This window comes from Olea europaea, chromosome 9 (genome assembly GCF_002742605.1).
Source record: "Olea europaea var. sylvestris chromosome 9, O_europaea_v1, whole genome shotgun sequence".
NCBI classification, from domain to species: domain Eukaryota; kingdom Viridiplantae; phylum Streptophyta; class Magnoliopsida; order Lamiales; family Oleaceae; genus Olea; species Olea europaea.
Genome location: NC_036245.1, coordinates 5,457,194 through 5,529,282, shown reverse-complemented (window position 1 = coordinate 5,529,282; position 72,089 = coordinate 5,457,194). Strand labels below are relative to the sequence as shown.

General features: G+C 33.3%; 2 protein-coding genes across 4 annotated transcripts in view; one reads left to right on the top strand and one right to left on the bottom strand.

Annotated features, from left to right (window-relative positions):
- LOC111400040 overlaps positions 1-662 on the top strand; it is a 744-nt gene extending 82 nt beyond the window's left edge. Inside the window, exons 1-3 of the mRNA XM_023027503.1 lie at positions 1-5; positions 83-267; positions 367-662. The exon at positions 1-5 is cut by the window's left edge and continues 82 nt beyond it. Coding sequence (XP_022883271.1) covers positions 1-5; positions 83-267; positions 367-552 — 376 coding nt within the window. The 3' untranslated portion in view covers positions 553-662. The remainder of the gene's footprint in view (positions 6-82; positions 268-366) is intronic.
- Positions 663-34,871: 34,209 nt separating this feature from the next.
- LOC111399494 lies at positions 34,872-61,949 on the bottom strand. 3 transcript variants are annotated; one of them, XR_002703695.1, is made up of 10 exons: positions 61,437-61,949; positions 60,368-60,718; positions 60,011-60,270; positions 50,003-50,144; positions 49,460-49,831; positions 49,200-49,331; positions 48,479-48,607; positions 46,147-48,378; positions 45,762-45,886; positions 34,872-34,887 (listed from the first exon to the last, which is right to left on the bottom strand). XR_002703695.1 is itself a non-coding variant. In XM_023026846.1 (9 exons), the coding sequence occupies exons 1-8, from the start codon at positions 61,617-61,619 to the stop codon at positions 46,156-46,158; spliced, it is 3,792 nt and encodes a 1,263-aa protein (XP_022882614.1). In that variant the 5' UTR covers positions 61,620-61,949; the 3' UTR covers positions 45,573-45,886; positions 46,147-46,155. The 3 variants fall into 3 exon arrangements, 2 of the variants coding, with proteins under 2 accessions (XP_022882614.1, XP_022882613.1); XM_023026846.1 differs by lacking the exon at positions 34,872-34,887 and having other exon boundaries at positions 45,573-45,886; XM_023026845.1 differs by lacking the exons at positions 34,872-34,887; positions 45,762-45,886 and having other exon boundaries at positions 45,955-48,378.
- Between the last annotated feature and the right edge of the window lie 10,140 nt (positions 61,950-72,089).

Genomic DNA, 72,089 nt, shown 5'->3' with positions numbered 1-72,089 from the left:
AGGAGGTATATTCTTATACTTCAAATAATTATTGCGAATTTATTTACAGTCACACTATGTAAGCCTTTTTTTCATTTTGCAGATCAATTTTACCTTGTTGATTCTGGATATCCAAATATGCCTGGATTTCTTGCCCCTTATCGAGGTCAAAGATATCATCTGCGTGACTATGTTGGACGGGGAAGATTACGTGGGAAGGAAGAATTGTTCAACTATAGACATTCATCGTGCCGTAACATTATTGAACGTTGCATTGGAGTTTTAAAGGTAAGATTTTCTATTTTGAAGTTGATTACCAACTATCAACTTAGTAGGCAAAGACAAATTCTTACTGCATGTTGCGCAATAAACAACTTTATTCGTCAGGAGCACGCTTTAGATAAGTTGTTCGTACAGTATTCGGAGGAGAATATGGTGTTTCAAGATATCCCGGAGTCAAGTCAAGATCAAGAAGTCATAAATTTTGATGCTAGTCAAACAGCTCAAATGGGACAAGTTAGGGATCAAATTGCTACACAAATGTGGAATGACTATTCAAGACGTCGTATATGATTTCGTGGATGTAGTTTATATTTTGTTAGTGTCTACTTGTTTTGTAATGACACATAAACTTCGAAAAATATCTATTGAATTATTCGTATTCAGGATTTTGAATTATTCTAGTGCTTTCTCATGATTTGAACTGTGTTAAATGTTGTCTTCTGGTAAACAAGTGAATTATTTTGAAAGAGTGCATATTCGGGAAAGCTTAAAGTAAATTGTTGGGCTAAAATTGAAGTTGGTTACTAGTTTAAAATGGAAATAAAATTCGGCTAACATGAATTAATTACATAAAGTTCAACTAATACTATATTTAATATTATATTAGCATTAAACTATTCACATTTGTTGAATAATCAGATTTTTTGAATAAAATATTATTTAAAAAAATTTCTCAAAATTTCAAAGTAAACGCGTTTTTCAGTTTTATGTTTTCAGAAACAGTTTTCCAAAATGACAAAGAAAACGTATTTTCAGTAATTTCAAAACAGGCACTCAAAACACAAAACTCAAAATGATTTCAAAACTCAAAACACAAAACCGAAACACAAAGAGAACAGGCCCTAAATTTCTCATTTTGTACTTGATATATGATAAGTTGATTTTGTACACTCATTCAACCCCTATTTGTTTTCCATTTTTTCTCATTAAAATGAAAAATATTATCCATTATCCGTCATATCAAACCATCAAATTTGAATTTTTATCTTTTATGTGAGCCCATAACGACTATATTTTTCGTTCTCATTTTTACAAAAATGAGAAACAAACACCCTTTCAGACTATTAAACTAGGATATTTGTGATTGATTTGAATGAATTATAACTTGATTATGTGTTAATTATGTTTGGTAAAATAAAACGGGGGAAATAGGCTTAATCCAAAGTTTGGGGATAAAATTATAAGTTTTTAATAGTTAGTTCAAATCCAATATCAATGATTGAAAAATGTTTTGGTCCAATTGAAGCCAATAAAAAGTTGAAGGATCAAAATCAAATCTAAAAAGATACAAGAAACGCATTATACAATTATGGGGACCAAAACAAAATAATCCAGAAAGTTGAATGACGCAAGCGTGACAAAATCAAGGGAAAAAGCCGGTATGGCGGCTACGGGCTTGAGACACACTTAACAGAGAGCCGTTTTCAGTTGCTTGGGCGACTGCACCAGCTCATATGTGGAAGGGACATTAGGGAAAATTCAATGGGCCTACTGTGCAATTCTGATTCTTTGCAAATTTTTAATCTAATTGGAATTCGGTTGTGTTTGGCTTGATTTTTGGGCTTCTATAAATACAAAACATTGGGAACTCTTAACATTTAAATACACAATTATATCATAAAATTCATTAAGAAAAGGTGGAAAATTCATTACTTTTGAGAGAGAAATCAAACCCTAACAAGAACTGAAAGCTAATTACATCGTGATTTCGAAGAAATCAACCTTGAAATTGAAGAACGAGATTTCTTACATTCTTTGATGATCCGAGGTGATATTTTTCCATTTTTTCTTGTAATTTATATAAAATAACGTTAGGCTAGATCCTTTTGTATAGGATGAAGATGATCTAATTGTTTATTTGTTTTAATTCAAGACGAATAGTTTAATATTTCTTACATTTCTTGATTAATTTTGCATACCCATTACATAATTTAATTTCTTGATTACCAATTAGATGTTAGTTGCTTATTAGCGTTGGAGACTCACAATAAGTTTAGAACGCAGCAAAATTAATCTATGTACAATAGATATTAGAATAACATTTGTCATGTGTGCAATCATATAGATAATGTGAAAATTAATGTATTTTAATCATTTGAATTTGAGTTAGGAATAGATATGGGTTGTAATTAAAATAAATTAATTTAGTTTGGAAAGGAAAATTAAATATATTAGCTTTATCGATGGTTAAGAACGATATGAATAGATTACAAATCATGAATTGAAATAAATAGTAGTTGGCGAATTCGAAATCTAATATCATCTTTGATGTACTCTAATTTTATAGCTTTTTAAAAATAATTTAGCATAAATCAAATAAAAAATCTCTTTTATGTTACATATTTCGAATTTCATACATAACTAATAAACTTGAATTAGAATTTATTTCCTGTCTTCCAATCAAGTCTATTAGTTGTCAACAATTTCATACGGTTGCAAAATTTTATAGAACAAGCTTTTGTGCTATTGTCTGATAATAAAAATTGAGTTTATTATTTATATCGAATTCGAATTTTATTTTATTTCTTTTAGGGTTTAATTACACACTCATCTATACAAAATACTTCAAGTACCTAAATAGAGAAAATTCATCACAAAGGAAAAAGTCTGGAGGGTGAAATTCTGCCCATCCAGTTTGTCTGGACGAACCTCCAACGATCGCCTTTTTAACCTTCTTTCAAATGGCTAGTTTACCAATCCGAATCCCGCATTTAGATTGACAGATTTTTGACCGTTTAAGAGCTATAATACCACCTGTTCTTGCACATTTGCAACAACTTTTTTTTGAACATTTAAGTAAGGCATTTATTGATAGTTTCTATCTTATTTTTCAATATTTAGGATATCAAATTATTTAATTCTTGAAAAACTTTTTTAATGATCAAAACTTGCAAAAATCTTTTATCTCGATCAAAGTTTTTCAACCAATACTTGAGCTATACTCTTTGCAATTTATTGAAGTGTTACTTTCTCTCTTGATACTTAATTGTGTTCATATTATTTATTAAGAGAACTTTCACTTGTAATATTTTTTTTTTGTTTTGATTGTGGGTTGTGTTGAGGTCCCATAAACCTCAACGTTATAAAAGGATCAGTGCTTCTTGGTTGTAAGTCCCTGTAAGCATTGTAAGGGTTGGATTGTGCCATAAGTCAATCAATTAAAATGAAAAAAGGCATTGCTGGTAACGGAGTGTTTGGTAACGGGGGACGTAGATGTTGTTTAGATCAAACCTCCATAATTACATCATTTGCGCCTTCTATTTCATTCTACTTATTATTTTCTTGTGTTATCTAGCTTGCATATTATTTTATTTGCCAATTGCTGAAATTTGTATTTATTTTTTGAAAAATATTTAGATAATCAATTCACCCCCTTAGTTAGTCGTTCTTGGCTTTCAATTGGTATCAGAGCACGGTACTCACTTTCAAAAGATTTTACAATCTTGAGTAATGGCTAACCAAGTGTTTCAAAATCTTGAATGGCACTCCACAAATCGACCTCCCTTCTTTGATGACCCATACTATAATTATTGGAAAACTAGAATAATGATATATATTCAATCAATTGATTATAATATTTGGAAAGTTATTGAATATGGTCCTTATGTGCCTCCCAAGACCATTAAAATAGATGGGAGACTGGATCAAACTATTCCTAAGTCTAGAGAGAAATATGATGAAGAAGATAAGAGAAAATTATCGATAAATGCCAAAGCTAAGAATTTACTTTATTGTGCATTAGATAGAAATGAATTTAATCGGATCAGTACATTTAAGTTGGCATATAATATTTGGCATGCATTTAAAGTCACTCATGTTGCACAAGCAAAGTTGAAGAAACAAAAATAAATTTGTTAGTTAAAGAATTTGATTTTTTTTTTTTTTAATTTTTAGGAAACAAGATGAACCTTTTGTTAATATGATTACACATTTTGCCAATATTGTAAATGGCCTTAAAGTTTTGATCGAAAATTCACTAAAGGTGACTTATTAGAAAAGTGCTAAGTTCCCTATCGGAAGAATGAAGCTCATTAAGGATGTTGATTGAGAATACCAAGGATATAAATACATATCATTTGGAGGAACTTTACGGTACATTAATGACCTATAAACTCAACAATGCCAAGGTCAATGAGAAAATAAGAAAAAGCAAAGAAGAATCAAATAAGTCTCATGAGTGACAAATTGCCTTAAAATCAACAATTGAAGAAGGAACACCAAATGAAAACATGAGCGCTGAAGAGTTTGACGATAAGGGCGAAGAAATGGAGAGGTCTTCGTAACAATTGAAGATTTCAAAAGAATGAGGATAAGGGAGAAGAAAGAAACAAGAAAATTGTTTACTACGATTGTGATAAGCTCGATGATAAAAGAACAAATTGCCCAAACAAAAAGAAAATTTCAAGAAAAAGGCACTCCAAACTATATGAGATAATAGAGATGAGGATCAAAATAAGAACGATAGCAGAGATGAAGTTGCCAATATGTGCTTCAAGACGATTGAAGATGAGGTAAGCTTGAATAAAAAATGCTCTTATGGTGAGTTATCAAATTCATATGATGAAATGCTTGAAAATTTTGAAAATTTGCCTTGAGTCATTCCATCCTTAAAAAGAAGATTTCTTTGTTAAAAGATGAAATAAAGAAAATTTTGAAAAAACGAAAAGAAAATGTTGATCATGGTTTATTAGTTATGGAAAACATTTCTTTAAAAGAAAGAGTGGAGATTTAACGAAAATAATTCATAAATTTATCGAGGAAAAGAAAAATTTTAATTTAATGCTTAGTAATCAAAAATGCGTTTTTAATAAAAGGGGTATTGGATATAAACCCTCTTTAAAACAAAAATTTCTCAAATTATGTTTGTTAAAGCTTCAAACACTACATGTAGTTTTTGTAATAAAAATGGACATGTAGTCTTTAATTGCCTAGCTAAAAAGAAGCTATATTTCGAAAACAAGTATAAGTGGATCTAAGAGTCGCTAAAACTAACTACCAAGGACCCAAGCTTATATAGGTACCAAAAATCAAACTGTGAATTGCTTTTGTAGGTACCAAAGAAACAAGAAGTAAATGGTTCTTGAATAGCAGTTTTTCGAAGCACACGACCAGAGATCGATCGTTGCTATCAAACTTCAAAAAGAAGGATGGAGGTCACGTAACCTTTCGAGACAATACCAAAGGTAAAATTACCGGCATTGAAAACATCGGTAATTACTCTTCTTTCTATATTGAAATTGTTTTACTAGTTGATAACCTCTAACATAATTTACTAAGTGTTAGTCAATTATGTGATACATGTTATAGTATAAAATTCGATTATTTCAAATGCCTTATTAAGGATGCTACATCAAAGAAAGTGATTTTCGTAGGAAGCCAAAGTAAAGATATTTATATCATAAACATTGAATTTGAAAATAATAAAAATTGTTTACTTAGCGTGAAAGATAAATCATGGCTACGGCATAGAAAATTATGGCATGTTAGCATGGATCTTCTTTCGAAAATTTCCAAAATTTGTTTTTTGAAAGGTTTGCCAAATATGAAATTTGGAAAAGATAAAATTTGTGATGCATGTCAATTTGGAAAACAAATAAAAATTTCTTTCAAGTCTAAACTTTATATTTCAACTATAAAACCATTACAACTTCTCCACGTGGATCTTTTTGGACCTTCTAAAATGGCTAGCTTAGGTGATAAACATTATGCCTTTGTTATTGCCGGCGATTTTTCAAGATTGACTTGGGTCATGTTTTTACGTTTAAAAGAAGAAGTTTTAAGAGCTTTAAACATTTTTGCAAGAAAATTGAAAATGAGAAATGTTATAATATTACAACTACTAGAAGCGACCATGGTGGAGAATTTGATAATGTCAATTTTGACGATTTTTGTAATGATCATGGATATGAACATAATATTTTTGACTCCTAGAATTCCTCAACAAAATGGTGCAATAGAAATGAAGAATCGTATGTTGCAAAAAATGGTCAAGACCATGCTAAATGAAAATGATTTGCCAAAATAGTTTGGGGCCGAAACCATGAACACCGGATGCTACATCATCAATAGAATTTTAGTAAGCAAAAAGAAAAATAAAACTTCATACTAACTTTGGAAAATAGAATTCCAAACATTAATCATTTTAAAGTTTTTTGGATGCAGATGTTTTATTTTAAACACAAAGGATAATTTGGGAAAATTCGATTTAAAATCTGATGTAAGAATTTTTCTAGGATATTCATCGACTAGCAAATATTATAGAGTTTTTAATATACAAATTCTAGTTGTGGAATAATCTATGCATGTTACTTTTGATGAGACTAATTATTTTGATCAAGCGAAAGATATTGATGATGATATAGGTTTGGAAGCTCCATTTGAACAAATGAAGATTCAAGACCAAAGCAAAGATGCACCAAACGAAGAACAAAAGGATGAGCCAAATGTTCAAGAAAGTGACGAAAAACAAACCGAAGTACAAAGTGATCTTCCATTACCAAAAGAATGGAAATTTGTTCCATCACATCCTAAAGAACTAACCATAGGCGATTCATCAAAAGGTATAACTACTAGAACCTCTTTTAAAGATCATCTTAGTAGTCGTGCATTTATCTCTCAAATTGAACCTAAAAATTTCAAAGAATTCGAGTTTGATAAATTTTGGATTCTAGCAATGCAAGAGGAATTAAATCAATTTGAAAGAAATCATATTTAGGATTTAGTCGCTAGACCAAATAATCAAACTATTATTGGCACGAAATGGATTTTTAGAAACAAAAGAGTTGAAAATGGAATAATTGTGCATAATAAGGCTAGATTAGTGGCTCATGGTTACAATCAAGAAAAAGATACCGATTTTGAAGAAATAATTGCACCGATAGTTAGATTAGAATCCATTCTCAAGCTTCTTGCTTTTGCATGTTATAAAGGTTTATCAAATGGATGTTAAAAGTACATTTTTAAATGATTTTATTTAAGAAGTTTTTGTTGATCAACCTCCCAACTTCAAGGATCACAAGTATTCGGATAATGTTTTTAAACATAGAAAAGTTCTTTACAGTTTGAAACAACTTCCAAGAGCTTGGCATGAACATTTGAGCAAAATTTCTTCCTTTATACTACACTTTTTGTTAAAAAACACACAATGGAGATATGCTTGTTGTTCAAATTTATATTGATGACATTATTTTCAGTGCTACAAATATCCGTCTTTGAGAAGAATTTTTAAGCATTATGAGTAAATAATTTGAAATGAGCATGTTGGGAGAACTAAAATTTTTCTCCAGTCTTCAAATTAAACAAAAAGCAGTACTTTCATAAATCAAAATAAGTTAATATTAGACATGATCAAAAGATTTGATATGTATGATCTTAAGCCTATGAACAAGTTTATGAGCACATCCTTAAAACATGACAAAGATGAGCAAGGCACACTAGTTGACGTCCAAAAATATTGAGGTATGATTAGATCCATTCTTTATTTAACTGCTAATAGACCCGATATTATGTTTAGTGTGTGCTTATATGCAAGATTTCAATCTAATATTAAGAAATCACATTTTCGTGCCGTAAAAAGAATTTTTCGATGTCTTAGTGAAACTAGAACCTTACGACTTTGGTATCCAAAGAGGACTCACATTGACTTAATTAACTATTCAGAAGTCGATTGGGCAAAATGTTATTCGGATAATGTTTTTAAACATAGAAAAGTTCTTTACAGTTTGAAACAACTTCCAAGAGCTTGGCATGAACATTTGAGCAAATTTCTTCCTTTATACTACACTTTTTGTTAAAAAACACACAATGGAATATTGATCGAAAAGAAAAGTGGAAACTTTCACTTTCTGGGCTTTGCACTTGTGTTTTGGTCTAGCAAGAAAAAAGATTTGTTACTTTATTTACCGCTGAGGCGAAATACATTTCAGTCGCAAGTTATTGTGTACAAGCACTTTGGATGAAACAAACTCTTTGTGATTATCACTTATCTTACAATCAGGTGCCTATTATGTGTGATAACACCAATGCCATAAACTTGTCAAAAAATCCCATTTTGCAACCTCACACTAAGCACATTGAGATTCGACACCATTTTCTTAAAGATCATGTGGAAAAGGGAGATATCATGTTAGAATTTATAAAAACTGAGGACTAATTAGCTGGTATCTTCACCAAACATATAGCGCATGATTGATTTCACACATTCGAAGAGGTTTAGGAATTATCAATGAAAATGAAGTGCAATAAACTTAAATTTACCCAACATTTAAGTTTGCTTGCATGTATGATCTTTTAATATCTGGAAATAACAACGCTATAAAAAAAAATTCCGGATAACATATAGACTGTCCGGACAAAACTATCAGGTTTGACAAACAATTTAGCTCTGTCAATCCGGACGTCCGTATATGCAAATTTTTAGTTTTTAATGTGCGACCTATACTTCTATTTTTTCACTCTCACTCACATTTTTCTCCCTAATATCACTCGAAATCACCCAAAGTCCTTGTGAAAACTTTAATCTTTTCATCTAATCTAGACACCCATTAGATTGAACTTCTCATATCACAAAAGTTGGCATTTTTCTTTTAAAATCCCTCATCTTTTCCTTAAAATCGAGCCCTAATTCTTCAATCTTCTACACTTCATCTAATTCAAATTTTCGGGGTCTCAACGTGGCAAACGGCCTGGGAAATGAGTAAAGCAAACCGTTAGACGATCTTCACCACTATATTTCGATGAAGATATGAATTTGGTGCCTGAGGTACCGTCAATCCTTTTTACAATCCCTAATTTCAATAGGTAAAAATGTCGATTTTGCTGATTTTACCATTGAAGCTTCTGAATTTCATATAGAAGAATTTTTTTTGAAAATATGGGTTGGGTCTCGATTGTCGCATTAGAAGAACATGCATATCCACGACTCATGAAGATTTCTATAAAAACATGGTTATAAATCTTCATTCGGATAGCTTTTTTTTTTTTTTTTACTTAAAATTAAACGCATTGTCATCACCAAAACACTCATTCGTGCTATTTTAAACCATGATCCATTGAAACACAAATTCTTCTTCATAAAGCACATCCCACATTTGAAGGTTATGATCCTATCGAAGGTTGTTGTCGAGTTACCAGAAAGGATTTTGAAAACATAACCTACAAACATCATTGCACATGTCATTTTACCTAGAGAAGGTCACCGAGATAAAGTTAGCTCATTCGATCTTTTTATTCTTGACTCATTTCTTTTCGGTCGAAAATTGGATTTTTCTACTATTGCATTGGATCTCATGAAGTTAGTTCATTCATCACATCATGTCAAAGTTTTGCCATATGGGATGCTTCTCACCAAAATTTTTAAATATTTTGACGATTCCTTGGATGATGAGACTTTTGTCACACTTCGACCCACCGATATCATAAACATCCAAACACATGAAAATCACAAAAGACCATGGTCAATGGATAGCACATACAAAAGGATTTGACCCTACCTCCGGTCCGTTTACTCTTGTTTCGAAGAAGAAGTTGAAAAATAGACTGAGGATGAGCCTGAAGCTTTAACTCCCACCTCCAACATTCCTAGCTCCAGCTTACCCAGTCCATCTAGTGGTTGTTTCACATTCATCGAGGAGCAGTATACTCACCTTCATGGGCACATCGATTTGCTCACCTCATCCGTCGACAGACTAGGTAGCTTGCTTCTTCAGATTCAGGCACAGTAGATCAGTATCCAGGATTGATAGGCTAAGATGTAGGCACAGTAGAATGCATTCTTCATGGACTTCTATGTTGGACTTCCATCGCCACCATCACCTCCAGTACCTTATTTTACTTTCTTGTTATATTTTCATCTGCTAGATTTTTTTGTTATCGAAATATAAATGTCTATTAATATACCTTTCAGTTATTTCAATGCATGATCGATTATGAATCATATTTTCTATGGTTGACTTCTTTATGTATTTCAGTTGTATTATTACTTCTTTTTGCTTATGCCAAAATGAAGAAGATAAGTAGATGATTATGCAAAATAGGGGGAACATCGTAAAGGGGAACTTTATAAAATTTTATATGCAAGTTGATAGCAGGAGCATAAGATAAAACAATGGGGGGAATATACTTGCAATATTCAAATTTATGTTCCTTGTTACTTTGTGCCAATTCAATTTGTTTAATATTTGTATTACAAATCATCTTGTTTGTCATAATAAAAAGGGGAAATTGTTGACCTAATGGTTGACTTCTCATTTCGATTATCACAAATAGATTGCGTTCATTTCTAACAATTTGAATTTGTGTATTGATAATGATCAAGTAGGAATGAAGACAAGAGAATTAAGATCAAGAATCATGCATAGTGACAAATGATTTTGGCGCTTGATGATCAACATTGAAGCAAATTGGTGATTGACAAACGTAAAGATAGAAATCAAGTCTTTGCGTCAAAAATCACATTGAAGAGATTGATCATCAAATTCAAGACATTAGATATAGATGCATTTTGAACTCAAATGTAAAGGTAAATCACTTAAATATTTCTCATCGACTATAACTCGGAAGAATTTTTATGTACGAGAACTTTCTCACGACACAAAACAATACTTGTACAAAAAGTATTTCCGAAAGACAAGTATTTTGATTTCATTTTTGGGCTTTTATAGACAACCATTATATCTTTTTGAGAGGATTGTAAAAAAATCTGTATATATAGTTTTCTGAATGGGAAATTTTGTGGAAAATGGTAGGTATTCACAATATAAATGTAGTTATAGCAATGGCGGCTCTGGAAGCACTAACAATGAAGTTGGACAATCTAGCTTAAAATATGAGCATGACATACCAACAAGCAACAATCTACAAAGGCTATGGAGCCGATCATAGAATTGCAAATCCACACATGTATGTTAGCTTAAGGAGGTCAGTATGTACAGAATTACCAAATGCAATAAGGCAACTCTAACTCCAATACGTATAATCCAAGTTAGAGTAATCTACTAAACTTCTTATAGGCTAATAATTAGAGTTACAGACATTAGATTCAATGTAACCCACCAGAATTTCAACAACAAGAGAAGAAGCCATTGTTTGAAGAATTAACAGCTCAGTACATTGCCAAGAGTGAAACTAATTTTCAAATTCAATAGGCTTCACTAAAAAAATTGGAAACTCAGATGGGACGGCTAGTAGCTGCGTTGTCTAACAAAACAGAGGGTACCCTGCCAATCGACATAGAAAAGAACCTATAGAAATAGATATTAGGAGTTGAAGCTGTGAATTATGTAGTTATTGAGACACCATAGATTAATCCTGCAACCCTTGTTCGAACATAGGGGTGCCAACGAGTTGAACCCACAAAAAAAATTAAAGCTTGAACCGAGCTTTCAGTTCGAGCCTTGCCAAGCCCAGCCTCTTTATGTAAGCTCCCTTGACCAGTAGTTTTATGGCTGTTGGAAATTAAATTTTTTCCTTTTTTTAAAAGCCACATAGGCTGACGAGCTTTTTCTGAGTTGAGCCACGAGCGGGCGGAGCCGACGAGTTTGATTGCCATCCCTATTCGACCATATGTGTTGCCTATTCCATTTCCTGGTAGGCTTCGAAAGTAGCCAAAAGAGAAAAAAAGGTTCAGACCATCACTACAAGAAGTGGATTTCGATTGCCAGAAATCACTGTGAAGAAGAAAATGACCAAGGAGAGTCAAGTACCTACCATGAACACAGAACAAGCGTGTAAGTCTAAATAATCAGCAAAAATTAATCAAGAAAAACAATCAGATAGTCCACATGTTAAGGCAACCATTTATGTCAATAAACACACGCTTCCAATCTCATTCCCTTAAATGCTACAAAATAATAAGCTAGAAAAGCAATTCAAAAAGTTCTTGGATGCACTTAGACAACTTCATATCAATATTCATTTTGTTGATAACATTCTACGAATTCCAAACTACACAAAATTTTATGAAGGAGATTTTGAAAAAGGAGAGAAAGTTGCTAAAAAATGAAATAATAGCATTGACACAAGAGTGCAAAAGCAATCAACATCAATAATTATCTAGTTGGTTGGCGGAATACTCAAGCATCCTTATGGAATGTTAGAGGATATACTCATCAAAGTTGGAGATTATTTCTTTCTACCTGATTCATCATCCATGATATAGATGCTCAACACACGCCGTTAATTTTGTGAAGATTATTCTTAGTAACTGCACGAGTATTAATAGATTTTCAAAAATGTCAATTAATCATGAGAGTAGAAGAAAAATAACAAAGCTTCCCAATGAATGGTCAACTCAACTAACCACCTGACATTGAGTAGTGCAAAAGGATATACAATTGGGGAATAACAAGTACATTAAGGAAGGATATGGATTGGTTGGACGGGACAATAATATAAATCCTATAATCTAGAAGTTCAAAAATGAATTAAAGAACAATTGCCAGTGCGACCATTGCAAAGCTAAAAACTCTCTTTTGGTGGTATGAGTAGCTAAAACATCAAAGTGAAGTTAATGGCTATAAAGAAGAGTTTATTGGGAGGCAACCTACTTTTTCCCTTTTGTTTATTTTGTTTTCTATAATATAAGATTAGTAATTTTTATTCCTTTTTGTAGTATAGGGTATTTCCATCCCCATATTTTCCTCTAGAATGATGTGCTAGAGCTTACTATAAATTGTTGTTATGATTAATCTCTATTTATTTTGAAGAAATATGACACGTGAACATATTAGATAAAGAAAAATATATAGCAAGTGATCTAGCACCTTTATGCTAGTCCATCAACCATCCATGCATTTATACCAGAGGAGTACATAATTCCTTTCATTGCCCTTTGACATTAAGGGCAATGTCTGTTCTAAGTTTATGGATGAAAAATATCAATTTTTTTTTTCTATTTTTACTGTTTTGTGGAAGAATATAAAGTTTTGAATTTTTTTTTCTATTTTATGTGCTTGTTCACATGAAAAACAAAGAAAAAAAATCTAAAAATTAAGAAAAAAATTTTCAGCCTTATTATTGCTTTTATATGCTTGTGTGGATTAGATAAATTTGCCTATTATAATGCATATATTTGGAACTATGTGTTAGATTATAAATTGTGGAAAGTTGCATGTTGGGATTGATTTATGCTTATTCGTGTGAAAGTTAACATTTTTGGGTACAACATTTATGTTTTGCATTGTTAAATATATTTTGGTTCAAAATTTGAATATGTTGAAAATAGTGGACCTTACTTGTTAAATCCAAATAAACACTAAATTGTATTTACTTAAATCAAATCTAGGATAGTTTGGAGTGATTAAATTGTTGTAGAGAGACATTGAGATAGATATGGATTTTATGTGTGCTAAATTTTGTGCGGATTGTCTAAGGCCAATAAGATAAAAATTAGGTTAAAATCTTAAGTTAGATGTCAATTTTAGATAATGAGTATTTAATTAGAGACATTGCATTAATTATTGCCAAAAAAAATAGTCTAATTGTGAAACATCTTTTTCGTAGCTTTTATGAATTGAGTAATTAAGTTTTCAGGGGTATTTAAGACTTGGTGCACTATAATCGTCTGACTTGAGTCGTTGGCTAAAAGTCTGTTATAAGTGTCATTTAGAAAGTTTAATGGGCAGAAGTCCGCACATAAGATTCGAAAAAAATTTAACGTATTACATGCTTTGGTTAAGCCCCAAATACTTATTTGAGAGAATTAGACATTTGACAAGAGATTATTAGTTTAGTTGATTCTTGGAGGTTAAAGTAGTCAAAACTAAGGCGAATTCTCATTTGTTAAGCTGCAATTATTAAAATCTAACCAAGCAAGAGGGTGAGAGTGAGGATGAGGATTAGTAATTGAATTCAACTTTAGATCACACCTTAGAAAAAGAATTAAAAGAATACGTTTGGAGACGTACATCTCACTAGAGAAGAAATGATAAATTTGACCATTGAGGGTCAGGGATTTGAATTACTATGAATCTTTGATGTTTTACATGAATCTTCACACACATACGTCAGTTGTTCATAGTTTTAATACAAAAATTCCAATCTTGAGACCAAGGCAGATTTTGTAACCAAGTTTATTTTTGTTTAAGTTAGGTTATAGTTTTGTTTAATGACAAACAAATGTTTAGTTTATAAATATTTAAAAGTATATTTGGTACCCTTAATCGGACTATTAAACTACGATATTTGTAATTGATTTGGATTATTTATAATTTAGTCATGTATTAATTGTGTTTGGTAGGTAAAACTTAAGGCAAGTGGATGAAATTAAAAGAAATAAGTGAAATCGGGTGAAAATAAGTTTAATCCAAATTTTGGGGACTAAATTGTAGGTTTTCCAATAGTTGGTTTGGACCTAACATCGATGATTGGAAAATTTTTGGGTCCAATTGGATTCAATAAAAAATTTAAGGATCAAAATTAGATCGAAAAATGTAACGTACCAATTTTTTATAAACTTTGGAACGTTACAAAAAACTCATTTTTCTTTATTTTAAGTGCGAAACTATAAAAATAAATTTATTTATTAAACAAATAACAGCAACATTTAATAATCTAAATTTAAAACATGAAAATTGTATCTAAACATAACATAAGCTCCTGGCTAATTTAAATAACATGTTTAGAACAAAATTAAACTAATTAGTAAATATAAAGATGACAAACTTATTTCTTTTTTCTTTTCATTTGATCTACTTGGCAGCCCGCATCACCATTTCACACCATTTCAATCAACCCAAACTAACTTGTAAAAATTTGTAAGATTGAGTATTCGAAAACACCCAGTAAGATACGTGCAGTTTCCATATACAAATATATAATAATAAAAATTACAATTCATACCATATAATCTTATGGAATATATCGGTGACCAAGCGACACACCCATCTTAGGCCCTCTTATAATCCCGCAGGATTTCATCTCTCTTTAAAAAAAAAAATGAATGTCTACTAGCAATCCATGCATTTTTTATTGAATATAAACGCTTAAGGAAACAAAAACACGTGCCTCCTTTATTTAAGAGTTGCAAAATAGTTTCTTGTCCTCTAGTTCCCAAAAGTACCCCTCTCTCTCTTTTTCTCTTACGTGTGTATAACTTTTAGTGTGTAAATTATGGAATCCATGTATGGTATTTATAGTGATAAAAAGTGGTTGAATTATACTAGAAAACATGTACCATATTGGGTAAAACCTAGTTTTGGATTATTTTTTAATAACAATTTATAGCTATCCAAATAGGATGCTAGCTATCACATCAAATTCAAAATAGATTAATATTAATCTAAAAATTAAAATTCAATTCCTACTTTACACGTTTTTGGAGAGAGAAAATGAATTAATTTATAAATAGGATAAAATTCTATTTATCCTATTTTCTTTCAATTGGGGTCTAACTTAATGCGTTCTTATCCAAAATAACTTTTTCTCGAGTCAAAAGCTTCTAATTAATTACGAGCTATCCAACAAGTACAATATTGATACACTTATAATTGCTCTATCAAAATCTAATTTATTTGACCCAGATAAAATAAGAATTTATATAATATACAAAATAAATAAATTTTTTTTCTATAAAATTTTTGGGTTGCTACAAAAAAAGATTCAAGAAGCATATTATATAATTCTGGGGACCGAAACAAAATAATCCAAAATGGTTTTTCTTTCTCCTTTTTTTTTTTTTTTTTTTTTTTTTATCTCCATCAAGAAAAGTTGATGGGTGTTAGTATACGTATATATCATCAAAAAGGCGAGAATATAAGGAAAGAGAGGGAAGTAAACCTGATCTCCATAAATCAACAATTCAACAATGTAGTAAAAGCAGTAAGAAAACAGTAAATGAGGAGTACTATTCTCAGTACAATGATAGTAAGTGAGTCTTAAACTAGAAACCTCTAAACTAAGCAACCAATATCTATCAATCTGCACAAGTGCCCTGAGCCGTTGAGAAAGGTCATATGATCCATACTTCTGGTAGTGATGGTTGTCCTAGCCCTGTTGAGACAAGTGAATCTGCAACCTAGTTCTCATCATGGTAGATATGGAAAATAGTGTCATGATCAAATTAAAGATGTGTCTAATATGTCTGAGAGTACAGTGAATTGCCTATGGTCCTTCACCCCTAGTAATATAGTGAATAGCCATAGGAGATAGCCTAAACCCAAATATCTAAAATCCCAAGTCATCTGGCTAGAAGAATTCCATCCAATATGGCTTGAAGCTCAGCCTCCAAAATAAAGCAAGAACCATAGGGAAAGGAGAATTCCCTGATACATTGTCCAACTTCGTCTAGTTAATACCTCTACCATTAGTAAATACATCATTAAAGCATCCACTAGTATTGATTTTATAAGATCCCATGAATGGAGTGCATTAAAGAACCAATAGAGGGAATGATAAGGGAGGTAAGGTCATATACATATCGAATAGGGGGGTAAGAGCTAAATTTTCCTGCCAGGTATAGTTCGAAAAACCAACTTGTATGAAAAAATGAAATCATGTAGTAGACTCTCCAGATAATCCTTCTAGGCCCACAAGGATATCCATGTGTTTCCCATCATTCCTCTCAATCTATATAGACCAGAAAATTAATAGCTAAATGATAATCTGAATGTTACAATAACGAACGCGTTGACCAGAATATCTCCATCTCTAGAATCGATGTCTGACTCTCTTACCTGACCTCATAGTCATCAGAAATATATCATCGAAGCGCTGAATATAGGCCAACGATAGAACTTTTTGTGAAGGTGTGCGAGATAGTCTCAATCTACAAACAACACTAGCATTGAGAAGCCATGTGGCTACCAATTCTTATCTGGACAATCACATCAATTGAAATCGAACAAACCAGGTATGATAATGCTCCATATCAGCCTGTATGAATCCCGAATCTATCTTTCTGATCGAACTAACTACCAAGCAGATTTGGCAGCAAAGCTATCATCAGGTGTGTCTCTCCTAATGATCTTATCTGGGACATCAACATGTAAAAGAGCAGTCCTAGTCTTCTTCGCCATATGCGATAGAAGAACCTATTGTAGTAGTCCAATATCCCAACCAATCAATCATAAAAGTCATGCACTCTTGCATAACTATCCTGTTCCTGTGGAAATAAGGATGTTAGAGCAGTATCGTCTATCTAACAATCATGCTAGCAGAATATCTAACCTACTCCAAAATGCTACGTAATGTGTGGCTCAGTCTATGGTTTGACCTACTTCAGCCTCTTCCAAACAGTAGAGGCTAAACGAGAATCTATTACAAATGAAGCATATGTCCCCATGCAATTTTTGCCAAGTATAAAATAAGCCCATAATGATATCTGAGAATGAAATATTTTGAGAAAACTACTAAGCATCGTTATGGTATTAGTGGTAAATAAACTTAATATTCAATATTGCCACGCATTTTATGTAACGTAAATTATATCGCAAGTGTACGATGACAAGTTTTGTAATATAATATTGAAGTAGGAGTGTTGAACCACAATGATTGTAATTTAATTTTTTACTAAGTATTATAAATGTGTAATTTCTACTTTATTCAGATGAAGGATGATTGAATGATTGTTTTAAACTAATGTAATGTGATTTGTTGTGAGGAAATTGATGAATGCAAATTATCAATATGAGAAGGCCTAGGGATTGATTTCATCTTACTCTCAATTATGATTCAACGATTTCCAATTATTCCAATTAATTTTCCTATATTTAAAAGCACGAATCCTAATATATTCCCCTCCCCTCTCTCGAGTGCTAGCTAAAAATTAATCCTAGATTCCAATTCTAATATCTCTATTCCAAATTGATAATCAAGAATTTATAAAAGTCCCGATTCTTTTATAGAGTAAGCTTAACAGATTTTATACTTTTTCTCGAAACCTATAAAACCTATGTTGTGTCAATCTTATGATCACGTCTAAATTCCCCCCTTTCGAGTGTTGAAATTAACTAGCATCTATTCATTCAATTATTGATCAGGTAATTGAAAGCATTAAATCATGACATAATTAAATATATGCGTGAAAATCAAAAAAATAATTATAGAATCATCAAATCATAATCTCAAGTTGGCTACATCAAACCCTAGATAAATTATTTAGTTCATGATATGGAACATGAAATTCATAGAATTCATAATAAATAACATAAGGAAAATGATAGAAAAACTAGTCTTTTGGGTAGATCTTCAATTTTCTTCCTTGAAGTTCTTGTTTTCTTTTGGTGTCTTCAATTTTGATCTCCTTCAAATTGTGTGGTTGAATTCTTCATTCTTGTCCACTTCAAATGTTGGAGAAAATAGGTCTTTTGAATGATATTTATAGTATCTTAAAGTTTTTGGATGAATTAGGGTTGAGTTGGACCAAAATAAGAGTCCAAAAACATCGAAAAGCCTTTTCCTGCATAGTCAGCACCTTGCGCCATGATTCGGCCGAAAAGACAAATTGTGCATCTTTAAGCTTTTTTGCATAATGTTTTCTCCTGATATTTAATTGAGGTGATTCAAGATGAATTGGAAAGCTAATTCAAAGTTCTAAAACTTTGATTCAGACATTATTCTCCAATTCGATCATTGATATGTCGAAAGTGGGTCTCAATATGAGACTAAAATTTCGAAGCATAACTTTTCAGTTGGAAATTGATTTGTGATCATATTTTGACTAAATTTGATCCATTTTATGTCTTTTTTTATCCAATTGACTCCTAGTGCTCTTAGATCTTCATTACGAGGTTCACCATAACTTTTGATTATTTGCATTTTCGTCCCCAAACTTTGGATCTCTTACAATTTGGCATTTTCCTCTAATTTCGCCAACTTTTGCTTATTTCTTTCAATTTCATTAGCATATATCACAACATCAAAAGACATATTAAAATGCTCTAAAACACTTTCAAGGGTAGCAAAATAATGAATTAAGTGGCATATTTCAAAAGCTCGTGTTTTTAATTCGAACACTTGTTTTAAAAATATATTTTATCTTGTAAAAGATTTAGACCGAGAAGTAATTCTTGGTAATTCATTTATAGTTCAAATATATCCCTTCAAGCTAACTCTACAGGTTTAACAACAAATATTTTTGGACAAGAAATATTTTTTAAATTTACAAATCTTCCATCTTATAAAGATGTTAATTCTTTAAGAGAAACATCTATTTTAAAAATTATTAATAGTCATATTAGATTTTTTAAAGAATAAATCAAATTTCAAAGAACTGAAAAACAATTAAAAAACTCTTCAATCAAAGAAAAAATTTTGAAGTTTCGAAATCAAATTGAAAAAGAAATATGTTTTACTATTCCTAATGCTTTTTGGGATAGGAAGAAACATGTTGTCTCCCTTCCTTACAATTCTCATTTACATGAATGAAATATTTCTACAAAATCTCGTCATGTTCAAATGAATAAGGAAGTTTTAGATCATTGTATCAAGGAAATCAAAGATTTGCTTGATAAAGGTTTGATTTGGCCAAGCAGATCCCCTTGCATTGCTCAGCTTTTTATGTCAATAATTCTGTGGAAATCGAATGAGGTGCTTCACGTCTCGTTATCAATTATAAACCTTTCAATAATACTCTTCAATGGATTAGATATCCATTGCCTTAGAAGAGAGATTTGCTAAATAGATTATATAAAGCTGTTATCTTCTCAAAACTTTATGTGAAGTCAAGTTTTGGTGAATTCAAATTAAAGAAGAAGATAGATACAAATCTGTTTTCAATATCCCTTTTGGTCAATATGAATGAAATGTTATGCCATTCGGTCTAAAAAATGATCCTTCAGAATTTCAAAAAATTATTAATGATATTTTCAATCATTTTTCAAAGTTTATTATTGTTTATATACATGATGTTCTTATATTCTCTAAAAGTATAGAACAACATTTTAAACATATAAATGCATTCATTCATGTAGTCAAGAAAAATGGTTTAACAATTTCTAAAGAAAATTGTTCTTTGTCAAACAAAATTTAGGTTTTTAGGACATAATATCCATTTAGGAACATTTATTTAATCCAAAGAAGTCTATATTTTATTAATAAATTTTCTGACGAAATCTTAGAAAAAATCTAGTCTACAAAGATTTATTTGTTGTGTCAATTATGTTTCAAACTTTATTAAAGATATGAGGATGACGTGAGTTCCTCTTTTCAAAAGACTACAAAACATCATGACCCATGGAGTTACTAGCATACTTTACCTATAAGAAAAGTCAAAAATGCTGTCAAAACTATTCCCCGTCTTTTAATTGTTGACCCTACCGCCTCTATTACCGATGCGTTTAACATAAAGTATGGTGGTGTATTAAAGTAGATTCCAAAAATATTTAATTAGGAAATGCTGGTTAGGTTTCATAGTTGACTATGGACCAGTTCTTAGTTGAATTATTTTACTATTAAAAAAGATATCTTATCCATAGCACTGTGCATTTCAAAATTTCAAAACAATTTGATTAATAAAGAATTTATTTTAAAAACAGATTGAAAAGCATCAAAAGAAGTTTTGCAAAAAGACGTAAAAAAAAATTGTTTCAAAATAAATTTTTGCAAGATGGCAAGCCATTCTCTCTTGATTTGATTTCAAAATTTTATATATACAAAGTAAATCAAATTATCTTGCAAATTTCCTCACAAGAGAATTTCTACAAAATAAAGAAAAATCTTCAGAGTGATTGTGAGAAATATTGAGTCATCTTCTTCCAGGAAAAAATAAGAAGATATAAAAAATGCCCTTACTATCAATTGAAGATTATATTCAAAATTCTCATACTTCTTCAAGTGCATCTCAAAAACTATTTTAGCTTCAAAAAAACCCATTTCAAAATACCCAAAAGGTTTCTGAAGAAAGTAAACCTTCAAATTTCAAAAAAGCCATTATCAGATCTGATAAGTTACTAGAAATAAATCCTCAACCCCTTCATTATCCTGTCTTTGAGATGGGATCATCTTGGTCACATAGGTATTCTTCACTTAAAGAGTGTCTCAATGATATTTTTTTGTCCAAATTTACATTTTGTGCCAAACAATCCAAGACAAACAAGGTATTGTTATGAAACTATCATTACAAAATTAGGATCTACTATAATATCCCATACTTCAAATCCTCAAAATCCAAAATATATTGATTTTTCAAAAATTTCTATTCAAAGGGTATTGTGAAGAACGGGGACAATACCCTTGGAAAGACAAGTGAATCAAATCATTAAAAAATATATCATTTGATCGCTTCAATTATTTTGATTGCAAAGATGAGTGATTTAATGTGTTTTAATTTAGACTAATTATGCATTCATGGTTTATTATTCTCAATCAAAATTGTTCAAATAATTTTCCAAAATTGTTTCAAACATGATTTGAATATTTTGGACTTGACGAGATGATTTTACCTAGTCTTACTCGCCAAAGATTCGATCATTTCAAAAATGAGGTAAAAACATTTGTAAAGCCTCTAGAAAATCATTTATTTCAATTCGCCCTCAACTTCAAGGTGTCTTGGGTTTTCTGCTGGAATTTCCAAGTTGTTCAAAAGAAAAACTCACATTTCTGTGTTAAAAAGATTGTTCTCTGATTATAAATAAAATGATGATCAGAATTCCATGAAACTAGTTATTGTCCAATAGCTGCTAATTTATGGGTTCAAGATTAGAAGAATATCGGCATTCCTAAACTCTCCAAAAAGGATCAAGAAAAAAAAGTTATTTCCTCACCGACAAGTCAAAATTACTTACAATGCTTTCTCAATGTTAAGACTCCAGAAGAGTTAACATTTATATCGGAAAAAATTGCTAACTTAGTTGAAGCCTCTTAAAGGAAATCTAAACTATGAAAAAATATTCTTCTCAATCAAATCCAGGGTCAGATCATAGCAATGGTGACGATTGTTATGGGTTTGATATTGACAAATTAATTGCTCAAGAAAATTGAAAGATTCAAAACGACTATATAGACCCTGTTATCTGGATGAACTAAGACAATATAGGATTCATAATTCAAAAAATCTACTTTTCAAAATATGTATGCCACCTCAAAAGTTATTCCTGTTAGCTTTGCCAACACTCAAGAAAAAGCAAAAACTTTACTAAAGTAGCTTTAATAAAGTTTATCTTCAAGTGGAAGACAAGATCAAGTTGAGACAAAATGTGACAAAAACAAAATTAGAAGGAAATTATTGTCCTTAAAGATTCTTCAAGCAAATTTAAGAAAATTTCAAGTTCGGAGTTCAAGATGTCAAGTATAAAAGGAGATCGAGACTCAAGGTATCCTCAAGTGTGTTTTAGTAGGAGATAATACATCTTCAAGAAAGTTTGAAAAAAATCCTTCTATTATTTTTAAGCTTTCTAATTTTCAAAATCTATCTTGTAATTTTTAAAAAATTCAATTTGGTATTCAAATTTGAATATCATATTCTATGTTTATTCAAAATAAAATTATCATTTATTCGATTCTAAGTTTTCTATCTTTATCAGTGTACCCCTGGGCCTCTTTTGGTATCAAAGCTACAAACGAGTGAAGTGAATTAGACAGTGATTTTTAATTTTAGACATTGTGTCAAAGGAAATTATGGTTCAAACTTAGATGTCTATTGAATAGTGTTGGTTAGCCCATGTTGCCGGAGTATGCGTGTTTGGGTGGTCCCATTGTAGGCTTGGTAAGAGTCGTCTATCTTGTAGCATTGTGTCTATAGTGGTAAGTCATTATAATTTCATTTTATTCATTTATGTCTTTAATGTCAAGGTTGTTTTAGGAGACGTAGTAATAGATCTAAAAATATTTATAATGTTTGTAAAATTGAAGAATTAGATCAATTATCTGCAACTGCATCAAATGATTTCAATAGTCATAAACTTCAAATTGCTCAAATTGAACAAAGACTTCGTAGTTGGAGTATTTCAAAGGTAGACAAAAGCCCTATCTATGAAATACAAAAGTTTGATTTCACTTAAAATTATGTCGTCAAAACTTTTGAGCAAATATTACACATCAAGAGTCAAAATGCTTATGTTAATTTATTCTCAAAAGATGCTACTGAATCCCACAGGACGAAATTTAAATATCTTCAAGTTGGATTAGTTCAAATTGCTGTCAAACCATTGGTTCGACTTGGTTCAAATGTTTCTATTCTCTTAACTTTTAGAGATAAGAGACTCTTCAAATTTGAAAATTCATTATTATCTGTTCTAGAATCAAATCTTGAAAGTGGTAATATATTTTCAAACTGTTATCCAAATTTTTCTGTCAATCTTAATGATGGAGCCATTCTTAATGCTCTAAATCTTCATATTCAAACAAAAAATTTGGATTTTGATGATCGTTCAAATACTTTTGTTGTAATATATAGAATATATTACAAGCTCATGAGTACTCAACTCAATATTCGTGCTCTTCGTTTATCTCCAAAAACGAAAGTCCTCTCGTAGAAGTCAATCCTTTTCATTCCAATATTATAATTCCTAAGAGAATACCATGGAATCTTCAATATAGAGGACTTGAATGGAATTTTGAGAATGCTCAAACTCCTATTCATGATAGTATTCAAACTTCATCTAATCAAATTATTACTTTTCTAGATGGAAATTTTAAGATGATATTTAAAGGATCGTCTCCATCTATGTTTCGAAGATCTTTTTCCACTAGATCTGAAGATAGATCTAGAAAAACTTCTTTTTAATCTTCTAGATTTTCAACATCTTCTTTGACAGGTGTTGATTTTAATCCAAATATTCTAAAACCTCAATATAAAAAAGAAGATAAAAAAGAATAATCAAAACAACCTGGTTCACCAGCATTATCAAATATGTTACCTCATCTTTCAGAAAGACAAGATCAACAATGTAATTTTATTTCTTCCTCTATTGATAGAAGAAAAGAGTTTAAAACGAATCAGTCTACCGAAGTCAAAAAATTTAGAAAAGTTTTTCGAAAAACCTTTTAAAAAAAAAATTGAATTTTTCTACTAAGAATTTTATGCTTTCCTTGGAGATTTAAGTTTTTACGAGTGGGCTTATTTCAAAATCTACAACAAAAAACCCACTAAAACAAAAATTGTTCAAAATACAAATATTTCAAAAAAGACTTGAAAAACACCTTCTAGTGATACTATTCAATCTTCTCATCCTCCTATGCAAGAAATTGTGGTATCTCAAGGAAATACTAAAATTCTTACATCTCCTCTCAAAAAGATATCTATAGAACGACTAGATGATTCCGAGGTTGTTGCCAAGGATATAAAAAATATTCAACCTCAAAATAATTATACTAATATATTTTTTTTACAATCTATGTGTTCTCAACTCAATGGAATTGAAATAAATTTTGATTTTGAAGTTTCCTACTCTAAAAATTTCTAAAAAGCTGATTGAGCCAACTCTAGTCAAATATCATGAGGTCACTCCTCAATCTAAAAACCTCAAAACCGATGTAAAAGTTCTTAAAGAACTTTCTACTCAGTTGTCCTGATTATCTTCTTTCTCTACTTCAAACAATATCAGTACTATTGATGAACTTGAATATCAATTTATTGATGATGAAGTACTTCATATCAATAAAATAAGAGGTCAAAATAATTGATATTCGAAAATTCCTACGTATTATCTTCGACATACTCTTCCTAATTTACTCTTTGAAGAAAGAGTAAAAAAATCTAACCTGTAACGGTTCTAGTATTGTCAAATGCAATCTATATGGTTTATTTGAATATCAAATAATTCAATTTCTTAAAAGAATGAATATTTGTCATAATTCAATTTCTTGCCCAAAAATATTTGTAGTTAAACATGTAGAGTTAACTTGAAAATGATAAATTTGAACTATAAAGGGAGTACCAAGAATTACTTCTTGGTCTATATCTTTCACAAGATAAAATACATTTTTAAAACAAATATTTGAATTACAAACATGAGCTTTTCAAAGTTTGAATTGAATATTAAATTTTTTACCACTAGCACCATAAAAATACTCAGTCGTTTTCTCAAAATATTTTGGAGGAATACGTCATTCATTATATTAACGTTCTAAATCTTTAGTTTTAAGAAGAGCCATTTCCATTCGATTATGTTTCATTTGACGTTCAAGAATAGAAATTTGAGACTTTATAGAATTAATTTCTGATTTTAAATCAAAACTAGAGAATTTTGAAATTTTGTTCTTGAAACGATACATTTCAGTTTGTATATTGAAAGGTGAAAGTGTTTTGAACTTATTTTTGAGTTAATGGTCATCAATTTGATTAACAATCTCTTTAATAAGCTCTTCTTCTTTAAAAAGAATATTTATATTTTTACAACTAAAAAATTCTTTATTTTGGCCCAAGGAAGAAGATGATGAATTTGAACTAGTCTTAACATCAAAATCTTCTTGATATTAATAAACCTATTCTAAATCAGAAATAGATTCATCATTAGAACTAGAGCTAATAAGATTTAGAAGTTCAATTTTGACGTCTTCATCAATTTGAAGATTATTGATTTTTCCTTTTAAAGGACATCGATCCTAGTTCTTTAGGACTATTAGACATTTTTTTTTTCTAAATTGGCTTTGAGTTTGAGATTATTACAGAGAGTTAATCCTTATCGATTAAGAAAATTGATTGATTCTCTAAAAGTGGGATTATTATGACAAGGAATTGTATTATCATTATCTTTTTTTTATTGAATTTTTTACTCTTTCTGAAAAAAGTTTAGGAAGTCCAGACAAAAATTTTTCTTTCCATTAAGATTGATTAAAGCCATTTCGCATTAAGACAAGTGTTAAAAACATATCTTTATACCAGCAAAAACTTGTAAACATGGAAAATTGAGATTCATTAAAATATCAGATTGTCTATCTAAAATATCAGTTGAATACCAATGAAATGTTTGATAATGCTATATACAAGAGTAGCAAAACTATCATTTTCACCATTCTCTTGTACATACTAGTCTTTGCCAGTGCAATGTATGGGCTTGGTTATATTGAAGGCAATTTTAGTGTGTTAAATGTGATTATCGTGAAATACATTCCGTTTTGAACTTTTGAAAAAGGAAAAGGGAAAAAATGAGTAATTCTAGCATAAAAACCCTTACAATGAACTAAGAAAGAGAAAGATCTGTAGCAAACCTACATATCTTATCTCCTACATTTCGTGAAAATAGCTAGAGCTCTTACCAAACAAAATTACTTTTTACACATGGGTGGAAATTAAACTTTGTCAACAATACTTTCTAAACTTTCTCCTCAGTTCACGATTGACTCTAAGATAAAATTGATGCAAATTATTAAAAGAAATGTCCAAGTGTAGAAGTCATAGGGCACAATGTTTAAAAATACTTGTATTTTGAAAGAACTTAAAAATGTATTAAAAATTGAAGACTCCAATATTGGTCAAAGGACAAAACAACCCTAAATTTACATTTACTTTAGAAACCAAATCATTGCTAACAATAAATAGAAATTAACCAAAATTAACAACATTTATAAATGATTTACTTAATTTACCAAACTAAACACTAATGATATTACCATTACCTTCAATAGCCTCGATATTAGCTTTCTCCGCTACCAATTTTGTTATCCACGTCTGCTTCCACTTTCTCATCACCTCAAAGACCTTCAAAAACATACATGAAAATTACTTTTTGCTATTCCCAATAACCAACACAAACTAATTTCTTTATAACATAAACAATTCATGATCAAGATGAAGAAAATTTGCTTCAAAAAACAATAATAACTCGTTTGGCATGAGGAGAGCTATTAATTTCTCTGAGAGCTTTGGGCCCTCTCTCTAATGATACTGGATCGAATTTTCCCTTTGAATGCTGGACTAGGGATTGAGAATCCGGACCAGAAAAATTCGAAATTGGAGTAGAAGTCGAAGGTGTAGAAGATGAGAAAGGAGAAAATCGAACATATCAATTACACATAATCGATATATTAGACAATGATCAATTGCTAACAGCTCTTCATCTAAATAAAATCTCTTTGTACACAAAAGATAAGACATTCACCTGCCAACCACCATTTTAACTTGAACATGAACAAGTAATAGGCTTGTACTACCAATTGGATCAAAGAATTTAATACATTCATCGATGTTAAAGTTTGGACCCTTTGCCATAGTTTTATCAACTTCTTAGTGCTTATGGAGTTTTATTAAGGCCTCGACATATCAAGAACTTCTTCATATATTTAGCTATATCTTCCTTCACATTTTTTCACCAAAGCACACCTCTTAGGTCACGATACATCTTTGTACCCCCTCGATGTACTAAATAAAGAGTAGAATGGGCTTTTTCCAAGATTTCAGTTTTCAATTCCTCGAAATCTAGTATGCACAACTGTCCTTGATAATATAATGCTTTATCCTTGGCTATGGTGAAATCTTTCCTCTTTGTTGTGTCAATCTCAGCTTTGATGAACTCAAAGGATTGATAATCCTTTGGATGACTCTTAATCCAATCACGAAGAGTTGGTCGAACTAAAAGTACTGCTATTCGAGAAATAAAATCAGGGGGTAGCTACCACTTTAAGGCTTAATCTCTCAAATTCTCTCCATTAAAGCCTTTGTGCCATCAACATCGCTACTTGTCCTGTTGTCTTTTTACTTAATGCATCGGCTACTACGTTCGCCTTGCCTGGATAATAATGAGTTTCACAATCGTAATACTTTTGCCAGTTCAAGCCATCTCCTCTGTCTTATGTTCAACTCGTTCTGTGTGAAGATGTACTTAAGGCTCTTATGATCCGTGTAGATGTCACACTTTCTTCCTTAAAGATATTTCTTCCAAATCTTTAAAGCATGAATTACCGTAGCTAATTCTAAGTCATGTGTAGGATAATTTTGCACATGAGGCTTTAACTGCCTTAATGCATGAGTAATTTCTTTTCCTTCTTGCATCAAAACACATCCAATACCTTGTTTAGATGCATCACTATATATAATAAAACATTCCGATCCTCCAGGTATGGTTAAACTGGTATATTGATTAATCTCCTTTTCAACTCTTTAAAACCGCGTTTTCAATTTTTCTATCCATTCAAACTTTGTACCCTTGTAAGTCAACTATGTTAATGGTCCAGATAGTTTGGAGAATCCTTCAATGAACCTCATGTAGTATCCTGCTAAACCTAAAAAGCTACAAACCGTTCCTACTTTGGTTTGCCTAGACCAGTTCAATATCGCATCTACTTTACTGGGGTTGACATCTATTCCCTGTGATGTGACTACATGTCCAAGAAATAGTACCCGTTCGAACAAAAATTCACATTTCTTGAATTTTGCAACAAGTCTTTCTTTCCTAAGAATCCCTAACACAATTCTCAGATGTTTTTCGTGTTCATCTTCACTTTAAGAGTAGACTAAGATGTCATCAATGAATACAATGACACATTTGTCCAAGTATTCATGGAAAACTCGATTTATCAAGTCCATGACACTCCATGAACATTTGTTAAGCCAAATGGCATAAAAAAATCATAGTGACCATAACACGTTCTAAAGGAAGCCTTTGAGACATCACTATGTTTGATCCTCAACTAGTGATATCCTGACCTCAAATCGATCTTTGAAAATACTTTGGCCTTTCGTAGTTGGTGAAACAAGTCTTCGATTCTGGGTGGTGGATACTTATTCCTGATAGTGATTTTGCTCAGTTCTTGATAATCAATACATATCCTCGTTGTCCCATCCTTTTTCTTAACAAATAACATTGGAACTCCCATGATGATACGTTGGGTCGAATGAATCCTTTTCCCAACAATACCTTTATTCAGGCTTTCAGTTCCTATAATTTTTTTTTGGTGCCATCCTATAAGGGGCCTTAGAAATAAGTGCAGAACCAGGAACCACATCAATCATGAACTCCAATTCCTATTCTGGCCTTTAGCTCTTCATCTTCCTTAGCTACTATTGATATCAAGGATCCCCTACAACCTTCAGGCTTAAAAAGTTTTCAAGCGTTTAGTGTCGAAACAATACGGGCTAGGAATTTTGTCTTGGTTACTGAAAGACGAAGTTCTATATCTCCAGGTTGCTTAACAATGACTTCTTTTTCAAAACATAAAATTGTTACTTGATTCATAGAAAGCTAGTCCATTTCCAATATGATGTCGAACTCTTACATGTTCAAGACATATAAGTTCGTCTCTAAGGATTTACCATCAATCTCTACCTTAGCTGTCTATACTATATGATCTACATCTAACACTTCATCTAAGGGCATAGCAACTGATAAGTATATTTTCACACATTTATTAGGCACTTTAATGGGCTATTTATTGATGAAATTGAGCGGATTCTTATTCATAATTGTGTAATTGTGGTGTTTATAGGCCAAAATTCCAAATTGGAGGAGAAAATGGCTAAAGGAAGGAAAAGAGGACCAAAAGTGCACAAAGAATTACTCTGAGGACCAAAGTGTACCAGTTTCAAAAGTTTAGGGACCGAATGTTGCAATTTTGAAGGGCGTGATTGCAAGAACATTCAAACTTTGAGGACTAAAATGTACAAGACCAAAGTTGAGGGATTGAAGGAGCAATTATCGGAGGACTGGAGCTGCAATAACACAAAAATTTGAGAAGTGGCACGTTGCACCGCTGTAGCGATGTCATGGTGCTTGGGCTTTGTCTGTGTGGGGCCGCGGCGGAGTTCGTTTGGTTTTGTTTTTAATTAATTGAGGACTATTTTGCAATTATAAAATCACAATTTTCAAGCCATTTAAAAGGGAAATTGATCCATTTTTCTCCAATTCTTCATCAATTTTGAAACCCTAGCATAGAGAAAAAAGGGGACAATAAAAAAAGAAAGAAACACTACACAAAAAGGAGAAAAATCTTGAAGAAATCAAGACCAACATTAAGCAAGCTTCATGGATCTGGCCAAGGGACGGGTTTATTTCTTTATCTTGTAGTTCATGTTATATTTTCTCAACTTTTATGATGTATTTCTTTAATCTTTCCATTTTGTGGTTTTTAAATACAATGGGCTAAACATTTTGGTATTAGGATGAATGAGGAAACTTGGCTAAGCTATATAAATTTCTTTATCTACTTGTTAAAGCTTTTGCTCTTGTGTTTTTACCATTTTTTTGAGTGCATTATCGTTATTGTAGACACTCTGTGATAATGTCATGTGATTTGTATGATTATTGAGAAATTTTTGCACACTTTAAACCAAGGTGGTAGAAACCCTAGGTTCTTGTGGAGATAGATATATACTCTTAACCCTAAGTAACCCTTTTAAGTTATTTTCATCGATATTTAATGCTTTCGATTGTGTTTAGTCAACATAGAGATATAGTAGGTTAAACCAACCGATTAAGGTTAATTCACTTGAGAAATGTAATTAACTAGGAAAATCGGGTTTAACAAGATAATTTAAATCCAAACCTCATTATTATTGTAATTGTGTATTTCAATTGAAATCGTTGATCCTTTTTCTTATCATCTTTAAATTCAAAGATTTTAATGGTGTGTCCTTATCTTTAATTTGAATAAACTCTCGTGTAATTGGAATAAACATTATTCAAGGGATCGACTTAGACTCAAAAAGTCCACTCTATTACTTGAATGCGACCCGTACACTTGCGGTGTATAATTTTAGCAAACTTGATCCAAATATTGAAAGGACTTTCCAAAGAAGGAGACAGAAACAAAGAGGGCAACAACTGATTGAAATGGCACACCAAGGGTAATTTGGAACCTAATGCTCAAATGGAAAATGTTCCTCGAGGTGGCATTCCACCGGGTTTTGGTAATCAAGTGGATAGGGCTCAAGAGCCCATTGTAAATGAGGAATATATGCTATTTGGGGACTTCATGAACCTACCCTAGTAGAGAATGAATCAAGTATTATCTACCCTCTATATGGATATCCAAACTTTCAACTTCGTTCGGATGTCATCAGTTTGTTCTTCAATACCATTCCATTCTATAGGAGAATTGATGAGAATCCTCACTCACGTCGAATGGTTTATAGAGAATGTTGGAAATTTTAAACATGAAGGCATGAATGTGAAGACGATCTGGATGAGGTTATTTATTCACACTTTGAAGGATAAGGCAAGGGAATAGTTTGACACTCTACCACCCAGAAGTATAAATAGTTGGGTGGAACTTGTTCAAAAATTTATAGCCAAATTCTTTCCACCTGCACGAGTAGCCAAACTCAAGCATGACATAACTACCTTCCAACAATCCAAATTTGAGAGCTTTTATGAGGCTTTGGAGAGGTTTAAAGATATGCTTTGGAAATGTCCACATCATGGAATCACAATAAGACAACAAGTGAATTATTTTTATGTCGGGTTAACTCCTTCTTGCCGTTCAAATGTGGATTCATCATCAATGGCTCAATCAAGAAGAAGAGTATTCAGGAAGCATATGATCTATTTGAGGTCATGAGTGAGCAAAGTGCTATGTGGTCGGATAGAGGCTCATAAAGGGGGGTTGTTGGAGTTCAAGATGGTGAAGGTTTCTCAATAGTTCTAGCAAAGATCGACTCACTAGGAAAGAAGGTAGAGGGACTATCTACATCTACTTCTAGTTGTCATTTCGCTCATATGGTAAAATCTCCACCTATGTGTGATATTTGTGGAGCAAATCACCCAAGCCCGAGTTTTCCATTGATGGGTAGTGGTTTGGCATCCACCGAGCAAGTGGAATATGCTCAAAAATTTCAATGCCATGGGTACCATCCTTACCCTCAAACTAATAACTCCGGCCATAAGACTATTCTAGTAGTTTTTCACAGTGCTTTCATCGTGGCTTGGTTCCTCCTCCTCCTAAGGCTCTTAAAAAGGTGTTCGACAAATATATGTCGATCATACATTTCATTGAGTTTTTCTACGAAGTCTCTCTAATATCTGGTGAGGGTTCTAAAAAGGGCAAAAATTCTTCATCTCTGCTAATCTTGTGTCCATTCAGTCAAGCCCCAAGGTAAATGGCCTTCAATAGCATCCAAATGCTCTACGAGGTTGTGGCTTGGATTCCTTGTATAAAATTTAAGGAGGTGCAAGAACATTGATTGATTCTGTTTCCTAACCCTTTCTCTTCTTGTCTGGGCTGGACATCTAACCATCTATGAAAGGATTAAAAGGCATACTTAGTATCACTATTCATATTTAGGATTTTTCAAGGGAATAAACTTACCAAATTTAGAAGTTTTGAAGTTATTCTAAAATGGAAGCTTCTATTTTTTTAAAAAATATATTTCTAGCAATAGAAGTTTAGTAAAGTAGGAATTTCTTGAAATATGATTTCTAAAATAGATTGTTCTTAAGAATTTCTCAAAATAAGGTTTATAAAGATGGGGTTGTAATATTGTTTTTCGTTCTATTAATTTGAATAATGCTCAACTGATTGGCTTCTAGGTAAGGAAGGGGCCATAAACGGACCGCTTAAATGTCAAACTTGCCTTAGATAGTTTATATCTTTTTTACAAAGCCCTTCAGTTTTTGCGAAAACCAAGATAACTCGAACAATATAAAAATGGATCGAAGTAATTAAAGACAATTTTTTTAAATTTTATTTTAGACTATTATTTGTTCAAGAGATATTCTAAGGTCAACTATTCTTATGGGTTGATAAATTTTCTAACAAAATCATTAGTCTAAAATCACATAATATCAAAAAAATTTCAATTTCATAGTTTGCAATATTAACAATTAACGTATATCCATAAAATCATAACTTTTATCTATACTTCACCACATTGCCATTGTCACGAAAATTCATGATTGCAATAATAAATTGGTTAACATGACAAAGAACATATACTTATTTATTCGTGGTTTTCACCTAAATTCTTAACAATTAGTAAGACATTTAATGTAAATAACTAAATAAATTACACATATTTTTCTATCTAATTGGGAGACTGATGTTTGGATGATTGTCGTCGCCCATGGTGAACTTTTAAATGAATTTATCATTAAAGAATCTTTTATTTTATTATTAGTTATTCTAATACAATAGCTAAAAGAATAATTTATTTGTTTAATTATTTTTAAATAACTAAGATAATAATTAATTTTTTTTGGAACAGTGGCCACGTCACTATTCATCGATGTGAATTATTATTCTTATTATTATTTTTTTTACAATCTTCGGAAACGTAAACTCTCTCTGATACATTTTGTGACACTTCAAGTCCTAAAACCTGAGGACCATAAAAAGACAATACATAAAAAAAATGACTTATTTAAAATTCATTTCATACATTAAGAAAGTCAACTTAAAAAAAAATTACAACTTGTTTATGAACTTAAAAATTTCTATTTGAAAGGAAATTTATAGAAACTTCAGATTTATTCCCATCACGACGACCAAGTCCAAGCTCCAATCTTCCCATGCTTAGTTACCTGAAAAGGGCAAAACTTAAGGGTTAGAAAATTTCAATAAGCATATACGTGTTTATAAATTTATAATCACATGACTTTTGAAATCATAGAACTTGCATAAAGGAGACACAAAAATTATACCTAACTTAGGTGGTATGAATTTTACGTGCGTACCACTACTAAACTTCGATCTGAAACTTAGAACATACATATGGACCCATAAACATATTTTTCAAAAGTGCAGCATAACTAACAGTGCATATATACTTACAGTTGTGTTGGAAAAATAAAGGAAATTAAAGAAATTGGCTTGTTTGATTTCCACGCCTAAGTTTTCTTGAGTAAATTTTTGTAATGTGAAATATATATGTGTGAAAGATGGGTAGTGAGAGAGAAGAGAAAGAAGTGGGGTGTGAATTTCTTGAAAATCATGCACCTATTTATAGTATACTGATAAAGCAGGGGATAAAGATCATAATTTATTCAGATAAGTTTAAATCCTTAAAGATAATAAAATCCAACATAATTTCTGATAAAGTTGAATACTTAAGATAATCTTGATATTTAATAGAATTTGTGATAATCTTTAATATTTAAAAATAATCATAATATCCAATAGAATTTGGATAATGCTGAATATTTAAAAATAATCATAATATTAACAGAATTTATTTATTTGATTTTATCACAATATCTGAGAGGTTATATCACTTTGGGATTCAATATTTACACATTCCTAAAATATTAGCCCTTAATCAATTAGGTCCCTGAACTATCCTATCTACGTGATAAGGTCCTAATGAATAAAACAGATACATGTATTTATCCCTTGCTCGAATCTATTAGTCCTCTTCGCCTCAGTATCAACCAGATGGTGAGCATACTTCAATAGCTGGTCAAACTTTCGTTTGTAATCCGTGAGCGACATGTTGCCTTAATTAAGGTGTAAGAACTCCATCTTCTTCCGGTCTCTCAAAGCCTGTCGAAAGTACTTCTCCATCAGTTCTTCCTTGATTTGGTTCCGAGCCAAGACAAGCTGCTCTTCTCCAGTCTTTGTTTATGACATCGACTCCCACCAGTGGCCAACATCTTCCATAAACATATACTATGTGCATTGGACCTTTTTTGCATCATTACAAGCCAATAGCTGAAAGATAGCTTACACAGCCATTCCTCTGTTGTTAGTGGCCCGGATGAGCCATCGAACATGGTGGATTTATGCCTTCAGAACTGCTCAATCATCAATGCATGGATGATGGCAGTAGGAGGTGATGGCTAAGGAGGTAGTGTCTAGCTCTGTCCAGCCAAGTCTTGTACCACTCTGAACAAATACCTTATTAAATTAGTCTGCATTGGTCTCCATTACCTTTAGATATAATAAGATTTTTTTTTTCCCATTAGGTAATTGTAATACCAACGTAGTATAATTTACATAAAAGGGAAAAAGAAGATCTATTAATAACTAAACTTTGAAAAACTTGTTGGGGCAAATATAATGTTTGAGAATAAAATATCTCCACAACTAAAGGAAACTAATGTTTAAGCTAAGTATTACTTTTCCTATTCAAGTGCTTCAAATGAGCAAACTAGCAAGAAGAAAGTTAATGAAAATCATTAAATTCAAATTCAACTCTAATCATCTTAATCTCTTTCACCTTCGGACCTGGCCTCATATTTTGCAATCTCATCGCTTAGATAGTTCTTATGATGGTTGGCAAAAGTATCCCAGAAGACCTCAAAATTTAAAGTGGTCTGGGACTTCGCTACTCATCAAATGCTCAAATCCTTTATCGTGACTAACTCTTTGTTCATATCTCGTCGCTTCTTGCCATGCAAACTGAAAATCACCATAATGTTGTGCAAAAGCGACTTTTTGGTCCGCCTCAAACTCTTCATAAGTCCTATAGCTGCCACTCGTAGGTTCAAGTTGTGCTTCAAACTTGTAGACTGCCTAGCGTTACATTTCATCTTAGTCATTCTGCCCTAGTTCCATTCCAGGCACAAGTCCAACACATTCATATTCTCGAGAAAATATAACTATTCATAATTGCGCAATTTTAAAAAATCACATGCCTGGTAAGTAATAATGTGTAGAACAAATGCACAAAATTGAAAGCTTTCAAGTGCTTGTCGGGGCACAATTACTTTTGCATTTTAAGAAGAAATATGATCATTGATTAGTGCAATTCCATTTTCTTTATTCCATTTCATCATGAAGGTGACTTAAAATGGTAAATTATGGCTTTCGATTTTGCTTTTGCAAGTTTGCCATTTGAAAAGTCATGCATCGTAGCTCGTACTAATTTAGACAAATAGTGCACACACTTTAAAATGGGGGTATAAATGGAAGGCAAACATAAATATGTAAGCAAGGATGGCAATGGTGGGCGACTTGATGAGATTGGAAAAGGACGACTTACAAAAGTACCTATTAAATTGTTAAAGAGGAAATTGTACTTCTTGTCAATTTTTGACTTTGCATTTTTAAAATTGTCACTTTTTTTAAATCTTTACTAGATTGCCATATCTGGACATTTTTGCTTCCCCATAGAATTTCAATACCCTACATATCTTTGAGTTGACAACATAAAAAATTTGTACAGTCACAGTCAATCACCTCACAATTACATTTCAAAGTCCCTACATATATATAGATTCATTTCTTTTTCCCTCTCTAGTACGTTTCTTTGCAAAATTTCTCCATTCTCCTTTCTACTTTTCCACGTTTCCTTTCTTGATTCTTTGTTAACTATATGAAGCGCAAATCCTTGTGTTGTGATCTTATTTATGACGTCAATATAGAAGGAAGAAGAATATCTTAGGTAAGGTTTCGAATATTTGCATTTCTTTTTGTTGGTTGATTGAAGGTTTTGTTTCAAGTTCTTTATTAATGTTCCTATTTTTTGTTTTTCTCTTAGATTGCACCATCAATTTTGATTTTCCTACACCTAGACTATGAGTTATTTCGTTCTTCGTTTTGGGTTCGACTTTGTTTGGGGTGTACATTGCCTGGTGGGAACCAAGAGGTGAATAATATGTGCATTAATTATGAGGAATCCAAAATTTTAAATAATCTTATCTCATTCCATAGTTTGCAAATTAAAAATACAGAATTCATGTCGGTTAGTGTTGCAAATCTTATTTTCAAATAGATGGAGAAGCCATAAAGTCCGAAACGTCATGCCCGGACAAAGAGGAAGTTCCATCAGCTTGTAGCATGACAGAGGTGGCCACTATACCCGTCGAAAGCAACAATGATGTTAACACAAAGAGGCGGTGATCGACACACATTCGATTTCCTATAGCATCTATTAGGACTCTGACAATAGTGTTTTTATACACTTATTCGGTCCACAAAACATGACTAATTATTGAAAAAATTGGTTGAATATGACTTAATTTTATGCAATTTTATTTTGTATGGTCATATTGATGGATATGATAGAACTCAAGAGAAAAGATGTGAAAATGGCAAAAACAAAAGAAAACAAAAGTTCGAGGACCAAAATGCAAATAGCTAAAAGATGACGGGGAAGCATAATTAAGGATGTGAAAGAGTTAATAACAAATTTAGTGAGGACTTGAAGTATTGGGAGAAGAAAAAAAAAGAGAAAAAATCTAAAAGAATAACAAATTGAATTCATGGATTAAAATGCAACATTCGAAAATTTTTATAACTGAGCGACCACCCAGTTGTTTTGAGTGGGCGTCTGCCCAATATCAAGAAAAAATTACCGAGACAAAATCTTTAGCCTAGGCATCGCGGCGAAAAAATTCTGGTTCCATATTCTGACTAAAATTCTTATGGAAATAAATCTTGGGAGGTATTTTAAAACCCTAGGGAACCCATGGTTATGGACCCGAATTCATTTCATCCCTAAAGATGAGAGAATGCATAGAGAAGGAAAAAAACACATATTTGAAAAAATTTGGAGCCACAAACGAAGAAAAACACAAAAGTCGACGGGATTTCATGCAATTAATTAACCTAGTGATGTCATCTCTCCAAGTTATTATGTATTTTATAATTTCCTACATACTAGGCTAGAAATTATTGTACTGAGAGATCGATGAACCTTGTAATGTGATTTTTTCTTCTTCTTTATTCTATATTTTTTACATTAAAACACGTATTGAAAATTTTGAATGATTTATTGGGCCTATAATTGTGTGAGTTTGTTAATTTATTTCTCACATTCGAGTGAAGGAGAATAAGTTTGATAAGGTATAAATCATTGTAGAGTCCGATAGTGGATAGAGATATATCGCTATACTCTGCGTGAATCTTTAATTGGTCACAAAATTACATACATTCTAGTATATCTACACCCGTTATAGAGAAATAGGTCGGTGGTATATGAGAATAGGTTCAACTTTGCTTGAGAGAGACTGTTGGATAGATTTAAGGCATTGATTCTTTATAATTTCAATGTGTTATCAAAATTATAGGGCTAGGGTTGAATTGAGCATTGTTTGGGGATTCGTGATCCTAGTGTGTTATACATTCATTGAATTCATCAATTTGCCTTCCAAACATTCAATTTGCATTTTAATTCATTCAAGTCATACACATTTCCGTACCTAGTTTAGGTTGGGGTTTAATTAAGTTATAAAATCACTTTTGACAATTGCTTTCAGTTAAGGCCAAGATAAATAAAATTAGGCTACTCAATCTCTGTGGGACGATATTCCGACTCAAGAATCCACTTTATTATTTGTTACGAACCGTACACTTGTGGTTTAGATCAAAATCATTATTTTTTGTGAACAAGTTTTTGGCGCCGTTACCGGGGTTTGAGCATTAGTTTAATTTTATTTACTTTAGCACTAATTCGAACATTATTTTTTCTTATTAATTGTTTATTTTATTTTATTTTGTTTTAATATTCAATTTTAGACTTTTAGTATCTAAGTGCTACTACTGGCCGTCTCACATACTTGCATGTTAAGATTGACCGAAGGAGAATTAATTCCAACTTATCCGAAAATTGAGCGAACTTTTTATCGACTGCAAAGAGAAACTAGGGAAGCAAAATAACAGATGGCTAACGTGCACAATAATCCTATCTTTCAAGCCAAAGAAGAAGGGACAATGAATGAAGGCAACATGCTTGTGGGAGATTTCATGACTTCTCAAATAATTCAAACCCAGTCCAGCATTCGGTACCCACCGTTTGGGTAGTCTAACTTCCAATTGAAGACCAATGTGATACAATTATTTCAAAGTGGACATCAATTTTACGGCAGAGCTGAAGAAAACCCACATACGCATGTCTCTTGATTCTTGGAGATGTGCCAACACTTCAGATATTAGGGGATCTCAAACGATGCTATTAAATTGAGGCTGTTCCCACATACATTGCATGACAAAGCAATTGAATGGCTTGACCCTTAATCAATAGCCAACATCACTACATGAAACGATCTAGCATAGAAGTTCTATACCAAGTTCTTCTCACCCGTCAAGATTGCAAAATTGCATGATATATCTGTCTTCCATCAAGGAGATTCAGAGAACTTTGATGAAGCATGGAATAGATTTAAAAATATGTTGAGGAAGTGTCCACATCATGGGATTAGCAAGGGACTACAAGTCTAGTATTTCGACCTAGGATTGCTCCCAGCTTTCAAAAACATGGTTGACTTCTCATTTAACAGGTCACTATCCACAAAAACAAGTGATGAGGCACTCAAGCTATTCGAGACAATGGCTACTACATCAGCTATATGGACATCAGAACGAGCAGTTTAGAAGAGGACACATGGAGTGCATGAAGTGGATGAATATTCTGCCCTATCTGCAAAGATTGACTTACTATTTCACAAGGTGAAAAGCATATCACAATCAGCGAATGTAACATATGTACGGAAACCAAATTGTGAAGAAGTGGAGCAAATCATAGTACGACGGAATGCCCAATTCTGTCATATGGAATGGAACAATTAGAGTACATACAACGGGGTCAACATCAATAGAACTATCAAAATCTTGACACTTACAATCCCAGTTGGAAAGAACATTCAAATTTCTCGTAGGATGGTACCCAAAATCAGAATAGAACCCAAATGCAATTTCAGCAGGAAAAGACGCTTCAGTTGGAAGAGATGTCTTCAAATTTCTTGGAAAGGACTGAGACATACATGGAAGAAATAACCAATTCATGAAAAAGACAGAAACAACTCTCCAAACTTAGGGTGCAACAATTAAGAGCTTGGAGATGCAGATGGGACAGATGGCACTCACTATGACAAAAGGGCACCAGATACTTTGCCAAGCAACACTGAATTGAATCCCAGGAAACATGTTCAAGATATAACAACTCGAAGTGGGATGAAACTACCTGAAAGACACATTGAGAAGTTGAGTGTAAACAATGAGAACTCTACAGAAGAAAATATTGTACAGCAAGACGAGCATACACGTGAATCCACACCAAAGGAGAGTTCAGAGACGTCACGAGGTAAGGCCACCATTCTAGTTAATCCTTATGAGCCACCCATTCCATTTTCCCAAAGGTTGAGGAAGCACAGGATAGAGCAAGAATATAAGAAGTTCCTTGAAATTTTCAAAAAGCTCCACATCAACATCCCGTTCCCGATGCACTACTCTAGCTGCCCAACAATGCCAAGTTCCAAAAGGACATCTTAACGAATAAATGTAAGCTAGAGGAACGTGAAACTGTGATATTAAATGAAAAGTATTGCACCATGATCTAAAAAACTCCCACCAACACTGAAAGATCCAGGGAGTTTCACTGTCTCTTGCACAATTGGTGATTTTTATTTTAATAAAGCATTGTGTGATCTTAGTGCGAGTATTAACTTGATGCCACTCTCTATATTCAGGAAACTAGGATTGGGAGAACCTAAGGCAACTATAATAACTCTACAGCTGGCTGATCGATCACTTACACATCCATGAGGGATTATCGAAGATGTAGCGGTCAAAGTCGATAAATTCATATTCCCAGCGAACTTCTTGATTTTGGACATGGAAAAAGACAAGGAATGTCTATCATATTGGGACGACCATTTTTGGCTATTGTAAAAGCCCTCGTAGATGTGCAATTAGGATAATTAACTCTGAGGCGGGGGAAAGAACAAGTTTCTTTTAATATTTTCAAGGCAATGAAATATCTCACTGAGCCTAAAAGCTGTTTCCATATTGAAGTGGTTGACATATGAATCCTCTATAATTTTGAGTTGAAGAAACAGTCAAACATTTATGAGACCTCTGTAGTGCAATCTCCATCCACTCTCACTGATTCAAAGGAGATTAAGGCATTCAATGTGGGATATCATACAGATGAGGGGAGAAAGTCACACCACTTGGATAAAGACAGGGATGAAATTCGAAGGATAACTACAGTGTGGAACAAGACCATATTGAGCAAACTAGGTAGGACCTCCAAGCCATATTTAAAATGTCATAACACACCTATGCCAAAAGTCGAACTATCAACCATAAAATAGCGCTGGTTGGGAGGCAACCCAACTTTCTACCCTTTATTTATTACATTTTGCATTAATATAAGAGTTTTTCAATTTTTCAACATTATTAATAGTTTTAGGTCATTGTTCACCCATGTATATCCAAACGAGTCACAATGCATTGTGCACGAGTCAAGGATGTTGAAATAGTATTAAGTTGTAACTTGTTATGAAACTAAGTTCATGACTTAACGCATCCCACGTGATTTATACATGCACTATGAAACAAGTTTAAGGGAATAGTGCTTCACATGGATTCCTTCATGCATGTAAGTTCATCGATTATCATCATGAGATATAATACACATACTTTGCACTTTTGTAGGATACCACCAAGAAGACCTCAACAGGAAAGGAGAAGGTCGGCTCCACATATGGCATTGCGGGCCCCAATTTTCCACCACCTTTATACTGATCAAGAGAGTACTAGTTACCCCATTTCTTGTGCTTTCAGTTTATTTTGTCCTTCAATTATACTTATTTGAACTTCTACTTTATTTCAACAATGAGAGCAATGTTATGTATAAGTTTGAGGGAGGGAAAATTGTGGCATCCATTCTTCATGCATTGTTCATATTCCATCAATATATTAGTTTAATCTTTTACATTTTGTGTGTTTGTTGAGTGTTATAAAAAAATTGCATTTTTTATTGATTCTTGTTGTGATTCTATGTGCTTGTGTGGGCTTGATAGCCTTATCGAATATGATGTGAACATTGAAATAGGTATGCGTTAGGAACTAAGGATGTGGTATAGAATTTGATTAACTCGTAATTGATGATATGATACTTGACATTCCTTGAACACACACTCATGTTTTATATGTTAGGTTAGTGATTGGATTCTTGAATAAAGTAGGAGAAATCGAAAAAACCTCTATTGTGTTAACTAGTAACCCATTTTTAGAATAGTTTGGAGATGACTGAACAATTACATGGGAACATTGAGATAGTAGTGGTTCCGTGTATGAAATTCTACTATGTGGATTGTCTAGACCAATAAGATAAAGATTAAGTGAAAGTTTTAAGTTGAGGATTGGTTTTGGAAACCAAAGGTCTAGAAAAATAAGAAGGGGCATAAGATTAACGTGTGTAAAAATAACACTTCTCTCAAAACCTTTATGACTCGAGCAAGTAAGGTTGTAAGGGTATTTTGAAACCTAGTACCTTAAAGCCAACTAGTTTGGGAGTCATCGGTACAAAGCTTACTACACGGGTCATATAGAAAGCAAAAAGGGAAGAAGTTGATAAAAAATCATCTCATCAAGCCTTTATAACTCGATTGAATAAGCCGCAAGGGTTTAAAATCTGGTGCTCTAAAGCGAATTGGTTTGGGAGTCATCGGTCTAAAGCTTGCTACAGAGGTTATATAGAAAGCAAATGAGAAGATGACAATTAATTAAAAAATCAGAAAATAAGTGAATAAAAGACACAACAATATGAAGAAAGCTCTTGGACATTTAGTTGATGTAACTACACCTTTGATGCGAGGAAAGTAGCTCAGTTAATTTTAAAGGTTAAAGCAATCAAAATAGGAGAGTCGCTACTTGTTGACATGTGAACTTGTAATAGTGAGACCTATTCAAGCTAAGTGAGGGAAAGGATTGCAGTTATTTAAACTCCTAAGTTTAGAATACACCCCAAGATAATTGAGTAAAAAGACTAAGCTTGGGATGTGTATCTCTCGAGTTAGTTAAGGATATATCAAATCACTTTCCGTCGGGATTAACCTATCATGAGCTTAGTATGTAGGCATGAGTTCACACACACAGGTTGAGTATGCATTTAACAGGTAAGGGTTGATTTTGTTCTTGTACTATTGAGACTGCTTTTTGTGTTGATTACTGAATTCCAATCCTCAGGTTGTCGAGTCATGTTTTACGTATAGTTAGTCACTATTTCGTTTAAAGACAAACAGTAGTTCAAGTTTGGTGAGGTTGATAAGTGTGTTTTTACACACTCATTCAGTCCACAAAACATGACTAATTGTTGATAAAATTGGTTGAATATGACTTAATTTTATGCAATCTTATTTTGTATGGTCATATTGATGGATATGATGGAACTCATGAGAAAAAAGGGAAAAAATGAAAGTTCAAGAACCAAAATGCAAATAGCTGAAAGATGACCGAGAAGCATAAACAAGGATGTGAAAGAGTTAAGAAGAAATTTAGTAAAGACTTGAAATATTGCGAGAAGAAAAAAAGATAAAGGATCTAAGAGAATCAAGATTGAATTTGGGGATTAAAATGCAACATTCAAAAATTTTTATAACTGGCCATAGCCTAGTTGCTTTGAGTGGGCAATTGCCAAATATCAATAAACAACTATCGAGGCAAAAACTTTAGCCCGAGCAACTGCCCGAGTTTTGGCCAATCGTGGCGGAAAAAAATTCTTGTTCTTTATTCTAACTGATATTCCTATGGGAACAAATTTTGAGAGGTGTTTTAAAACTCTAGGGCCGTCCCTATAGAAGAGAGAATGCATTGGAAAGGAAAAAACATGTATTTGAGAGAATTTGAAGCCACAATAATGAAGAAAAACACAGACCGATGGGCCGGTGATGTTATTCTTCAAGTTATTATGTATTTTGTAATTTTCTTCATGCTAGGCTAGAAATTCTTGTACTAGAAGATCGATGAATCTTATAATGTGATTTTTTATTCCTTGTTCTATATTTTTGACCTTAAAACATGTATTGAATATTTTGAACGGTTTTTACACATTTAAGTTCTTCCATAATTATTGGGCATGTAATTGTGTGAGTTCGATAATCTATTTCTTGCATTCGAGAGAAGGTGAATAGGTTCGACAATGTATAAATCATCGTAGAGTTCGATAAGGATAGAGATATACAACTATACTCTGCGTGAATCTTTAAGTGTTCACAAAACTACATGCATTCTTGTATATTTGCACCCGTCATAGAGATATAGGCCAGTGATACATAAGAGTAGGTTCAACTTTGCTTGAGAGAGACTGTTGGATGAATTTAGGAGCGTTGATTCTTCATAATTTCAACGTGTTTTCAAAATGATAGAACTAGGGATGAATTGAGCTCTACTTGAGGATTCGTGATCTTAGTGCGTTATACATTCATTAAATTCATCAATTTGCATTCCAAACATTCCATTTGCATTTTTAGTTCATCTAAGTGTCGGTTTGCATTTTAATTCATTCAAGTCATACATATTTCTATACTTAGTTTATGTTAGGGTTAATTAGGTTATAAAATCACTTTTGACAATCGTTTTTCGATTAAGACCAAGATATATAAAATTAGGTTACTTAATCTCTGTGTGACGACATTCGGACTCTAGAATCACTTTTTTACTAGTTACGAACCGTACACTTGCGGGTTTAGTTTGAAATATTATTTTTAGTAAACAGACTCCACACACCAAGAAGTGGAGAAGGAGAGTAAAGAAATAGTGTGACGAAATTTGTTAATACTATATTAGAATCAATTTGTATCAGTATACTAAATGACCTAATTTTGCTTCTCTCCAAGAATGTGGTTATAAACACGATTTGGTGGTTGCATCCACGTTTGGTTACACATTTTTATCATTTCTCGTTTCTCATACTTGTTTGATCGTACGATTAGCACAAGAAATATTGTGGAATTTCTTGATTGAAGTCTAATTATGAGAAGTTTAAATACCAAAAACACTTCAGGATCGTACTATAATTAAGATACAAAATACTCAAGAAAATTGATTTCCAACAATTACATGAAGGAAGCTTTAAGATAAAATGGTACGCATGATTTAAGATTCATATTTTCCATAAAAATTGATTATCAACAACTACATTTAGGAAACTTTAAAATAAAATAGCACACATGATTTAATATTCAAATTTTCCATAAATTATGAATAAAGTTTGGAGGATAAAGGTACACTTAGACCTTAAATCATCACACCAATTGTTACTCAAGCAACACTTAAAGCTGTGATTTGGTGGTTATGTTCTAAGAGACCATAATTTCTTCCTTCCAAGAATTTAATTATAAATAGCATGGCGTGACTTTCTTCTCAGTTACACTTAAAACACTTTGATATGATCAGAAATAGGCCACAAATTATCTAGGACTTGACGAATGTTAACAGGAGGCCAAGACCAAGATTTGAGCCTAATTCGAGCCAACAACACCCGGTTGATTATTTTTTTGAGCTATGGAGCCAAAAGGGATGGAGTTGACAAGCCAATGATCAAGTTTTACGTTGGGAGTGAGAGCCGAAACCATTTGGACCAATATCATTCAAGTGGCTGAATTACAGGCAAACCAGGACACCATGGGACAAACATTGGATAGATTACGTGTGTCAAGAAATTCTTCTATAATTCAATCTTACTTGAACCAGCGATTACCAAATAATCACATATGCATAAGTAAGAAAAACTATTCTTAGATAGTGCAAGGCTTGTCATCAATCATCCCCAAGGCAGACAAGCAATTAAAGAGCAACACCACCAACACCCTGACGTAGTAGTCTTCTATTTTCCACGGAAATTGACATTGCAAAGCATTTTAGCTTACCATTCATTTAAAAGGATCAAATTTACCAATGAATCTAGCTTTTACCTCGCAGTTTTGGAATTCAAACAGATGGCTTTGGCCACGTACAAAATATTTCTATGGGATGAGATACTTAAATCATATCGTATATTTTATTTTATGTTGGATGTGATCACTATATACCTGTTCTGATCGGAGGGTTGTCCCATGTATATCATAGCTTCAGTAGTCCAAGCAAATTAAGAGCACGACGAGAAATGCGCTCCAACAAAGGCTCCAGCATAGATTTAAACAAGTTTGCCTGTGGCCTTTAAACATCACGAAATTTCTTAATATCTCCACAAAAAAGAAATTGAGCAAAGTGAAAACAATCAAATAAACCGAAAAAAAAAAAAAAACGTTTATCATTTTCCCATAGGATTATTTTGCGCGGAACAAAGTAATCAGCTTCCATCTCTCAGTAAGAAGAACATAGAAATAAAACTGAACAAAGCTTTCCAACACTCGGTTAAAACAAAACAAAACAAAACTAAGGGCTAAAACCAGAAACAGCATTTTGACATCTTACCTAACAAAATCAGAAGAAAGAGAACTTAATTCCATTGGTTGCAGCAAACAAATTGTATTCTTCAACAGAATCTTTCTTACTGCAGGCATCATGACCATAGGGTTGGTTGGTAGATAAATTTGGAGAAATGTCCCCTGCAATACCTTCTTTCAAAGAGTCACCATCCAATTTATATCCTGCTGAACGAGCTACAGGACCACTAAAGTGGAAAAGAGAGAAGCTTGTATTTCCCATTTCTGATGTTTCAGAATTCCCATTTTGCCCTGCTTTGACGACCCTTGCTGTTTGCATGAGACACTGCTTACTAGTTGGAGCTACCTTCTGTGTATTAGATTCATGTTCAGCTTCTTTTAGCACACCTAGACTCGGAACCTTGGCACACACTGTGCCAATGCCATTAACATGAGCAGCTGGTTGGAAAAAAGGCAACTGAGCAGAATTAAGTAAAGGTGGAGCCAGATGCTGTAAGGTTCTGAACTGCATAAGCCTTGCATTTCCATCCAGACCGTATCCAAAAGGGCAAGCAAATAAATAATGACTGTGGTGGGGGAAGGACATCATTCCATTTGTAGCTGGCCAAGAAACTGGACTCTGATGGCAATAAGGCATTGTTGGTGCCTGGAACATTGGACAGTGTATGCTTTGATTGTGGAATCGCGGAAGCAAAGATGGAGGCTTGGCACCCGCACTGACATTTGATCTACCATTATCACAATACAAAGTGTCTTTAATTGGTAAATTCCCTAAAGAATTGGTTCCATCACATTCAAGTGTGTGGCAAATGGTGTCATCTCCCCCCTCCATGCTTTGCCTTGGCTCCATCACAACTCGATGACACTTGGTGTAGACATTGTCAAGACAATGAGAACTTTCTCTACCCTCTGAACTTTGGCTAGCCTCGTCTGAATCTGATGTGGTTGTTAAGTCCAACATTTGATTGTTTGAAGAGGATGTGTTGCAGTCTTCCTCACTGAGGCAGGAGGAGCAGTTTTCGGAGTTAGAAGAGCTACCTATTGATGAATCTAACATTCCATGTAAAGTTAATGTGGAAGAACATAACTTGCTATCCTCTTCTGCTACATCCTTGGAGTATTGCTGGAACTTTGCCACTGACTGAAATCCATTTTGTCCTTTTCTTCCATTTTCAGTCCTAGACTTCATGGAATCTTGCAAACCATTATCCTCACGGCTGGTTGGTATTGAAATACTAGTCACTTCATCAGACTGAGTGGCAACAGGTATTTCAGGGAGGTAATCGGATTCGGTACCTTCAACTTTTAGAGTAGATATCGTAGTAATGTTAGAATCTGAATTGCTTCGGATGTATTTCTTCCGTGAATTCAATGGTTCCCAAACTTGCTTAATGTTAGGTGGAGAAGTGTTACCAGCTATAATTTTGCATTTAGGTCGTCCACTCATCTCTTGGGAGCACTCAACTTTGTTGTACTTGTGTCCACAGTAATATGGTTTTGACATTCCAGAGACCTCCAACTTATTCACATAATTAGGGTCCATGACTCTTGTAACATGTGATTCGGCCCTTGCTCTGAAATCATCACGATGGTGACATCTGTGAGCATGTGAATTGAATCTGTCACCTATCCTATTCTTAGTGCCCCGAAACTTTTCACTAAAATTTGGGCCAACATTTCTATTGTTCTTTGCAGCATTACTTCTAACATCAAAGCCATTGTCATAATATCTTGATTCATATTTGCTACTAAACTCTTTACCAATGGTACTTTTTCTCCCACCTGACCATTTTAAGTTAAAATCCTGTTGGGGGTCCTTTTTAAACTTAGGCTTCATGCAAGAATATTTGATGTGATCGTGCGGGAAAGTGCAGTTCCCATCTCTCATAACGCCAAATTCCCAATAAGAACTGTCTTCTGAATGGGTTTCCATATTTGAATATATTAAATCCTCCAAAAACTGGTCATCTTGAATATCTGGAGACAAAAGGCTAGATGAAATAGCTTCACCGGTTTCACTGACAAAATCTTTATTACTGACAATGTTTGAATTTTCATCAACAGTGAGCGTTGGTTCCTCCTTTGAAACATCAGGAACCACAGGATCCTGATTTGATTCAGCACATTTCTTCTCCTTGTTTTCCTTCTCTCTTAATCTTTCCTTTCTTCGGAGCTTTTTCTCCCTCTCTTTTGTTCTACGGCGCACCTTTCTTTCTTCTTCTTCACGCTTTTCCTTTTCTTCTTCTTCAAGAAGTTTAATCTGTAAAATCAAAGTTGAATGCAAAATCGAGATAATACCATGAAATTCGAGATGATATTCCAAGGATGAAAAAAGCTCTACATTATTACAGGTCCACTACCTGCTTTTCTAAGGAAATGATTTCCTTGCATGCAACGTGAACGCGGTCTTCCAGCAACTTCAAAGCAAGGCACACAAAAATGCTATGGGCATTCTGCCGTGCAGTTCCTTCTCTAAAGGCCTTTTCTACCTGCAGAATATATCTATCACCTAAGAAAACTTCCAAATGCCAACAAATACACTTGCAGATTAAAAGGTAAGACCATGTTACATTAAGCAAATACAGTAAGCAACCAAAAAAAAAAAATCCTAAGTCCTTCGATTTATTATTTCCTCAATAATGATCAAATTTCCAGGTACGACTACAAAAGGCAAATTAGATATGCTTGTTCAACCTCTAATACAGTCGTGCAAATTCCACTCTATAAGGAGTTTATAGCATTAGAAGTTTTGATCTGAGAATTTCTACTGATAACTAAAATATATCCATTCTTTTCAAAACTTGGTTGAACAAGGTTGACATACCTCAGAAGCCACGGCCATGTATATAGTGTAGGATATCTTAAAACATCAGAATCAAGTACCCACAACTATGAAGTAACTATTATTCAAGTTACACTTTGAACTACAAATATGGCAGACATGGGATACCTAAGACTCTCTCCACCACTACTAATGACAAGAAATTATAACCGGCTACAAAAGACAGTAATTAATTCTGTTGTTACTTCCTGTGAATTCAAAAAGAGCATTCATAGAAAAGGAAATTAGGATGAACATGCCTGTTCCTTGAATATTACAGTTGCAGCATCTAGAAGGAAGTCTCTAGCAAGTTCAGGACTCTTCGCATGTTTCTGAGGACGGGAGCACTCACCATCGAAGTCATTTCCATCCTTATCCATGGAATCATCATCCTGAAACCATAATAGCATTAAGAACATAACAAGGAATATCATGAGAAAAAATAGCGGAATGAGGGGGAAGGACATAGGAAAGAATTCCTCACATCTAGAGAAGATAATTAGAACCCACAAGTTAATACCTCTTCTTCTTCAGCCTCCTCTGCATGCTCAAAGAACTTTTTGATGCTTTCACCACTCGTAATTGTTACAAAACCATCACCAACAAAAAGCCTGCAATGAACGCATTGTTGACCTCTCAAAGCATGAGCTTTCACAGAAAGTTCAGAGCAGCGCCCATCCATTTTCCAGGCTCGTAGGGTTATATAACAAGCATGCAAGCCACTAAGATTTAGACCACCCGCTTGAACTCTTAAGTTCAATCCAACATTTTCAAACTCCAAGATATCAGATTTTCCTTCTCCACTTCCAATGGCCCATTCAAAGTGATGATATGTTCCAAATGTATCTAAAAAAGTTTGATGCCAATCGGCTTGAACCGTGTCATAAGAAACCTGACAATTTAGAATAAAGATGCATCATACTTCCAGGAAATTAAGTTATAAAACAAATATTTGTTAGATGTGATATATTGCATCACAAGGGTGGTTCTATTGATATAATCCAAATATCTAACAATTCAAGGAAAAAGGAAGTTACAATTGCAATATAGTTCAAAATGACACCTCATATTGGAAGGCTGTGTCTGCTACACAAAACCAACTTGTGCAACGAGGTTCCCTTCGCGTGCGTTTTAGTTCCTTCAGCTCCTTGAACTCTTTTATGACGTTTCTTCGGCAATCTCTACAAAAGCTTTTGCTGTCAAACCTGGGACAAGAAATGAATACTTCAGACTGGGATATAATCAATTACTCCTGCATTTCAACTTATAAAATCCATAAAAGTAAATTTCTCTTGGGAAGTAACTTTCCTATTTGGTTTTATTTATTTTCTAACAAAACACGTGCTCCACTTAGTAGCTGCATTTTTCCATCCAACCACCACCTTATTACTGATTCAACTTTCCCTCTAATAGTAACAGAGATAAAAAAAAATTGTGCACATTAAATGTTCATCCTTGTTGGAACGATTTGGTATAAACACTAGAGAGAAGAGGATGAATACTTTCCTTACCTCTACTTTCATTATATAGAAAAGTAAAGTCTACAAATATGTAAATAAGTAAATCAAAATAATGTTCTTACCTAATATATGTTGTCTAATATATGTTATTCTTAATTCATTTATCTCATTAACACTCCCTCTCAAGCTGGAACATCTATATAATATAACCCAGCTTGGAACAAATAAATCTCAACCGATTATCATTCAATGACTTCATAAACACTTCAACAAGCTGGTCTTCTGTCTTTAGAAATGGTGTAGATATATCACCACTCACTATCTTATCCCGAAGAAAATGACACTCAACTTCAATATGCTTGGTCCTCTCATGAGAAACTTGACTTGATGTTTTATGTAAAGCAGTTCGATTATTATAAAACATCGGAATAGGAGAAGAAGGTGAGAATTATTTTCTTCAAGAAAGTGTTATAACAATATCAACTCGCTAGTAATATGAGTCATCGCCCTATATTTTGCTTCTGCACTTAACCAAGCTACTACAGTCCCTTTCTTACTTTTCCAAGAGACAAGATTACCACTATGAAAACACAAAAAGCTGTAGTGGATTGTATATCTAAAGGAGATCTTGCCCAATCCGTATCTGTAAATCCTTTTACTTTAATATGTCCATTTGGTTTATACAACAATCCAAGACCTGGAGCCTTTTTCAAATGTCGAATAATATGTACCACAGCTTCCCAATGAAAAACCCGAGAAGCATCCAAGAACTATCAAATGACGCTAGCCGCATAGGAAATATCTGGTTGCATAGCGGTAAGATAATTCAATTTCCTAACCAAACGACGATACTTTTTCTGGTTCTTTAAGCGGTTCTCCTTCATCCTTCAAAAGTTTCAAATTAGAATCCATAGGAGTATCAACTAAACAAGATCTAAGAAAACCTGCATCATCTAACAAGTTAAGTACATATTTTCTCCGAGATAAGTTGATACCTGAAGAGACCTAGCTACTTCAATACCCAAGAAATATCAAAGCTCGCCTAGATCTTTGGTCTGGATATGTTTTTGTAGAAATTGTTTCAATCGGACAATCTCATCTGCATCATCACCAGTTATTAGAATATCATCTACATAAACTACAAAGATAATATAGCCTACATCAATTTGTAGATGAAATACTGACTCATCTGTTTGATACCTCTGAAGACCAAATTTTAGAACAACTTTAGAATACTTCCCAAATCATGCTCTTGATGATTTCTTTAACCCATATAAAGCCCTTTTTCAATTTATAAACATAGTTCCGGTACTCCCAGTGAGCTACAAACTCAGGTGCTTGCTCCATATAAATCTCTTCGTGCAAGTCTCTATGAAGGAAGACATTTTTAATATCTAATTGAAACAATGGCCAACAAGGTTAGCAGCAATAAAAATCAAAACGCAAATAGAAGATCTCTTAGCAACTAGAGAGAATGCCTCAACATACTCAATACCATACATCTGTGTGTAACCTTTAGCAACCAATCGAACTTTCAATCCATCAATAGTCCCATCAGAATTAAACTTCAGACCATAGACCCATCTGTTACCAACACGATGTATTCCAGGAGATGAAAGAACGAGTTCCCAAATCTTATTCTCGTGCAAGCCTGCCATTTCCAATTCCATAGCCTTTCTCCACCCAAAATCAGATAAAGCTTTTGTTATTGTCTTAGGTACAAAAATACTAGAAAGCTGAATGTGAAACAGGAAAACGAAGGTGATAACAAATCAAAAGTGACATAGTGACTGATAGGACGTTTAGTTACACAAGTGCTTTTACCTTTACGAAAAGCAATGGGCAATAACTCAGGAGCAAAATAGGTGATAGATACAGGATTTGTAGACGACAAGGCGACGGATGGGGCCGCAGGCGTTGATGGCTTAGATCGTTGAGTATAAACTTATAAAGAATGAGGTGGTTCTTAATGAGAGGAGGACAACTCTAGTGCAATAGATAGAAACGAGTCTTGTTCTGAATAAATACCAATTGATAGACATGGAACAAGTCAGCTAACGAGATCTCAAGTGGATTTTGGAGACGTACTATGATCAGGAAAATAGGTTGTGAACTCATCGAAAGTGACATTTATACTTACAAAGTAACGTTGTAGAGTATGATTGTAGCAAGGATACCCCTTCTATGTTTGGAAGTAACCAAGTAAAATACAATTCGTAGAGCGAAAGTCAAATATGTAATAAATGGGACCAAAGTGATGAATATAAAAAATTCATCCAAAAATCCAAAGAGGTAATGAGTACTTTCGAGAGTCCAATGATGGCATTATTCTCTTGATCCCACTGATCATTGAGAGTAAAATCAGCCTTTGTCACTTTTTGAAGACTTGGCAGACGGCTTGTCTAAAATCAAGTGCAATTTCTTTCATTCAACTTTTCATGTGCCATAGGTCTAGTCAAATTGAACATTTATTTCTTGAAAGACATGATACTAGTCACACAAACGAGTCAAATAGAAGAAGTGACCATGAAATAATTAACTAGTCCAGCATTAAAACCAATAGTAATTAAAGGAGCCCAAAATATATCAATAGGCCCAAACGAGTTATTCACCACAATAACTCACACCCAAATGAACCTACGAGCTGCTCAAACTACCAAGCCCAATAGTGGCTGAAATATGATAGCCCAAAAAATAATTTAAATCAAACTGCAACCCACAATTAAGAGTCCGCTGTTGCGTCTTCAAGTTGCATGTCGTTTGTTGTTGCACCTACAAAATTGACCAACCAATTTAAGAACTCCGACCTCTGCACCAGAGATGATAACACGGTATGAAAGACCTACTCTTAACAATAGCAAAATCACCACGAAACCACCACAGAAATCTTAGCCTAACACCATGGACACCACACCCACTACTCGATTGTTACAATCAACTACCATAGACCCATTCGAACATCAACATCAGAGACCAAAAACGGTGGAGATATAGTCAGAGCGGTGGCGGCTTGTGAAATTGAAAAAGAAATTATGGAAAAAAGGAAAGGAGAAAAGAGAAGTTGAAGAAGAAAAAGCCAAGGTAAATACCAAACCCTAAGAATTGACACTCTGATACCATGTTGGAACGATTTGGTATAAACACGAAGAGAAGAAGAATACTTTCCTCTCCTCTACTTTCATTATATATATAAAAGTATACTAATACGGAAACTAAATAAATCACAATAATGTTCTTGCCTAATATATGTATTTCTAATTGATTTATTTCCTTAACAGTCCTAAAAATTTAAATCAATTTCTTATGAGGAAAACAAGAAGATTTACTAAAATGAGACATTGTGGCAAAATAGTTTAAATAAAGTTGCAATCATTCCTCAAAATAATTTTACTTCAGCATGTTAACGAGTTATTTTACTATTTCCACTTGCATTCCCTACAAATGATTAGCAAAGCCAAAACCCACCTTAGAGAAAAATAATATACATCTTTTGGAAATAACTATAACTTTTTGCAATTATTAAAACACTCACAAAATTGCTCTAAGCTAACTCATTATCTACTTTGTTATCTTGGATAAGAATGCTTGGAAAAATATTACAATGCTGATTTAAAGACCAACATCACCCAACAAGAAACACGAGCAGATAACCCATAAGCGGTGAACAATGCAGAAAAGAAAGTCAATTGCCATCTACAGAGACCTACATCAAGATAAACTTTAATTGGTTATTCTGAGACTGTTGACATCACGGATGCTTAGCATAGTAAAACTGTAGACGAAATTGGAATGAGATTATAGAAGAAATTGGAATGAAATTTATGTGTATTGATATTAACAATGGTTCCACTACTTTATAGTACATAAGATGGTTAATAAAAGGAAAAAATTGCAAAGGTAATAATAATCCTACAATCAATCCCAACAATTACAATCGGTTAATTCTCATATTTAGCTCATTTCCAAAGATAGTACATAGAAACGGTTTCTTGTACTCCCCCTCAAGTTGAACTGTAAATTTGATCATGTTCAACTTGCAGTTAAGATCGTCGAATATCGGTCGGGACAATCCTTTGGTGAACATATCTGCAGTTTGTTCTATATTAGGAACATACGTCATACAAATAGCTCCATCATCCACTTTTTCTTTGATAAAGCGTCGGTCCATCTCTACGTGCTTAGTTCTATCATGTTGTACTGGATTGAGAGAAATGTTGACGGCTTCTTTGTTATCATAACAAAGTTTAATCGGAAGTTCCAATTTAGCTTTCAATTCCTCCAAGTGTTTTTTTATCCACAACCCTTCACATATTCCTTGTGCTACAGCTCTGAATTCTATCTCTTCACTACTTCTTGCTACTACATTATGCTTTTTGCTCCTCCAAGTTATCAAATTTCCCTATACAAATGTACAGTAACCGGTGGTCGATCTTCTATCTTCGATTGATCCAGCCAGTCTATATCAGTAAAGACCTCTGCTCCATTCTTTTTACCCTTTTCAAATAATAGTCATTTCCCAGCTATGCCTTTTAGATATCTAAGGATTTTGTATACTGTTTCCAGATGAGTCTCCTTAGGAGAATGCATATATTTGACTTACCATGCTGACTGCGAAGGCAATATCAGGTCTAGTATATGAGAGATAGATTAGCTTACCAATTAATCTTTCATATCTATCCATATCCATAGTGTTCCTTATATCATTTATTTTTCTTGCCTCAATAGGTGTATCACTGGGTTTGCATTCCAACATGCCTATTTTAGTTAAAAGATCAATGATGTATTTTCATTGAGAGACACTAATGCTCTTCTTTGATCTTGCAATTTCCATCCCCAAGAAATACCGCATTTGCCCTAAATCTTTTACTTCAAATTTAGTAGCTAAGCACTTATTTAATCTTTCCATCTCCATTATGTTGTCTTCTATTAGAATTATATCATTAACATATACAATTAGGATTGTCTTTGTACCATCCCTAGATTTTTGAAAAAACATGGTATGATCAGATTGCCCTTGTTGATATCCTTGCCTCTTCAAAACATTTGTAAATCTATTGAACGAAGCTCTTAGTGATTGCTTGAGCCCATATAGAGACTTCCTCGGTTTACACACTTGGTTCTCTTCATTTCCTGTTTTGAAGCCTGGTGGTATTGTCATTTAGACCTCTTCTTCTAGTTCACCATTCAAAAATGCGTTCTTAATGTCTAATTATTGAAGAGGCCAGTCCAGATTCACTGCTAGAGACAACAAAACTCGAACAGCATTTAGTTTTGCTACTGGTGCAAATGTTTCAGTATAGTCAATACCATAAGTTTGTGTATACCCTTTGGCAACAAGTCAGGCTTTGTAGCGATCTACTGTCTCTTCAGCTTTGTACTTCACATTGAACACCTATTTGTATCTTACTAGTTTCTTCCCATTTGGCAAGTTTAAAACCTCCCAAGTTTCATTTTTCTTCAAGGCTCTCATTTCATCCATTACTACTTTTATTTTGGTGATTCCAAGGCCTCTTGAATATTTTTTGGAATTTCTGTCCTATCAAGGTTAGTTGTAAAAGCACGAAATTTTGTGGATAGATTATTGTAAGATACAAAATTGGAAATAGGACGAGGAGTACAAGACCAAGGTGGTTTCTTGAGGGCAATGGGTAAATCATCATTATCTGTGGATGTGATTTGGTTGAAGACGTTCTCATCAGGTCCTTTCACCGGTTCTGACTCTCTTGGGTACCTCAAGTGTGAGATTGTCCCCATACTTTGATTTAGGCTTCCTTGAGTAAACTAGGATTCCCCTGTTGCTTTGTTTTTCAACATCTCCCCCTGATTTCAAGTTTCCTTCAGTATGTGGCACAATAGAAGGTGGGGTGATGGTTCCAGTATATAGGTCAGGTAGAGAAAGATCGAATTTTAGCGATTCGTGATCCAAGAACCGATCTTTACTCAAACTCTCTCCCTGAAGAGAAGGTTTTTGGAAGTAAGGTGTGTTTTCAAAAAAGGTGACATTGATGCTCACAGGAGTCTTTTTGGTAGATGGATCATAGCATTTGTACCCTTCTGAGTGGGTAAGTACCCAATGAACACACACTTGATTGCTCGTGATTCAAGTTTGTTTCGGTGCTAAGAGTGGACGTGTGGAAAGGTAGTACATCCAAACACCTAAATGATGCTCGGATTCTCCAAAAATAGTGAAGTATCTGTGTCGACACGGCATGATACGAATACCGACACAGGATGTGTTGGATTCTCGATTTTGAACTCGGACACGGTTGGAAAAGGGGGAAAACAATGGACTGGTTTGCGTTTGTGGCGGCAATAACCATTTGTTTCGAGTCTTGTGATAGAAATGTATGGAGGATAGAAGCAACATTTGCAGAATTTTGCGGAAAGGGAAAGATGGGAGTTGGAGAAGATGATTGGTTGGAGAAGATCATAGGTTTTAGGTGTGTATTAAATGGGCTTCTGCGGAGCCCAATGAAGAAGTTAATGATTTGAGGGAATTTCCGTAAACAAATGGGCTGCCCTTCAATAAGTGTATTTTTCTAATAAAAAAAAAGAAATAAATGAAAGAATTAAGTGGTTTAAAAGTCAACAATTCATACTGTCATAAATTAGGGGTTATTTCTAAAGGTTTTATTATTTATTGTAAATGACATGATTTGCTTTTTGCTTTAATTGAATCATTTCTTTAGGAAAGGAATTTATAAGACGTTCCCCGTACCGATATCCAAAAGTCGGATCCTTTTTAACCGTATCACCATATCTTAATTTTCAAAATGAGAGGAATCCTACTTCCAGATACGTACCCGTATCCGACACCCGCACCCGAGTCCGAGCATCATAACTTTTAGGGTTAGATTTGTTTTTAGATAGGACATTGGAAAGTGCTTTTGAAATTTTTGTATAGGTGACTCGAAGGAGAGGAACGACTAGGCACATAGTTGATGAAGTATGTAGATGTTAAAATTGCATCTCCCCAAAATGTCTTTGGAATATTTGCAATAAACAGTAGGGCACGAGAAACTTCAAGTATATGTTTCGCTCAGCAATCCCGTTTTGTTGGGGAGTATCGACACAAGAAAAAGATGAAAAATTCCACGTTTTGTTAGGTAGTCTTGCAGAGTGGTAATTATGTATTCGGATCCATTATCAATGCGTAAGATTTGGAGTTGTGTTTGAAATTGAGTTTGGATAATAGAATGAAAATTTTCAAACACTGAGCGTACATCATCTTTCTCTTAAAAAGTATACCCAACAAACTCGAGTGTGATCGTCGATAAACGTGACGAACCATTTTGTTCGAGTACGATTAGGGATGCAAGAATGTCCCCATGTCATTGTGAATCATGGCAAATGTTGAAGATGATTTGTATATGGAATATGGAAAGGATGTACGCTGATATTTAGCAAGTTCGCAACTTTCACATTGAGATGGAAATACACGTTTTAAGTATGGAAGACTAGGGTGACCCAATCTACAGTGCCACAATATAAGTTCACTATCCCTAGAGACAAATGTGGAATTACCACTAGTACGTGGACCCATATTACTCATATCTGCTTCCCCAAAGTAGTATAGTCCCCTACACTCTTTAGCACTGCCAATCGTCTTCCTTGATGAAAGGTCTTGAAAGATACTATAGGATGGGTAGAAATTAGCATAGCAATTGGATGTTTTTGTTAATTGACTAATAAACAGTAAATTGCATGACAGGTTAGGAACATGAAGGACAGAATCTAGTGTTATGTATTCAGAGATTCAAATACTCCCTTTTCCCGCAAGGGAATTAGAAGGAGCTTTGGAAGGAGTCGAACCAGAGGATTGAGAGCTAGTGAACATTCAGTAAAGTTGTTCCAATTGTTGGTTTTTATTTGGTCCATTTGCAGCCCTTTTTAAAGGACGGTCCATTATCTCTTTTCTACTTGATTTTTGGGGGCCCAGTGTTAGGCCCATTTTTGAGTTACCTGTTCCTAGCCCATTATCCTTCACCCTAACATTGGTTGATACAATATTTGGCTCATTACTTTTCTCTTTCAAAACCAACACTTCCCTAGAGATCTCGACCGTCTCCTTCATAAGCACTGATCGTCGCACTTCCTCTCGTTGAACTTCCCCAAGTACTTCACAAATCGCCAAGTGGTCGAGCGTCGTTACTGGGACCCATGTTTTGTCACAATGACTACCACAAAGCCCACTACAGCCATTGCAACCTGCAAGTCCACAGCTGAAACAACCTCGATCTCCTGTACACCTCTCTACCATACCATCAAGTCCTTGGGTTCCAATTGATGAACTGAACTTGGTTTCAAAATTGGACGTTTCGGATGTCATCGGGTTTCTGCTATTGGTGGGGACGTTCGCCATTGATTGACCAGGTTAGAGGTACCTCTGCTCTGATACTATGTTAAGATTTGAGGTTCCATCTTAAAAGGTTAACCTTATTAAGACGAATAACCTAAGATCTTTTTAAGTTGGTTTAAATATCGGTATTTAACCAATGTGGGATTTTTAACTTTTAACATGCCCCCACAAGATCGTGACTCTTTTGAGTAGACAAATCTTGAAATCCATATGCTCATTTATTGAGACTTAATCGGATCAAATCGTTTGTTAGAGTTTAATGGGTTCTGATACCATGTGGACGAAATTGGACTAAAATTTTTGTGTATTGATATAAACAATGGTTCTACTACTTTATAGTACATAAGATGTCTAATAAAAGGAAACAAATTGCTAACTAAGGTAATAATAATCCTACAATCAATCCCCACAATTACAATATGTTAATTCCCATATTTAGCTCCTTTCCAAAGATAGTACACACACAAAATTTCCTACAAAAATAGACTTTAGTAGCAACTAGCAAATAACAAAACCCTTTTTTATTTCATGGAACTCTCAGTAATCTATAGGTTAATACTGATTAATAGAGGTGGAGTTCGAACAGCTTAGCTAATGGAATCATTGATAAACCCCATATTTTACCCATCTGAATACATGATTTGCCTTCACTAATCAACAAAAAAAGGCTGCACAAGTCATATAGCATTCCTTGTATTAGGCCTAGTAGTCCTGTTTGTGCGAACCAACTCATTTCAGTCACGCCAATTAAGTCATCAAGATGGGATAAAGTAAACCCAAATGAGCATGTGTGCTAGTCTAAAGAAAGGCTAGGCCAAGTAGTTCTTAGACTCTTAAATGAAAATTTCAGATATTTGTACTTGTATACATTATTACAAGCATTTGAAGATAACATACTTTGCTCCTATAGTACTTAATGCTGCTTAGCATTTCCAGATGTCACCATTATAACTGCCTAGACCAATCATTTGATGTCAAACTCTCCTCTTTACTCCAAAAGAATCATAGAAGTTTGAGAAAATGAAACGAGCCGACAACTTTTTCCATCAAACAGAATCAAATTAAAATTAACTTTCCATTTTGAATAGATGATTTTCCCTTCTAGTTTAAACCAGCCAGGATATGGCCCTCTGGGCCACTTAATGGACAACTAAACATTAGATTCTCCTAATAACAACCATTTCAATGTATGCACTTATTTAAAATAGCTATCTAACTTAAAAGGCAAACAAGGGAACAAAGGAGCACAAACCTATACATGAGCCTTTCAATAAAATCTTCTTCCTTCATCCTTAGAAGTGACCGGTGAGTCTCTTCCCCAAGTGCTGACCAAAAATCCACCAATGTTTCCACAGGCAATCTGGCAGTGTGAAGAGCACATGTTTCCCTTGTTCCATGCATTCTTCCATATCCTGTGATTCCTAGGCTAATCCATCCTCGACCACCCACTCCACATGCATCTGGATAAAGCAACTCACGTTCCATTTCCCGTGCACGTGCACTGTTGAAGACCTGATTCAAATCAGATAAAGTTGGCTAAGTGTGCCCAATAAAAAAGATGAAAAAATAAATAAAAATAAAATAACAGTCACTTCAAAAAATAATTTACATTTTGAAGCCCCTTCAGAGACTTTGAATAAAGATAACAATCCAAAATGGTTAGTGTCCCGTCACGAGCTGCAGTTAATCCTCCCCATGGGTGTATAGACGGATCTTGAGCATCATCTAGGTGCCCATTTGTATTACATAAGTCACTCTCATTGTTGGCTCTTATACTGCAATTTCCACCTGCAACTTCCTGCGGTGGGGACTTCCCATACATGACAATCTGCGAAAAACCTTCAAGCAACAATCCATTGCATCTAGAGCAGTACATGTTCTTACGAGCTTGCTCAAAGAGTGTTTGCTTGTCAATCCTCAAGAGCTCCTGCCGTGCTTGCGGCGCCAGCTCACTCCAAAACTGCAAGATAACAAGAAAGAATTTTGACACATCCTGTTTAACTTATAAGACTACAAAATAGAAACTCATTATTATTAAATGATCATATGCATTAACTGAAAACACATCAAAGGACAAACCGATCACTTTTTTCATTTAAACTGCATTGATGAGAAACCATAGAATTAGTTAAGTCCAAAGTAGTAGTAAAGTAGATGCAGTTGTATTAATGAAGCGCAAACTTTATCACTCAAATGACGTTGTCTAATATAACAATGCTTATCCATCAGATTAATGAAGGAACATAACAGTGCAAAAGGTCCTTTCCGGATAAAAGAGAGCAAACACTTTTCTAATAATAGGGATAGACAAGAAATGCATCTATATCACGAAGTTTTTTAGATTACAGTTCTTACTAATTAAAATGACAAACACAGTTTTTTTAAGTGAGCATAGTTTTAGTAACTAATTCAGCGAAGAAGGCATAAAACAGAATAACAACACATATTTCTTATATTAGACAAAATACGGTATAAGATCTAATCGAAAATTAGGAAAACTACTTCCAGGGAACATACAATCTAAAAACACAACTTACACAGTCATTCAAACTATAAAGTCTAGAATAACTCAGACCATAAATTCAATAAACCACAGAACCCGATAATTCAGTACCAATTATTTAACTAATATTTCAATGGAACTGAAAAGTATACATGCGTTGTATCTGTGTATATACCTTCTGGAGTTGATTGCAGCTCACATCATCACCATGTTTTGACCGGATCCTGTTCCCGTGACCACGCAAAACTAACCCTCCATTCAAGGCAGGAAACGACACCGGCCCGCTCCCCGCCAATGGATTCTTATAAAAATTATTATTATCGCTAAAATTATTATATCTCTGCGTTATCCCTGGCATTTTTCCCTAATTTATTTCCTCACACTCATCTCAATAATTCCCTCCAATCTCCATCGTCTGATTCACCCAAGACGATATATCAATGTCTTGAATCTAGAATCAATTATCCCTTGATTATCCGTAATTCACAGATGAAAAATCAAATTAATTCAGATGAACAAAGTCGATAGAAAATGATAGGTATATGTATATAATTATATATAACGAATCTATATATCTACACAAATGGGATCTCTAATCTGTGGGTGAATTTGATTGTGAGAATCCAGGATCCATGGTTGGGGAAAAAGGTTGGTGACTCAGTTAAAAGAAGGGGAGTTTGGCCATTAGCCTAACTAACAATGGTTTTGGTTAAATGACCTTTTATCAATAAAAAAAAATAAATAGAAAACTGTAAAATATTTTAATTAGCAAAATGATAAAATTATCCTTTAATTGTAAATTTAATATTTTTCATTTTTTTTTATTTTATACCGTCATTTCTCCTCCACCTTCCTAATTTCTTCTTCTTCTTTTTTACGAAAATAACGTCTTCTTCTCCTTTTATCTTATTCAAGTTAAAACTTCAAAATTACAATAACCTATTTTCTTCTCTTCAATCACTATTCTTGCTATTCTAAAATTATATTTTTTATTATATTATCACTTATTTTGGGTATCTTTTTAGTATTTGAACAAGAGTTAAGTTATCATATCATTTACATTGAAAAATTACATTTACATTTGAAGAAAGGAGAAAGATGCTCTTAGAAATCGCATCTATATTGTATTTTTATTATTAAATATAATATAAAATAATATTTATTTAGTATTATTTTCGTATTTAATGTGCTTTTTGTGTTCTTTGCAACCATTGGATGTAATAACATTCCAATTGCTATCTGAAATATAGAACTCCACTCCAACCGTTATCTGTAAAGTAAAACGAAACTATAGTCATTATCTGCTGTAGTTTATTTTTTTTCCATAAAATGACTCTAATAATAAACTCACTAAAGTATATATTACAAAAAAGATTCACTAGTCACAAAGAACAATTGAAATGACATAACTTTTATGTTATTGAGATAGTGAAAGTACAAGTCATCACAATTATATGTGTCGATTAAATTAATGAACATATCTATTAACTTTTGTACATGACATGTACATAATACAATATAAATAAGTTCTGCTAATTATTTTTCAGGAAACAAATGGACTGTGATTGCCTATACTCGTATTTATATACGTAATAATACAAGTGTCGTTTTCATGTCCAGTAATGACATTTGTGTAGTTTTGAAATTCACAGATATCTTGAAATTCACCTATATCCAATTTTTTCAACAAAACAACATTTAATAATGGACTCCCTAACATATGTAATATGAAAAGTTCGACAATATTATAAATAACGTAAATGAGTTACACTATTGGTTCCTGAGGCATAGATGAGACGTAACTGCTTTTACTCGTGTTTGCACATATAGCCCTTGTTTGAGCCTCATTTTTTCATCAAAACACATTCTTGAACAGTAATTTGATCTCATTTTTACCACGCGCTCTTCAATAAATAATATTACATGTAAATTCAAAAAAATTTCTTATTTTTTAGCCACACATTTTCCATCATAACACTATTACAAAATTCTTTTTTTTAAAAAGAAAAAAGGGGGCTCAAACAACCCCATAATGGCACAATGGTCGTTTTCATATTAATAATGACACTTGTGCTATTTTGTTGATTTTTCATACATTTTTGTTAATGTCTTTTAAGTTAAATGAGAATGGCACAACTTAGGATGTTCAATTCTAAAGGTCGTTGCGTTGGAAACAAATGAAAATAAAGGAGAAATCAACAGAATAGCTCAAGTGCCGTTACTGATTATAAAACGACACTTGTGTCATTCTATCTATGAACACGAGTTTAAGTAGCAACGCCTCTTTCATGCCTTGAAAAATAATAAGTTGAACTCATTTAAGTTGTAAAGTTGACATGTCATTTAAAAAGAATTGAGAAATATGTTCATTACTTGTATTTTGTTGAAAATAATAGAATCACTTGTGCTTTCATCAACTTTATATCAAATAATCTATATTATTTTGACCATTCTTTGTTACGTGATCTACTTTTCTTGCGTACTTTAGGGATCCAATGCTTGAGGGTGAAAGGTCATTGAGAATGACACTTGTGCTGTTATTGAGATGAAAAGTTCTAAGAGAACGGCACAAGTGTTGTTTAGAAGATGAAAATGTTATTAAGAACGACACTTGTGCCATTACTGAGATAAAAAGTTCTAAAAGAACGACATAAATGCCATTATCAAAATATAGCTTATCCAGGAGAACGTCACTCTATCGTACTTGTAAAGAAAAATACTTGTACCGTTCTGTCCATAAACACGAGTATAAGCAGCCACAATCCATCTAGATCTCGAAAACCAATAAGTTAAATTCCTTTCAACAAACATTGAAATGGGGTTGTTTAATCAAATACATTGTTTGAATGAGTTTTTTTTCTAACAAAATCCCCCTTAAAAGAACAGGGCTTAGCTGATGAGGCTGTATTTTGTATATGTAGAAAGAAATAGAGATAAGAGAATGAGAATGGTCTTTTAACCATTTCTTTGTTAAAATGGGAAATGAAATACATTATTACTATTTACGAATTTTGGGTCTATATTGTTTTGGAATTTTGTTTATAATAAGCATTTGGAATCATCCTACTCGAATAAGCTGATTTGATCCGATTGCCATCATTGTTATATTCATCTTTATCGTTTCAAATTTAACATTTGCATCCGTATTTATCTTTGCAAAAATGGTCATTGTTGTTTGGCTCTGTCTATTTTCTCAGTCAAATAGACGTTTATACTCTACTCAGCTCTTTTAGTAAGGGTAATTTGCTCTAATCACTGTATTATGTTTTTCTTGCTTAAAATTGTAGTATTTATATATACATTTTATTACCATTTGCTTTAGACAAACTTTTTCCACATGTAAAGGCTAATGGATCCTCGTCTTGCAGATGTGCTATGCGAGTCGAGATAAAGACCGCATGCGTTCAAGCAAATCCAAGAAGACATTTCCTTACAAGCCAACACTGTCGAGCAACTTATCTCATTTATCATATGCTGAGTCTGCTGTTGTAATATGGTTTGTTTCCTAAATTATGTGTTTTCTATTGGAAAATGGAGGTGAAACTCTTTGTATGATGCTACCCATCCATGTCTCAGAACTGTGGTGATAATACATAACTTGCTTAAATTCAATAATGAGTATGAACAAAAAGTGTTGACTTTGCAGAAAGAAAACAATGTATATGCCTTGAAAATTTAGTGTTTTGTTTTTGTTTGTGGGTTTGTTATAATGTGACTACTAAAAACTAGATCTTAAAGTGTCAAGATTATATTTTGGAGGCATATATGTAATTTGTCAAAGGTATTTTGGGTGTTTGTTGAAAATGAAGTGCATTTCCTCATTTTTGAAACATTGTCGCAGATATGATCCTTATCACTTACTAATGTTGATGCACTTAGTCCCCATTTAGATGTTGCTGGAAAATAATGTCCCTAACCTATTGATTGCTTCATTGAATTGGTCACTGATAGATTTGATATAGAAGAACATAATATTGCCTTTAGCTAGCATCATAGCATGTGCTAGTCATTTATTTTAGCATTCATATACAATCACCATCTATTTCAGCAATTCATATACAACAATTGTAGCATAAAATGTATAAAATAACCGTTTATCTATCACACATTAGAAATTTGCACCATCAATAAACCAATTACTGATTTTAGATATTTCAGAAGTAAAACTATTACATTTTTATTACAATCAAAATGTACACAAAAATGACTTGAAGATGTCAAAAACAGCACAATGTTGTAGTTGTTGATAATAAAAATCGAATCAACAAATCATCTCATCTAATTATTATTTTTTCTTCCTAAGCTCACAAGTTTCGATGTTCGAATTTGGAGCAAGAGGTGAAATAACCACTTGAGAGAGAAATATTTGAATTGTATATTTTACTCTTAAAAAATGGGAGTATTTATAGATTTATATCCAAGTTTTGCCATAGTTCGGTCATTTATTCACTGACCCACTTATAACTAGTATGGTTAAGGGGAAAGTTTGGATAAAGGGTTGCAAAACCTATAGCCTTTTATTTCCCTTGCATATTACTTTATACTTTGCAAGCGGTGGGTGGGTTTAGTTTTATTCTTCTTTTGGTCAAGCACCAACAATTAGTCTTCAACATCCGATTTTATTATTCATAATAAATCTAGAATTTAAAGTATTTTTGCGACCTTACAAACTTATTTATACTTTTCTTTGTTGGTGGGAATTGACGTAGGCCGTATTGAATGGAAATGTCATGATTTATCGAGGGCTAGAGAGATGTTTATTTGCGCGTTTCTAAGTTTCCATAGGCATTTAATTCGCGTGTTAACCATGCTCAATCTTAATCATGTCTTTTCTGAATGCAGGTCAAGCGCCGTTGATTAGAGATGGCAATGTACCCCACCCCGACAGGGCCTTGCTCCGAATGGTGCAAAAAAACCCGCCTCAACGGGTTGATGGGGCGAGGCATAATTCCCCGCCCCGTCACGGGTCACGAGGTGGAGCGAGGCAGGATTACCCCGCCTCGAACTCACCCCATGAATATTAAAAAAAATAGTAATTTTTTTGGATATTATTTTTTCGAGTGTTTTTTTGAATATTGATGTCCCGCCTCGAACCTGTCCCGTGAATATTGAAAAAGAAATAGTAATTTTTTTGGATATTATTTTTTCGAGTGTTTTTGTGAATATTGATGTTAATTTGAGCATTATTTGTTTTAAATTTTTAAATTTTGAATTTGTATTTTATAATTTAATAGTATAACTCTAAATTTTGAAAATGTGTAAAAAAAAATAAAAAAAATTGGGGCAGTAAACGGGGCAAAAAAAGGCTCCAAACTTGCCCCGCCTCGTTTAAGGCAGGGCGGGGCGTGGTGGGGTTGGGTGAGACAGCGCCCCGCCCCGTTGCCATCACTACTATTGATATTTGAAAGTTATGCTACAATTTGAACAGTCGAGATCTAGTACTGATTCATCCGATGGTTTAAGCCTTTTGTTTGAACCTATAAATATGACCATTCTTTTAGCGTCCCTTCTGTTTTCATTGCTTCTACACTCTTATCTTGTTTTTCGACGATATTGTTGCTTGGCGATGGTTTTCCGAATGCAGATCAAGCGCTTATTTGATATTTGATAGCTAAGATTATAAGGAAATTTTGGACAGTTGAGATCTATTACTGATTCATCCAATGGTTTAAGCCTTTCATCTGAACCTGTAAATATGTCCATTCTTTTAGCGTTCCTCTGTTTTCATTGATAGTGTACTCTTATCTTGTTTTTCGACGATATTGTTGCTTGGCGATGGTTTTGTTTTCCATTGTTATCTTTTAAATCTTTCTTATTCTGGTAGGTTCTTATAGTTTATATTACGCCCTTGTTTGATCCACATTATTTCAATAAGAATGCATTTTTGAATAGTATATTGATGAAAAATATGCGTTTAAAAAGTAAGAAAAGTTTAATATTATTTTATTGAAGAATGTGATGTTGAAATGATATCATGTTACTGTTTAGAAATATATTTTTTGAAAAAATGTGAGTCAAACACACTCATCATTTATGTCTTGCTTATTTTTATGTCCCATGATTGTTTACCCGTGTTATTGAGAAAGGTTTAAGTAAGATTCGGAGTTTCCTTTTTGTGACATAGATTTATTGTGTTATGAATATTTTCAATGAATATAGGGTTCGGCTCCCTTTTTTATCACCATTTTTGTCATGTTCTTTTCCATCTTGTTCTCCTTTGTTACCTTTTAAATATTTTTTAAATTCTGGTACATTTTTCTAATTTATATTGCATTTATGTCTTGCTTACTTTTTTATGTCCCATGGTTGTTTAAGGGTTTAAGTGAGATTCAGAATTAGCTTTTCATGACATAGATTTATTGTATTTTGAATATTTTCAATGGATATGGGGTTCAGACTCCCATTTTTGTCATCATTTTTGTCATGTTCTTTTCCAATATTGTTTAAAATTAGTACTTTTCCTTGCTTAGGGTGACTGGGGATTTTTTTTCAGTAAACCCAATGATCCCAAGTTTACATTTGCTAATGGTAGTAGTAGCCCTTTGCAAGTTTTCTTGTCATGCTCCGCTTCACCTCACTTTTTGCACATCATTATCAGCCTAGCTCTACTTGGAATACCATTTGTAGTTCTTGTAATTACTTGATGATATCTGTTCAATACCCTTCTTTTTCCTAGCATTCTTTAGCCTCCTAAACTTTTTGGAAAAGAATAGTAGAGTCAAAGAATTAAAACATGGTTAGGCCCTTATGATTGGGAAATGAAGGATATATATGTCCTTGTGTAGGCCTCCTTATAGATGTTATCTAAGTAGTTTATAACCTTTATATCACTTAAGATGGAAAAGTGATGACATAGATCCCAGTTAATTGCCAAGCATGATAAGAAATATCTTTGCTCTGACGTCCAAAACATGTAATAGACTAAGGTTATATCTGACCTGGAACATTAGATTGCTTGAGTAATCGACAATCTCACTTCTTACTAGCCTGCCATTCTTCCTCAATATCTTTTGAATTCTAGGCTCAGCTTTTCCAATCCATCTCTTAGAAGCTTCCATTCAAATTATAATCATCTTCATCAAGTACACCCTAATTTCTTCTAGCATACTCAAAATTGTCTTCTCCCTTGTGAATAGTGTACTGCTGAATGATTCATAGAGCTTGTCCAACAACATATCACATCGATTCCACTGTCAATTATGATTTACTTCATTGTGAAGCTAGTTTGAGCTCAAGCTCTATGTATTGCAACTAGGGATGTCAATGAATCGAGCCGAATCGGCTCGCAAGCCAAAATTCAAAACTTGAGCTAGGCTCGAGTAAAATCAAACGGGCTTTTTTCGAGTCTGAGTTGAGCCAAGTCAAGCAAAAGCTCAACCCAAAAAAAGGCTCGGGCCTTAGCATGCTGAGCTCGAGCTAGGCCGACTCGATTTTTTATTTTTTTTATTTTTTTTATTGAGGTAGGAAGCGCTGCCTTCCTTAAAATAAGGTAGCTGCTAGTGCCTTTTTTTTCTTTGCTTAAGGCCCGAACCCGAGCCGGCAAGCTACAGGGCCGGCTTGAACTAAGCCCAAAACCTCAAAATGGGACTCGGTCCGAGCCAGCTCATGCTTTCTCAGTGCCGAGCCACGAGCAACCTGAACCGACGAGCCTAATTGACATCCCTACTTACAACATCCAAATCCAATGTCCTTTTCATTTGTTTAAACCATTTTGGAACAATTGTCATCAATTGAACTCAAGTTGTTATACAACTGATGCAAACATCATAACTAACATGCTCAAATAATGATTTAATGGCATTCATAACTTCCTTTTGCTTGTTTGATATAATGATCCACACATGTGAGTTCTGAATTCCAAAGTCAGCTTTCAATAACTCCAAAAACGAAGTTTAACTGATGCAGAAGCATACAAATTGATAAGGAATAATAAGAAATAAAGGGGATCAAAGAGAAGAATTGAGGGCAAGAAATACTTTTTTCATATAATTCAGGTATGTCCATAAACATTGCCCTAAGCCCCTTTATATATGAAGGAGTTTGAAATTAAATGAACTTCCTATTTAAACAAACTTGAAAATAAAAGAGAACATTATCAAAGTAAAATTAATAAATAAACTCAAATTCTACTAATTATTAGTCTTTCGCCTTGAATAGACTTTTAATTGTTTCCTTGTTGCATCACTAACTCTTCACCATTCTCAGTTTCAACTAATGCATAGCAACTAGATACATACCATTATTGCCATCCATTCTAAATGCAGTCAACAGTCAACAATACCTACGATACTCTATCTTCAAAAAATAACCATCCTACCCAATCACTCTCCTACAACCATTGATGGAACCCTTTATTCAATTCTCTTCAACATATGTGCGATCTTTTGAATTCACAGCATGACCTTTTACTTGAACAATAGTGCCAAAATTTGTTACCTTACACCGCTGACAGTAATCCAAAAGCACCTTATATTTCACCTTCTACTTCACTCACTCTTTCTTCTCCATAGCCTTTTCCTAGTTCTACTAACCTACCATTTGGACGTGTCTCAAATTGTACGTTTTTACATTAGCCCCTGTTTGACAACCATTAGAAAGAATTTTTTGGGAAAATAAGTTTTGAAATGGTAATTTTTCGAAGAATGTGTAGTTAAAAATGAGTTTGAGAAAAAATACCTTTGTAAAAACGTTTAGCAAACAGGATCCTATTAATAAACCCTAACTAACGTATTAGGTTCAACCTTGCAATTAGAAACATATCTCGTTGCCAAGTAACTGAACTTACACTCTTTTTTTGTCCTTTGAAATTTGAATGTTTTAGTTATGAAGCTCAACTTATCCTCTTATTTGATAGACTTTAAGCCCCCGTTTGGCCCCCTTTAAAACTCTTCAATTTAATTTAAATTTATTTCTCTCCTATTTTCAACTACACAATCTTCAATAAAATAATATTACACACAAATAAAAAACTTTTCATTCTTTTACAACCATCCATTTTTAAAAAAAAAATAAAAAATAAAAATAAATATCATTATTCCCCCATCATAAACCTAAATAATGGGGGTTAAACGGGGACTAAATGTAGTTGCCTCCGTATTGGCCCTAGTATCGAAAATTTGCATTATAGGTCTCTTTGGGGATGTGACTTCTTCTTCTTCTTCTTCTTCACTGTCCAAACTCCTTAATTCATCCAAGTCACCATAGTCTGTGTTAGAATTCCTAACCTCCTGCCCATGAATGATACAATATAAAGTCAATAATAACTCTTGGACGGTCAAGTCCAACATTATCAACAGACTCTGTAACGGTCCGAGATCTACCCTGAAGGTTAACTACTTACCAACATTTGGAGACTCATAGGGTTGCCAACAGAACCCCAAATTTAAAAATTTAGCAGAAAACTCATACTTCATAAATCTTAGACAAGTTAGGCAGATGGTCATAATAATTTCACTTTAACCTTTAAAGTGTGGACAATTTTAAACTTCGCAAACCATGTTAACTATTAATTATATTAACCTCACAACCTCCTTCATTTAAGAAATATTTGAAATGAATATTTACCACATTCTAGCATTTCAATAAGCTTAGAACCATCTCAATAGAAAAGACATGTCAACATCTATTTACGGTTTCAGAAAATGTTGCAAAAATAAAATTTTACTGACATAAATAACCATATTATGAAATTCATCAACTTACTAAAAGCATATAAGTTTCAATAAATATACGAAAATAGATGTACATAACATTCCTATCAAAATCTTAATTTGAAAAACTTAATATCCAGTTTTAGGAATTATACATGTTTCGAAATGTGCAACATATAATTAATCATAGTTTTACACATAATTAACTGAAATCAACCTTTCGAAATACCAAAATATTCTGTTCCAACACAAAATTGAATATAAGTATAAAACACAATTTAAGTGTTATATGCAAAATGTTGTAACTTGTAACTCATTTAAAATATCATTTGTTGGTCTTATGAGATATCATCACCATCTTCCATCACCACGACCAACATCATCCGTCTATAATCATATGCCTAAAATTTTATAAAATTAATTTAAATAAAAATACATGAAAGACAAAAATAAGATTTTGTATGTAGTTCGAAACTAAAAACATGATGATGTGACATACTCACTAAACATTGTTGATAGATAATTTCTATCCCATATAAGGAAATAAAGAAATAGATCAAACCTATTATGTCATAGCCTTTCAAGGGAAGTTTTAGACTAATTCTTTCTAGAGCAAAATTATTTCAATTTCATACTACGAAGTAATTTGAGTTCATTTCGGTCTCATTTAGGGATGACAAAAATACCAGTCAGATTCGATATCCACAGGGCCCGCTTCGAACGAGAAGAGAATTACCTGTTTAATCGAGTAATCAAGTCGAGCATGGGGCGGGGACTTCCGCCCTGAGGCAGGTAACGGTAATAGGGCCTCTGCCCTGTTTATTATTATTTTTTAAAGAAATCAATACTTTAAATGGAAAAATTGAAATTTCATTACTTCTAATAGAATATGGTAATTAAGATTATCTAAGGAATATGTTAAAGAATAAAAACTTTAGTTTACCAAACATATTCGAATAAATTTAACATTTAATAATAAATAAGTTAATTAAAAAAAATTAATAACTATATTATTGTCTCATTTGAATGAATGGAAACAATAAAATGAATTATAAAAAAACTATATATATATATATATTAAAGAGGTATGTAAGCGAGGCAACTGCCCTACCCTCGACTTGCCCCGCTCCGTCCCTCCTTAAATAGGTAATAGGATAGGTACGGCTCATCCTGCCCCA

Bases quoted from the DNA above. Each gene is read 5' to 3' on its own strand.
- LOC111399494 (XM_023026846.1), bottom strand. From the start codon at position 61,619: ATGCCAGGGATAACGCAGAGATATAATAATTTTAGCGATAATAATAAT. The intron at 60,719-61,436 runs GTATATACACAG...GTTATCTTGCAG, and splicing joins GCTGCAATCAACTCCAGAAG to TTTTGGAGTGAGCTGGCGCC. The intron at 49,332-49,459 runs GTATTAACTTGT...TTATGGTTTCAG, and splicing joins AGGAGGCTGAAGAAGAAGAG to GATGATGATTCCATGGATAA.